The sequence below is a fragment of the Rutidosis leptorrhynchoides genome, chromosome 4, assembly GCF_046630445.1.
Source record: "Rutidosis leptorrhynchoides isolate AG116_Rl617_1_P2 chromosome 4, CSIRO_AGI_Rlap_v1, whole genome shotgun sequence".
NCBI lineage: Eukaryota > Viridiplantae > Streptophyta > Magnoliopsida > Asterales > Asteraceae > Rutidosis > Rutidosis leptorrhynchoides.
In genome coordinates this window covers 506,530,151-506,602,239 of record NC_092336.1, presented here as the reverse complement: position 1 = coordinate 506,602,239, position 72,089 = coordinate 506,530,151, and the positions used below count along the sequence as shown (strand labels likewise).

Here is a 72,089-nt window from a genome sequence, read left to right as displayed (position 1 = left end):
ATGATTTAAAACCTGGAGACACGAAAAACACCGTAAAACCGGATTTACGCCGTCGTAGTAACACCGCGGGCTGTTTTGGGTTAGTTAATTAAAAACTATGATAAACTTTGATTTAAAAGTTGTTATTCTGAGAAAATGATTTTTATTATGAACATGAAACTATATCCAAAAATTATGGTTAAACTCAAAGTGGAAGTATGTTTTCTAAAATGGTCATCTAGACGTCGTTCTTTCGACTGAAATGACTACCTTTACAAAAACGACTTGTAACTTATTTTTCCGACTATAAACCTATACTTTTTCTGTTTAGATTCATAAAATAGAGTTCAATATGAAACCATAGCAATTTGATTCACTCAAAACGGATTTAAAATGAAGAAGTTATGGGTAAAACAAGATTGGATAATTTTTCTAATTTTAGCTACGTGAAAATTTGTAACAAATCTATTCCAACCATAACTTAATCAACTTGTATTGTATATTATGTAATCTTGAGATACCATAGACACGTATACAATGTTTGACCTATCATGTCGACACATCTATATATATTTCGGAACAACCATAGACACTCTATATGTGAATGTTGGAGTTAGCTATACAGGGTTGAGGTTGATTCCAAAATATATATAGTTTGAGTTGTGATCAATACTGAGATACGTATACACTGGGTCGTGGATTGATTCAAGATAATATTTATCGATTTATTTCTGTATATCTAACTGTGGACAACTAGTTGTAGGTTACTAACGAGGACAACTGACTTAATAAACTTAAAACATCAAAATATATTAAAAGTGTTGTAAATATATTTTGAACATACTTTGATATATATGTATATATTGTTATAGGTTCGTGAATCAACCAGTGGCCAAGTCTTACTTCCCGACGAAGTAAAAATCTGTGAAAGTGAGTTATAGTCCCACTTTTAAAATCTAATATTTTTGGGATGAGAATACATGCAGGTTTTATAAATGATTTACAAAATAGACACAAGTACGTGAAACTACATTCTATGGTTGAATTATCGAAATCGAATATGCCCCTTTTTATTAAGTCTGGTAATCTAAGAATTAGGGAACAGACACCCTAATTGACGCGAATCCTAAAGATAGATCTATTGGGCCTAACAAACCCCATCCAAAGTACCGGATGCTTTAGTACTTCGAAATTTATATCATATCCGAAGGGTGTCCCGGAATGATGGGGATATTCTTATATATGCATCTTGTTATTGTCGGTTACCAGGTGTTCACCATATGAATGATTTTTATCTCTATGTATGGGATGTGTATTGAAATATGAAATCTTGTGGTCTATTGTTACGATTTGATATATATAGGTTAAACCTATAACTCACCAACATTTTTGTTGACGTTTTAAGCATGTTTATTCTCAGGTGATTATTAAGAGCTTCCGCTGTCGCATACTTAAATAAGGACAAGATTTGGAATCCATGCTTATATGATATTGTGTAAAAACTGCATTCAAGAAACTTATTTTGTTGTAACATATTTGTATTGTAAACCATTATGTAATGGTCGTGTGTAAACAGGATATTTTAGATTATCATTATTTGATAATCTACGTAAAGCTTTTTAAACCTTTATTGATGAAATAAAGGTTATGGTTTGTTTAAAAATGAATGCAGTCTTTGAAAAACGTCTCATATAGAGGTCAAAACCTCGCAACGAAATCAATTAATATGGAACGTTTTTAATCAATAAGAACGGGACATTTCAGTTGGTATCAGAGCGTTGGTCTTAGAGAACCAGAAAATTTGCATTAGTGTGTCTTATCGAGTTTGTTAGGATGCATTAGTGAGTCTGGACTTCGACCGTGTTTTCTTTAAAAATGATTGCTTAACATTTTTGTTGGAAACTATATATTTTTAACATATGAATATTATGTGATATATTAATCTCTTAACGTGTTTGATATTATGTGATAGATGTCTACCTCTAGAACAAGTCCCATTGACTCACCTAATAATAATGAAGAGTCAAATGTAAATTGGAATGATTTGTGGACTGATTCACAAGTTCCCGAAGAGGAACCGGAAGAAGAGTCGGAACCGGAAGAAGAATCGGAACCGGAAGAAGAATCAGAACCGGATGAAGAAATAGAACCGGTGGGGGAAATAATAAAACGGTTAAGTAAAAGAAAATCCTCAACCAACCGACCAAAGTTAATTATGGTCAATGGTGTTTCCGCCAAGGAAGCAAAATATTGGGAGGATTACCAATTCTTCGATGAATCGGATTCCGACGAGAATTCCGATGATGTTATAGAAATTACCCCAACTGAATTTAAAAAGGCAAAAGAAAATAATAAGGGAAAGGGCATAAAAATAGAGAAATCTAATTCCAACCCCGATGAACTTTATATGTATCGTCAACCCCCGAAGTCCTTAAGTTGTAACAATGACCCGGGAACCTCTAAACCACCAGGTTTTTCTAAACCAATGTGGACAACGACTGCTCGTATTAGGGGAACATCATATATCCCTAGAAACTTGGCAAAACGAACCAAAACCGAAGAAGAAGAAACGAGCGAGTCGGAATAAGATAGTTGTATTCGTGTGGTGTAATATATGGAATATAGTGTTCTTATGCTTTATGATATATGTAAAAATTGCTTGTATTAATAAGTATTTTTTTATGAATCTAACTCTTGTCTATTTTACAGTTTAAAAACACAAAATGGATAGACAACCCAATATTTTAAGAGACCTACCCGGAGACATGATTGATGAAATCTTGTCTAGAGTCGGCCAGAATTCTTCTGCACAACTATTTAAGGCGAGATCAGTTTGTAAGACATTCGAAGAACGTTCCAAGAATGTCTTGGTTTATAAGAAACTTTCGTTTGAAAGATGGGGGATATCACATTGGGAAACCCATAAGTTACGATGTGTTTACTTTGACGCATATATTGCGGGGAACCCAAATGCTATTTTACGCAACGGGTTAAGAAATTATTTTGACTCAATATATCCGAATATTGGACTTCGTGATTTAGAAAAAGCGGCTAACATGCAACATAAAGAAGCATGTTATGCTTACGGATTAGTAATGTTCGCTTCTCACCAAAGTGAGAACAAGAACATCGGGCTACAACTATTAAACAAAACGTTTCCACAAGTGACGGAGTCGGTAATTGGGGTAAGAAATGAGGTTTTTAGATTATTACGGGACTGTTGGACATTACGTAACCCTCGTCCCTTTGATGTCGTTACAACACGCTGTCTTATCAACGGCCATAACGGTTATGTTGCACAAGACCAAGGATGGGAAGTAGTCCTAGTAAAACCAGAATGCATGACTTGTTTCTGGACGTATGAATTACGTGTCTTTATTGCCTTTGCTGAACGACTTGTGTACTAGCTAGAATTGTCTTCACAACTATTTTGTATCAAAGTTATTGTGTGCTATATTTCATGCTTTATGTAAAATAAGCGGTATTGTAAGTTTGTAAAATATTGTATAAAAGTTTGAACGCGAAATATTATTATAATCAGTTTTTCATATAGAATTGTAGTAGTTGAATTGTATATTAGCTACTAAGTATGAACTTAACGGGTAGGTACTACCCGAATTTAAACTTATAAAACGCTAATATGAAGAAAAAGCTTTTATAAATGAGTTCATATTATGCTACGAAATACTATTAACTACTCTTAATATTCTGTATGATTAACTTGTTCCATTTAACTATTTTGAAGGAAATGGCACCGACTACTCGACACACCGTGAATATGAATGAAGAGGAATTCCGTACTTTTCTAGCTTCAAACATAGCCGCAGTACAGGCTGCGCTACATACCAACAATAACCTTGGATCTAGCAGTACATGAAATCGTGTAGGATGCACCTACAAAGAATTCACTGCCTGCAAACCTTTGGAATTTGATGGAACCGAAGGACCGATCGGATTGAAACGGTGGACCGAGAAGGTTGAATCGGTGTTTGCCATAAGTAAGTGTACTGAAGAGGAAAAAGTGAAGTACGCTACGCATACCTTCACAGGTTCTGCGTTAACATGGTGGAATACCTATCTAGAGCAAGTGGGACAAGATGATGCGTACGCACTACCGTGGTCAGCATTCAAGCACTTGATGAACGAGAAGTACCGTCCCAGAACCGAGGTCAATAAGCTCAAGACAGAACTTAGAGGGTTACGAACCCAAGGATTTGATATTACCACATACGAAAGACGATTCACGGAATTGTGCCTATTGTGTCCGGGAGCATTCGAAGATGAGGAAGAGAAGATCGATGCATTTGTGAAAGGATTACCGGAAAGAATCCAAGAAGATATAAGTTCACACGAGCCTGCCTCCATACAACAGGCATGTAGAATGGCTCACAAACTAGTGAACCAGATTGAAGAAAGAATTAAAGAACAGACTGCTGAAGAGGCCAATGTGAAGCAAGTCAAAAGAAAGTGGGAGGAAAATGGTGATAAGAATCACCAATACAACAACAACAGCAATCGCAACAATTATCCCAACAATCGCAACTATCAATCGCAACTACAACAAACGGCCCAACAACAACAACAACAACAACAACAACAACAACAACAACAACAACAACAACAACAACTACAACAATCATCCCAACAACAATAATAACCGCAACAACAACAACAATCAGAAACAGCTATGCCAAAGGTGTGAAAAGTATCACTCGGGGTTCTGCACCAAATTTTGCAACAAGTGTAAAAGAAATGGTCATAGCGCAGCGAAGTGTGAGGTCTACGGACCAGGGGTTAATAGAACGAAAGGAACAAATGGTGTCGGAACGAGTAATGGCGGAGCAAGTAGTGTCGGAGCAACTTATGCCAATGTAGTTTGTTATAAATGTGGAAAACCGGGCCACATCATTAGAAATTGCCCGAACCAGGAGAACACGAATGGACAAGGCCGCGGAAGAGTTTTCAATATTAATGCGGCAGAGGCACAGGAAGACCCGGAGCTTGTTACGGGTACGTTTCTTATTGACAATAAATCTGGTTACGTTTTATTTGATTCGGGTGCGGATAGAAGCTATATGAGTAGAGATTTTTATGCTAAATTAAGTTGTCCATTGACGCCTTTGGATAGTAAATTTTTACTCGAATTAGCAAATGGTAAATTAATTTCAGCAGATAATATATGTCGGAATCGAGAAATTAAACTGGTTAGCGAAACATTTAAGATTGATTTGATACCAGTAGAGTTAGGGAGTTTTGATGTGATAATCGATATGGACTGGTTGAAAGAAGTGAAAGCAGAGATCGTTTGTTACAAAAATGCAATTCGCATTATACGAGAAAAAGGAAAACCCTTAATGGTGTACGGAGAAAAGGGCAACACGAAGCTACATCTTATTAGTAATTTGAAGGCACAAAAATTAATAAGAAAAGGTTGCTATGCTGTTCTAGCACACGTCGAGAAAGTACAAACTGAAGAAAAGAGCATCAATGATGTTCCCATCGCAAAAGAATTTCCCGATGTATTTTCGAAAGAATTACCGGGATTACCCCCACATCGATCCGTTGAATTTCAAATAGATCTTGTACCAGGAGCTGCACCAATAGCTCGTGCTCCTTACAGACTAGCACCCAGCGAGATGAAAGAACTGCAAAGCCAATTACAAGAACTTTTAGAGCGTGATTTCATTCGACCAAGCACATCACCGTGGGGAGCTCCTGTTTTGTTTGTCAAGAAGAAAGATGGTACATTCAGGTTGTGTATCGACTACCGAGAGTTGAACAAACTTACCATCAAGAACCGCTACCCACTACCGAGAATCGACGACTTATTTGATCAACTACAAGGCTCGTCTGTTTATTCAAAGATTGACTTACGTTCCGGGTGTCATCAAATGCGGGTGAAAGAAGATGATATTCCAAAGACTGCTTTCAGAACACGTTACTGTCATTACGAGTTTATGGTCATGCCGTTTGGTTTAACTAATGCACCAGCTGTGTTCATGGACCTTATGAACCGAGTGTGTGGACCATACCTTGACAAGTTTGTCATTGTTTTCATTGATGACATACTTATTTACTCAAAGAATGAACAAGAACATGGTGAACATTTGAGAAAGGTGTTAGAAGTATTGAGGAAGGAAGAATTGTACGCTAAGTTTTCAAAGTGTGCATTTTGGTTGGAAGAAGTTCAATTCCTCGGTCACATAGTGAACAAAGAAGGTATTAAGGTGGATTCGGCAAAGATAGACACTGTTGAAAAGTGGGAAACCCCGAAAACTCCGAAGCATATACGTCAATTTTTAGGATTGGCTGGTTACTACAGAAGATTCATCCAAGATTTCTCCAAAATAGCAAAACCCTTGACTGCATTAACGCATAAAGGGAAGAAATTTGAATGGAAGGATGAACAAGAGAAGGCGTTTCAATTATTGAAGAAAAAGCTAACTACGGCACCTATATTGTCATTGCCTGAAGGGAATGATGATTTTGTGATTTATTGTGACGCATCAAAGCAAGGTCTCGGTTGTGTATTAATGCAACGAACGAAGGTGATTGCTTATGCGTCTAGACAATTGAAGATTCACGAGCAAAATTATACGACGCATGATTTGGAATTAGGCGCGGTTGTTTTTGCATTAAAGACTTGGAGGCACTACTTATATGGGGTCAAAAGTATTATATATACCGACCACAAAAGTCTTCAACACATATTTAATCAGAAACAACTGAATATGAGGCAGCGTAGGTGGATTGAATTGTTGAATGATTACGACTTTGAGATTCGTTACCACCCAGGAAAGGCAAATGTGGTAGCCGACGCCTTGAGCAGAAAGGACAGAGAACCCATTCGAGTAAAATCTATGAATATAATGATTCACACTAACCTTACTACTCAAATAAAGGAGGCGCAACAAGGAGTTTTAAAAGAGGGAAATTTAAAGGATCAAATACCTAAAGGATCGGAGAAGCATCTTAATATTCAGGAAGACGGAACCCGGTATAGGGCTGAAAGGATTTGGGTACCAAAATTTGGAGATATGAGAGAAATGGTACTTAGAGAAGCTCATAAAACCAGATACTCAATACATCCTGGAACGGGGAAGATGTACAAGGATCTCAAGAAACATTTTTGGTGGCCGGGTATGAAAGCCGATGTTGCTAAATACGTAGGAGAATGTTTGACGTGTTCTAAGGTCAAAGCTGAGCATCAAAAACCATCAGGTCTACTTCAACAACCCGAAATCCCAGAATGGAAATGGGAAAACATTACCATGGATTTCATCACTAAATTGCCAAGGACTGCAAGTGGTTTTGATACTATTTGGGTAATAGTTGATCGTCTCACCAAATCAGCACACTTCCTGCCAATAAGAGAAGATGACAAGATGGAGAAGTTAGCACGACTGTATTTGAAGGAAGTCGTCTCCAGACATGGAATACCAATCTCTATTATCTCTGATAGGGATGGCAGATTTATTTCAAGATTCTGGCAGACATTACAGCAAGCATTAGGAACTCGTCTAGACATGAGTACTGCCTATCATCCACAAACTGATGGGCAGAGCGAAAGGACGATACAAACGCTTGAAGACATGCTACGAGCATGTGTTATTGATTTGGGATCGACATCTACCGTTAGCAGAATTTTCCTACAACAACAGCTACCATTCAAGCATTGAGATGGCGCCGTTTGAAGCACTTTATGGTAGAAAGTGCAGGTCTCCGATTTGTTGGAGTGAAGTGGGGGATAGACAGATTACGGGTCCGGAGATTATACAAGAAACTACCGAGAAGATCATCCAAATTCAACAACGGTTGAAAACCGCCCAAAGTCGACAAAAGAGCTACGCTGACATTAAAAGAATAGATATAGAATTTGAAATTGGAGAAATGGTCATGCTTAAAGTTGCACCTTGGAAAGGCGTTGTTCGATTTGGTAAACGAGGGAAATTAAATCCAAGGTATATTGGACCATTCAAGATTATTGATCGTGTCGGACCAGTAGCTTACCGACTTGAGTTACCTCAACAACTCGCGGCTGTACATAACACTTTCCACGTCTCGAATTTGAAGAAATGTTTTGCTAAAGAAGATCTCACTATTCCGTTAGATGAAATCCAAATCAACGAAAAACTTCAATTCATCGAAGAACCCGTCGAAATAATGGATCGTGAGGTTAAAAGACTTAAGCAAAACAAGATACCAATTATTAAGGTTTGATGGAATGCTCGTAGAGGACCCGAGTTCACCTGGGAGCGTGAAGATCAGATGAAGAAGAAATACCCGCATCTATTTCCAGAAGATTCGTCAACACCTTCAACAGCTTAAAATTTCGGGACGAAATTTATTTAACGGGTAGGTACTGTAATGACCCGAACTTTTCCATGTTTATATATATTAATTGAGATTGATATTTACATGATTAAATGTTTCCAACATGTTAAGCAATCAAACTTGTTAAGACTTGATTAATTGAAATATGTTTCATATAGACAATTGACCACCCAAGTTAACACGAACGTTAAAACTTGTAAAAACTATATGATGACATATATATGGATATATATATAGTTAACATGATACTATGATAAGTAAACATATCATTAAGTATATTAACAATGAACTACATATGTAAAAACAAGACTACTAACTTAATGATTTTTAAACGAGACATATATGTAACGATGATCGTTGTAAAGACATTTAATGTATATATATCATATTAAGAGATATTCATACATGATAATATCATGATAATATAATAATTTAAAATCTCATTTGATATTATAAACATTGGGTTAACAACATTTAACAAGATCGTTAACCTAAAGGTTTCAAAACAACACTTACATGTAACGACTAACGATGACTTAACGACTCAGTTAAAATGTATATACATGTAGTGTTTTAATATGTATTTATACAATTTTGAAAGACTTCAATACACTTATCAAAATACTTCTACTTAACAAAAATGCTTACAATTACATCCTCGTTCAGTTTCATCAACAATTCTACTCGTATGCACCCGTATTCGTACTCGTACAATACACAGCTTTTAGATGTATGTACTATTGGTATATACACTCCAATGATCAGCTCTTAGTAGCCCATGTGAGTCACCTAAAACATGTGGGAACCATCATTTGGCAACTAGCATGAAATATCTCATAAAATTACAAAAATATGAGTAATCATTCATGACTTATTTACATGAAAACAAAATTACATATCCTTTATATCTAATCCATACACCAACGACCAAAAACACCTACAAACACTTTCATTCTTCAATTTTCTTCATCTAATTGATCTCTCTCAAGTTCTATCTTCAAGTTCTAAGTGTTCTTCATAAATTCCAAAAGTTCTAGTTTTATAAAATCAAGAATACTTTCAAGTTTGCTAGCTCACTTCCAATCTTGTAAGGTGATCTTCAAACCTCAAGAAATCTTTGTTTCTTACAGTAGGTTATCATTCTAATACAAGGTAATAATCATATTCAAACTTTGGTTCAATTTCTATAACTATAACAATCTTATTTCAAGTGATGATCTTACTTGAACTTGTTTTCGTGTCATGATTCTGCTTCAAGAACTTCGAGCCATCCAAGGATCCGTTGAAACTAGATCCATTTTTCACTTTTCCAGTAGGTTTATCCAAGGAACTTAAGGTAGTAATGATGTTCATAACATCATTCAATTCATACATATAAAGCTATCTTATTCGAAGGTTTAAACTTGTAATGACTAGAACATAGTTTAGTTAATTCTAAACTTGTTCGCAAACAAAAGTTAATCCTTCTAACTTGACTTTTAAAATCAACTAAACACATGTTCTATATCTATATGATATGCTAACTTAATGATTTAAAACCTGGAGACACGAAAAACACCGTAAAACCGGATTTACGCCGTCGTAGTAACACCGCGGGCTGTTTTGGGTTAGTTAATTAAAAACTATGATAAACTTTGATTTAAAAGTTGTTATTCTGAGAAAATGATTTTTATTATGAACATGAAACTATATCCAAAAATTATGGTTAAACTCAAAGTGGAAGTATGTTTTCTAAAATGGTCATCTAGACGTCGTTCTTTCGACTGAAATGACTACCTTTACAAAAACGACTTGTAACTTATTTTTCCGACTATAAACCTATACTTTTTCTGTTTAGATTCATAAAATAGAGTTCAATATGAAACCATAGTAATTTGATTCACTCAAAACGGATTTAAAATGAAGAAGTTATGGGTAAAACAAGATTGGATAATTTTTCTAATTTTAGCTACGTGAAAATTTGTAACAAATCTATTCCAACCATAACTTAATCAACTTGTATTGTATATTATGTAATCTTGAGATACCATAGACACGTATACAATGTTTGACCTATCATGTCGACACATCTATATATATTTCGGAACAACCATAGACACTCTATATGTGAATGTTGGAGTTAGCTATACAGGGTTGAGGTTGATTCCAAAATATATATAGTTTGAGTTGTGATCAATACTGAGATACGTATACACTGGGTCGTGGATTGATTCAAGATAATATTTATCGATTTATTTCTGTATATCTAACTGTGGACAACTAGTTGTAGGTTACTAACGAGGACAACTGACTTAATAAACTTAAAACATCAAAATATATTAAAAGTGTTGTAAATATATTTTGAACATACTTTGATATATATGTATATATTGTTATAGGTTCGTGAATCAACCAGTGGCCAAGTCTTACTTCCCGACGAAGTAAAAATCTGTGAAAGTGAGTTATAGTCCCACTTTTAAAATCTAATATTTTTGGGATGAGAATACATGCAGGTTTTATAAATGATTTACAAAATAGACACAAGTACGTGAAACTACATTCTATGGTTGAATTATCGAAATCAAATATGCCCCTTTTTATTAAGTCTGGTAATCTAAGAATTAGGGAACAGACACCCTAATTGACGCGAATCCTAAAGATAGATCTATTGGGCCTAACAAACCCCATCCAAAGTACCGGATGCTTTAGTACTTCGAAATTTATATCATATCCGAAGGGTGTCCCGGAATGATGGGGATATTCTTATATATGCATCTTGTTATTGTCAGTTACCAGGTGTTCACCATATGAATGATTTTTATCTCTATGTATGGGATGTGTATTGAAATATGAAATCTTGTGGTCTATTGTTACGATTTGATATATATAGGTTAAACCTATAACTCACCAACATTTTTGTTGACGTTTTAAGCATGTTTATTCTCAGGTGATTATTAAGAGCTTCCGCTGTCGCATACTTAAATAAGGACAAGATTTGGAATCCATGCTTATATGATATTGTGTAAAAACTGCATTCAAGAAACTTATTTTGTTGTAACATATTTGTATTGTAAACCATTATGTAATGGTCGTGTGTAAACAGGATATTTTAGATTATCATTATTTGATAATCTACGTAAAGCTTTTTAAACCTTTATTGATGAAATAAAGGTTATGGTTTGTTTAAAAATGAATGCAGTCTTTGAAAAACGTCTCATATAGAGGTCAAAACCTCGCAACGAAATCAATTAATATGGAACGTTTTTAATCAATAAGAACGGGACATTTCAATGTCGACACATCTATATATATTTCGGAACAACCATAGACACTCTATATGTGAATGTTGGAGTTAGCTATACAGGGTTGAGGTTGATTCCAAAATATATATAGTTTGAGTTGTGATCAATACTGAGATACGTATACACTGGGTCGTGGATTGATTCAAGATAATATTTATCGATTTATTTCTGTACATCTAACTGTGGACAACTAGTTGTAGGTTACTAACGAGGACAGCTGACTTAATAAACTTAAAACATCAAAATATATTAAAAGTGTTGTAAATATATTTTGAACATACTTTGATATATATGTATATATTGTTATAGGTTCGTGAATCAACCAGTGGCCAAGTCTTACTTCCCGACGAAGTAAAAATCTGTGAAAGTGAGTTATAGTCCCACTTTTAAAATCAAATATTTTTGGGATGAGAATACATGCAGGTTTTATAAATGATTTACAAAATAGACACAAGTATGTGAAACTACATTCTATGGTTGAATTATCGAAATCGAATATGCCCCTTTTTATTAAGTCTGGTAATCTAAGAATTAGGGAACAGACACCCTAATTGACGCGAATCCTAAAGATAGATCTATCGGGCCCAACAAGCCCCATCCAAAGTACCGGATGCTTTAGTACTTCGAAATTTATATCATATCCGAAGGGTGTCCCGGAATGATGGGGATATTCTTATATATGCATCTTGTTAATGTCGGTTACCAGGTGTTCACCATATGAATGATTTTTATCTCTATGTATGGGATGTGTATTGAAATATGAAATCTTGTGGTCTATTGTTACGATTTGATATATATAGGTTAAACCTATAACTCACCAACATTTTTGTTGACGTTTAAAGCATGTTTATTCTTAGGTGAATACTAAGAGCTTCCGCTGTTGCATACTAAAATAAGGACAAGATTTGGAGTCCATGTTTGAATGATATTGTGTAAAAACTGCATTCAAGAAACTGATTTCGATGTAACATATTTGTATTGTAAACCATTATGTAATGGTCGTGTGTAAACAGGATATTTTAGATTATCATTATTTGATAATCTACGTAAAGCTTTTTAAACCTTTATTTATGAAATAAAGGTTATGGTTTGTTTTAAAATGAATGCAGTCTTTGAAAAACGTCTCATATAGAGGTCAAAACCTCGCAACGAAATCAACTAATATGGAACGTTTTTAATCAATAAGAACGGGACATTTCACTTTGGTCCGTAAATCTTACATTTTCCCGCACCATGACCACTTCTCTTACACTTGGTGCAAACTGTTGTGCAAAACACATTCGGATGGTACTCTGCACACCTGAAGCATGGTTGTTTCTATTGTTTGTTGTTATTAAGGTTGTTGTTGGGATTGTTATTGTTGTTGAAACGGTTGTTGTAGTTGTTGTTGGGACGTTTGTTGTAGTTATTGTTAGGATTACGGTTATTGTTGCGATTGTTGTTGCAGTTGTGGTTGTAATCGTTATTGTTGTTGTACTGGTGACTCTTGTCACCGTTTTCCTCCCACTTCCTCTTGAGTTATTTCGTGTTGGCTTCTTCGGCCGCCTGTTCTTTAATTCTTCCCTCAATCTGATTTATGAGTTTATGAGCCATTCGACTTGCCTTCTGTATGGAAGCGGGCTCGTGTGAACTCACATCTTCTTGAATCCTTACTGGTAACCCTTTTACAAACGCGTCGATCTTCTCTTCTTCATCTTCGAACGCTCCCGGACACAATAGGCATAACTCTATGAATCGTCGTTCATATGTGGTAATGTCGAATCCTTGTGTTCGTAACTCTCTAAGTTCTACCTTGAGCTTATTGACTTCGTTTCTAGGACGGTACTACTGGTTCATCAATTGCTTGAATGCCGACCACGGTAGTGCGTAAGCAGCATTTTGTCCTACCTGTTCAAGATAGGTGTTCCACCAAGTTAACGCAGTACCTGTGAAGGTATGCGTAGCGTACTTAACTTTGTCCTCTTCAGTACACTTACTAATGGCAAACACCGATTCGACCTTCTCGGTCCATCGTTTCAATCCAATTGGACCCTCAGTTCCATCAAATTCCAAAGGTTTGCAGGCAGTAAATTCTTTGTAGGAACATCCTACACGATTTCTTGTGGAATTTGTTCCACTGCTAGAACCAGAGTTATTGTTGTTATTTTGCATTGCGGCCTGCACTGCGGCTATGTTCGCAGTAAGAAAAACACGGAAGTCTTCCTCACTCGTGTTCAAGTTCTGACGAGTTGTCGGTGCCATTTCCTTCAAAAATAGCCAAAAGAATTGAGTTAATCATATAGAATTTAAGAGTAGTCAATAGTATTTCGTAGCATAATATGAATTTATTTATAAAAGCTTTTTCTTCATATTAGCATTTTATAGTTTTAATTCGGGTAGTACCTACCCATTAAGTTCATACTTAGTAGCTATTATACAATTCAACTACTACGATTCTATATGAAAAACTTATTACAATAATATTTAGCGTTCAAACTTTTATACAATATTTTACAAACATACAATACCACTATTATACATATAGGATGAAATATAGCACATAATAACTTGTTACCCGGCAGCTATAAAGGCAATTCTAGTTAATACGTAAGCCGTTTAGCAAAAGAAATAAAGACACGTAATTCATAAGTCTAGAAACAAGTCATGCATTCTGGTTGTACTAATATTATTTCCCATCCTTGGTTATGTAGCAGATAACCATTATGACCATTAGCTAGGCATCATGTTGTAACGTCGTCAAAAGGACGAGGGTTCCGTAATGCCCAACAGCCCCGTAATAATCTAAAAACCTTATTTCTCACCTCAACTACCGAGTCCGTCACTTGTGGGAATGTTTTATTTAAAAGTTGCAACCCAATGTTCTTTTTCTCAATTTGATGAGAAGCGAACATTATTAACCCGTAAGCATAACATGCTTCTTTATGTTGCATGTTAGATGCTCTTTCTAAAGAACGGAGTCCTATGTTGGGATATGTTGAGTCAAAATAGGTTCTTAACCCATAGCGTAAAATTGCATTTGGGTTCCCCGCATTTAACGCTTTAAAGAAAACACGGCGTAACTTACGGTCTCCCCAATGTGATATACCCCACCTATCAAAGGAAAGCCTTTTATAAACTAAGGCATTTTTGGAAAGTCTTTCAAATGTTTGACAAGTTAATTTCGCCATAACTAAATGTCCTGATGAATTCTGACCGATTCTAGACAAGATTTCCTCAATCATATCCTCTGGTAGGTCTTCTAAAATATTCGGTTGTCTACCCTTAACGTCCATTTTGTGTTTTTATACTGTAAAATAGACAAGGATTAGATTCGTAAAAGATAATTAACAAACAATACAAGCAATTTTTACATAGAACATAAAAGTACAAGGACACTACAATACATATAATACATAACATGATTACAACCCTCTAATCTGAATCACTGGTTTCTTCTTCTTCAGACTTGGTTCATTTTCCTAATTTTCTAGGGATATATGGTGTTCCTCTAATACGAGCAGTCATTTTCCACAATGGTTTAGAAAAACCTGGTGGTTTAGAGGTTCCCGGGTCATTGTTACATTTTAGAAAATACAGATGTTGCCGATACATATAAAGTTCATCGGGGTTGGAATCGGGTTTCTCTATTTTTATACATTTTCCCTTATTATTTTCTTTTGCTTTATTAAATTGGGTCGAGGTAATTTCTATAACATCATCGGAATCCTCATCGGGATCCGATTCATCGGAAAATTGGTAATCTTTCCAATATTTTGCTTCCTCGGCGGAAACACCATTGAACATTATTAACTTTGGTCCGTTGGTTGAGGATTTTCTTTTATTTAATCGATTTACTATAGGTATCAATATTTCTTCCTCCGGAACCTCTTCTTCTTCCGGTTTCTCCTCTTCCGGTTCCTCCTCTTCTGATTCCTCTTCGGGAATTTGTGAATCTTCCCAAAATATATTCGACTCTTCATTATTATTAGGTAAATCGTTGGGATTTGTACTAGTGGTAGACATCTATCACACAATATCAAACATGTTAAGAGATTAATATATCACATAATATTTACATGTTACAATTTGTAGTTTCCAACAAAAATCTTAAGCAATCATTTTTAAAGAAAACACGGTTGAAGTCCAGACTCACTAATGTATCCTAACAAACTCGATAAGACACACTAATGCAAATTTCTGGTTCTCTAAGACCAACGCTCGGATACCAACTGAAATGTCCCGTTCATATTGATTATAAACGTTCCATATTAATTGATTTCGTTGCGAGGTTTTGACCTCTATATGAGACGTTTTTCAAAGACTGCATTCGTTTTTAAAACAAACCATAACCTTTATTTTATCGACAAGGTTAAAAAATCACCACCTAGATTATCCAGAAATGATAATCTAAAATATCACACTTACACACTACCAATATATATTGGTTTACAATTTTAGTATGTTACAACAAAGTAAATCTCGAATGCAGTTTTAAACAATATTATACAAGCATGCTGACACCACATCTTGTCCAATTATTAGCATGCAACAACGGAAGCTCTTAATAATCACCTGAGAATAAACATGCTTTAAACGTCAACAAAAATGTTGGTGAGTTATAGGTTTAACCTATATATTTATCAAATCGTAATAATAGACCACAAGATTTCATATTTCAATATACATCCCATACATAGAGATAAAAATCATTCATATGGTGAACACCTGGTAACCGACCTTAACAAGATGCATATAGAATATCCCCTATCATTCCGGGACTCCCTTCGGACATGATGAATTCGAAGTACTAAAGCATCCGGTACTTTGGATGGGGCTCGTTGGGCTCAATAGATCTATCTTTAGGATTCGCGTCAATTAGAGTGTCTGTTCCCTAATTCTTAGATTACCAGACTAAAAAGGGGTATATTCGGTTTAATAATCCAGCCATAGAATGTAGTTTCATTTACTTGTGTCTATTTTGTAAAACATTTATAAAACTGCATGTATTCTCATCCCAAAATATTAGATTTTAAAAGTGGGACTATAACTCACTTTCACAGATTTTTACTTCATCGGAAAGTAAGACTTGGCCACTGGTTGATTCACAAACCTATAACAAATATGTACATATATATCAAAGTATGTTCAAAATATATTTACAACATTTTTAATACGTTTTGCTGTTTTAAGTTTACTAAGTCAGCTGTCATCGTTAGTAACCTGCAACTAGTTCTCCACAGTTAGATGTACAGAAAATAAAGCAATATATATTATCTCGGATCAACCCACGATCTCGTGTATACAAGCCTCAAGCTAGATCACAACTCAAAGTATATATAATATTTTGGAATCAACCTCAACCCTGTATAGCTAACTCCAACATTACTGCATATAGAGTGTCTATGGTTGTTCCGAAATATATATATATATATATATAGATGGGTCGATATGATATGTCAAAACATTGTATTTGTGTCTATGGTATCCTAAGATTACATAATATATTAGAATACATGTATAATACAATATGAGTTAGCTAGGATATGATTAATATAGATTTGTTACCAATTTTCACGTAGCTACAACAAGCAAAAATATCCAATCTTGTTTTACCCATAACTTCTTCGTTTTAAATCCGTTTTAAGTGATTCAAGTTGCTATGGTTTCATATTAAACTTAAGTTTATGAATCTAAACATAAAAATTATAAGTTTATGGTCAGAAATACAGGTTATAAGTCATTTTTATAAAGGTAGTCATTTCAGTCGAAAGAACGACGTCTAGATGACCATTATGGAAAACATACTTCAACTTTGAGTTTAACCATGATTTTTGGATATAGTTTCATGTTCATAAGAAAAATCATTTTCCCATAAGAACAAATTTTAAATCAAAGTTTATCATAGTTTTTAATTAACTAACCCAAAACAGCCCGCGGTGTTACTACGACGGCGTATATCCAGTTTTACGGTGTTTTTCGTGTTTTCAGGTTTTAAATCATTAAGTTAGCATATCATATAGATATAGAACATGTGTTTAGTTGATTTTAAAAGTCAAGTTACAAGGATTAACTTTTGTTTGCGAACAAGTTTAGAATTAACTAAACTATGTACTAGTGATTACATGTTCAAATCTTCGAATAAGATAGTTATACATATATGAATCGAATGATGTTATGAATATTATTACTACCTCAAGTTTAGTAGGTAAACCTACTGGAAATGATGAAAAAATAACTTGAGCTTCAAAGGATCTTTGATGGCTTGGAAGTTCTTGAAATAGAATCATGACACAAAAACAAGTTCAAGTAAGATTATTACTCGAATTAAGATAGTTATAGTTATAAAAATTGAATCAAAGCTTGAATATAAATATTATCTTGATTTAAAAAGATAACCTACTGTAAATAACAAAGGTTTCTTGATCTTAGATGATTGCTTGGAATGGATTAGGAAACTTGGAAGTAAACTTGTAAACTTGGAAGTGTTCTTGATGTGTTCTTGAGTAATTGTTTTTATGATGATTATAGGTAATAACCAAAGCTTGTATTTGATGATTTTTGCTGGAAAAATAGTAACTTAGACGTTCATGGAAGAGTGTGTGTGTTTTGAGAGAGAATTGGGAAGAAAATTGGAAGTGAAATGGAGTAGGTGGTGAGTGGTGAAGGTGAATGGGGTTAAAAGGAGTTCTTGTTTTTGTTTCCTTGCTCATAAGTCATGCTAGATGTTAAATGATGGTTCCCACGAGGTTAGGGACTCACATGGGCTGTTAAGAGCTGATCATTGGAGTGTATATACCAATAGTAAATACATTTAGAAGCTGTGTATTGTACAAGTACAAATACGAGTGCATACGAGTAGAATTGTTGATGAAAATGAATGAGGATGTAATCGTAAGAATTTTTGTTAAGTAGAAGTACTTTGATAAGTGTCTTGAAGTCTTTCAAAAGTGTATGAATACATATTGAAACACTACATGTATATACATTTTAACTGAGTCGTTAAGTCATCGTTAGTCGTTATATGTAAATGTTGGTTTGAAACCTTTAAATTAACGATCTTGTTAAATGTTGTTAATCCATTGTTTATTATATCTAATGAGATATTAAATTATTACATTATCATGATATTATGATGTATTAATATATCTTAATATGATATATATACATTTAAATGTTGTTACAACGATAATCGTTACATGTATGTCTCGTTTTGAAATCCTTAAGTTAGTAGTCTTGTTTTTACATATGTAGTTCATTGTTAATATACTTAGTGAGATACATACTTATCATAATATCATGTTAACTATATATATATATATATATATATATATATATATATATATATATATATATATATATATATATATATATATATATATATATATACACACACACATATATGTCATCATATAGTTTTTACAAGTTTTAACGTTCATGAATCGCCGGTCAACTTGGGTGGTCAATTGTCTATACGAAACCTATTTCAATTAATCAAGTCTTAACAAGTTTGATTGCTTAACTTGTTGGAAACACTTAATCATGTAAATAATAATTTCATTTAATATATATAAACATGGAAAAGTTCGGGTCACTACAAATACTACCCAACACTTTTTTGCTTGCATGTTTATTGTTTCCCATAATTTGTATGCGTGAACAAGTGTGTACGTCATGCAATATTTTAACCATAAAGTTCTCAGTGTGTCTTATTTTGTAAGCACTACATCTCCAATCGCAGTTTGGCAACACACATTTAGCTGTGTATCGATATTTGTCTGACTTTACCGGCTTGATTTGAAAGTTTTCTTCAAGGCATTTTCTAAACAGATTGTTTAAAAAGTCATCCTTATTCGAAAACGTCTGACGAACACTAATTAAATCAGATACCTGATACGTGGTTGGTATTTGAGTGGTAAATTCAGGCTCTTCCTCTTGCTGACTCAAAAGATGTGGCATATTCCAGAATAAATCTTGCTTTTCTTCTTCATCTTCATTTTCATCTTCTCTGTCTTTTGCGTCATCAGAATCACTAGATGCGACAACAGATTCGAACGGGTGGTCTGTTTTTTTTAATTTTACATATGTTCTCAACACCATGGTTAAAAAAATCAAAATCTTCTGTGTTTGGTTGTGGTATTTCAGGCTGATCGTCCTCTTCTAAATTGTTATTATAAACATTTGGAGGTGGTTCTGGAAGGTGTGTTTCTGGGTTTTGTTGGTGATGGTGTATATCTTGGTTTGGTTGTGAGCGGTGTATTTTTGGGTTTGGTTGTGGGTGGTGTGTTTCTGGGTTTAGTTGTAGCTCGTGTGTTTCTGGGTGTCGTTGAAGATGGTGCGTTCGTACTCTCTCGACAATATAAATATCAATAGGGGCGTTTGCGATTGCGTATTGTAAAAAACTCATGAAAGTCTTCATAATCATCCGTAATATCAAAAACATGATTATCTACCAAATATCTAATTGAAACAGGTGCATTGAGTGCCATATTAAGCTTATTAAGAATATTTTTCAACAATATTCTTCGATTCATGGGTTTTTCGGGTGCAATTGGGAGTTTTAACCGTATTCTAAAACAATTTAGGGGTAAATATATGCGAATGTTGTTAATAAACTGGAAAGAACCCCCACAACATAGATGAACAACAAATTTATCATCATTACGACAATTCATTAACATTAATATAATTGCAAAAATGCTTAAATGTGTACCTTTACGTGCCAATAATCTCTTAAATGAATTTGAAATAATGGAATATGAGAGTGTGTATGAACTCTTCCAGGGGCATTCTGTATTAGCTGATATAATCTTATCCAAAAAAATCTAGGAAATCTGATAAAATCATATCCAAAAAATCCTGAATCTGATCAGATAAGGTCGCAAGGACGCAAGGCGCAAGGTCGCAAACTTGCGCCTTGCGCGGGTGTGGTCGCTAGGTTTCTTGCGACTTGCGCGGGTATTCTGGAAAATTATTTTTTTTATGGGCTCCGAAGCAAATAAATGGTGAACAAAAGCGCAAAAAAGTGATAATCCCTTATCATCAAAATTTTGTACTGTAGTAACTAACGCTCATCAATATATTTGAATAATTAACTTTTAATCATTGAATTTGATAAGAGTTTTACCACGTGATGTTAATTTACATTTGGGAATTCCTAGTGTATGCCATGATAGTATAGAATAACTAGCATTTAATAATCTAAGATTTTCATCTTACATCCTAATCCATATTAACTACCATTTAAGTTTTATTCTATACCCATATTACCCTTTCCTATATTAGTTTGCTACATCTCTTTATATTATAATAACAAAAGTAAAAATAGATCATCTAAAAATCAAGCCACTAATCCTAGCCTTTCATTATCATTAACAACTTTAATCTTAACCATCCAATTTTCCTAATCAAAATTATAACCTCATAATCACCTAGCTTAATTGTTTAATTACTTTATTACCCTTCTAATACCGTAAATTAAGAAAAAGGTCGGGCATCATTTCAAAAAATATGGGTCCTTCATAATTCATACAATTCTCTCAAACCCTCCATAAAAAATTTCCCCAAATTCTCTGCCTTAAAAAAAAAAAAAAAAACTTCAATCACTCTTTGAATCCATGTCTTGGATATGATATTCAAATTAAATAGTCGTCAATCACTCTCTGTGTTTAATGTTCATCTACAGATCATCGTTACATCCCTGTTGTTATTATTTCTTACAAGCAATTCGAATTTGTCACGGAAAAACCTATTGAAATCGGTTTTTGATTATACCCAAACCAATTTTGCATAAACAAAACCTAATGAAGTCATGTTTTGATTACATCCCAATTGTTGGCGTGGGCAACATCTGCGAATAAAATGTAAAATTTTTGTTTTAAACGATTGAAACATTCAGACCTACTTTTTTTTATATTAGTCGTATAATTTGTAGTATAATATTTGAGATCTGTGTTATTTGAGATTATATAATTCGTAGTTTTGTTTTTTTGGCAAAATCGAAACGGATTGCATTAGGCATACCAGATTAAATTGTTTATCATCACTATGAATTAATCTTTATATACTCCGTATATATTGTTTACGGGTGGTTTTAATCGATTGTTATTTTTGTTCTGTTTTTGATTTGACAATGATGCTTCAAGTAGTGCCTTCAACATAGAATTTGACTCATTATGCAGCCTTCAAAGCAAGCAGTACTACATCATTATGAGATAAGGTTTGTTGTAATTGATAAAAATTGTTGTTATTATGTGTGAATATGGATTTGATATGTATTTATATTGTGAGCATGTTTATAATGTTCTGTTGTCAATCATATGATGAAATTTGACCGGAATCACAACAAATTTGTTAAAACCCGTTATCATCTCCATACGTTGTAAGCATGTTTTTAATGTTTCAAAGTATTGTGATTCTTATCAGGTTACTAATGAGTAAATCTTCGCCACAGTTCCAGCGTTTAATGAATTTAGGTGTTTCTGTGTTAAAGCTTTCAGATTTTACTGTTATTACAAACAGTAAGTATAACTATGCTAACTGTATATATATAATTCTTGTGTTGTGCAATTTACAATAAGCTTATTTTGAGGTGGGATAGAACTGTTTTAGCTATTACCAGAGGTGATTTTGGTGATTTTACTAACTGTTTGTTATAAATTCAGATAACAATGGATCATCACCAACCACACCACAAGTGACGATCTACAATATTATGTGATTTATCGAGAAGATCACAACAGCCTAACATCACAGGAACTTTACTCAGAGGTAAGCTATTAAAAAAATATATTTTAATGTATCTCTTTCATATTAAAAAAATGAACATCTATATTCAGTGAAAATTTTAACCACACCAACGTACTTCATACGTTGCTCATTTTTTGTTGTGTGAAGGAAAAAGATAGGAAATTTGTTTTAGTTAATCAACAAATTGTACTTCTCAAAAATCGATTTTGTAGTTTTAAGTTGTTTTTCAATTTATAGCTAAAATAGGACTCATGTTTCTAAACTTAACAATAAAATATTTGAGCATGTTTTCTGTTATTTGACTGTATAGAATTAGAGGACACATCTAATTTTTAGAAAAATTGAACTAAAGCATTATGATAAAAATGCAATTAAAGGCACCCAATTTTTTTCCTTCTAACCAGTGCAAAAAACAGTACATTAGGTATACAGTTCTTGGGTACCAGTTCTAGCCAGTGATTTTATACTTTCTCAATCATAATAAGACCTAGGAAATGTTGAGAATCTCAAAGTCATAAAGCTTATCAGCAAGGTACATTATTGCACGGTACTTATCTTTTTTAGCCTTTTATATCGTTATTTCGATTCATCTTTGCCCTTCTCTTGATGACCAACTACTAATTCCTGCACCATTTTCTTCAAATGAACCTTGAGATCAATTGTCTTTTATTCACAACGTGTATGTATTGAATGGATTCTTATGTACCAGATATGATTTAGCCATTTAGGTGTGTCATGATGGGAAGACCATTTTAATTGAAGTTGTTTAAGAGGACTAGAACACGTCACTATGGGGTGCACCAAAAGGGCAGCGAAACAACAGACACAACAGCATCGCCTTATGATGACAAAAATTAGTATGAAATCATGGTTAAAGGTTTGAGAAGTGTTACAGTTGCGTTACTTTAGGTCAACTATCCACGTTCGTGGTACGTGAGAGTAGGACAAAGATTTCTCAAATTATAGTCCCTATTAAATTCTTAGTCGGGTTGGATAGCGGGGAGTCAAAATGGGTAATTTTGAGTGTGGAGTCAAAATAATCCCTATTTAATTCTTATTAGGCTTATCGTATTGCCAACCTGAAAGGGATAGGCTTGGGAATTTCTAATGGAGACTCAAGTTCAATTCCCATATATTGTACCTTAAATGAGTAGGTGAGATATTTATAACTTCTTTTTGCTTCTGTATGCATTGATGTTATTTCTACTTACCGATGTGACCTTTGTTTTATCTCTCATAGCATGAGGTACGTGTGTCTGGTCCGCCACTACATGTGTCACTTAATGAGGATCCTGCTAATTGCATCATGTCCAATAAAACTCAGGTAATTTTTTTTCATGTTTATATTTTTCGAATTGAGGTGGCAATGGTTGGGTTTGGTAATGGGTCATGTGGCAATTTTAGTTCATGGAGAAACTGGCCTGGTCAGGTTGAGCTGATCTATAACGCTTCATGTCCGTCTCAATGATCTATAACGTTCATTATCTACCCACCTTCATGTAATCAATCAAATGTGTAGTTAAATTTAATAGGTTTTATGTAAGCTGCTAATGATACGTCGATATTGGATGAATTTGTATAGTTACTATTGTTGAATCATTATTTGATTATGTGATGCTTCTACTTATTCGTTACATTGTAGTTGCTATATGCTTTGAATTTTATAGTCATTCTCATGCAAATGATTGTTGTTTTTGTGCTTATTTAGGTCTTTAGTCTTTCTGAAGCAAAAAAAATATTTTCTTCTTCCAACTTTTCAATCTTCCCATTCATTCCCTGTGGGTTCCTCTTCCTTCAATTCTTTCCATTCTGCCAATGAAGAATCAATAATAATTCTTAAATCTAGATTGGCTAATTGTTATCTGATAGAGCCTCCCATCTGTTTATGTTCATTTGTGTTTAAATATTTCTAATTCATTGTATGTAGGTGTTTCACATTGTAATCGAGACATTTGCGATTTATATAACTAATTATTAAGGCCCATATGGTCCTATATGATTCATTAGTGATTTGAGTTTTATACGTGGGTTACGTATTGATTATGATTCATTAGTGATTTAATTTTTACATGTGGCTTATCGTATCGATTAAAAAGTATTCTATTCAATATTTTTTTGTACTTAATGGCTTTGTTCCATGTTTAACCTATTTACGTGTATATCTCCGAGTTGGAAAAGATTTTAAAATGTAACTCAAAACTTGCTACTAAGCTGAGTTAGTAAAGGTTTTAGGCATGTAGCGTATTTTTACTTTATTTATTAGTTTCTTAGTGATTTTCTAAAATAGACATTATCCATCATGGTTAAAACGTGAGTAATAGATTCAAATTGATATCGTGCAACTTCTCGCAAGCGGATAGATAAAGCCGTAAACGTGAAAAATCACAAAGATAAATTGAAAATCTATAATAACTATGTCTGAAGATTGCAATTGTGTTTTTCATCTATCTAAAGTTCATTGCATACATGTAATAAACACATGTAATAAGAAGATTGTAATTGTGTTTTTCCATCTATCTAGAATTTATTGCATACATGTAAGTATATATAAAACTATAAACTTATAGGTCCATTAAAATAATTTTTTTTACATAGTCCCGCGAATTACATTTACCATAACAGAAAAAATCTTTACAAAGCACGTATTTGCTGCGAATTATTTCATACATTCTAAATTTCTCAAAGAAGAAACATTTTCAGGTGGAATTTAAAGGAATGCTATTGCTGACAACAAATTTTTCAAGAGAAGTTCCTGGATTTGCTAGAATACTCATGCGTACTTCTTGAGGGAAGAAGCATTTGGTTCGTTCTTTACTTCACGCAGAAATTTCTGAAGTTGTTAACCGATGGGCATGGTATGATGTTACCAAGCTAACAATGAATGTTTTAAGCCTCTACAAGGTAATTAAATTATATTTAATAATTATAATGTTTTTTGTAACTAACAAATACAAAAAGGCATCCAGATATCCTCCAAGCAATCACTCCATGAGTGACATAATTATAGGCCACCAATTATAATGTTACTACAATGATATTCTGATCATTTGTTTGGAAATCAAATTTATCACTGTTGTATTGATTAAATTGCATAAATGTTACAGATTTGTGTATTGCTTGAATAGTCTAAACAGTGACTTATTTACTTATTATATACCTCATCATTCATCAACTCCCCTGTCAATTTCCTACAAATGATATTTACCTTTTACCTTTCCAAATGATGTTGAATATCATGATGAAATATATACATATTCGCATGTGCAAATCTCGAAAAATGGCAAGATGCAGGTATCATATGATTTATTTGGAAAGAAAAATTATTATCGATATGGCTTATAATTTTAATTCAAATATTAAGTTAATAATAATGTAGTTTGAGTTATGAGAGTTGTAAATGGATTTGTGACATGCTGTTTGAAAGAACTGCACATAGTGCTACAACAAACAAAATAAAGCAAGGATTAATTTTTGTCCTTCATTTTTAAAAAATGAATGACCTCAACTCTTTGCATAAATTGATTCATAAATTGAGTAGTTAGCATATAATATAAATATGAAGTAGTTGAATGCAATATAGTTTTGTGTATTTATAAGTCAAACCGTCAGGGTTTGTTTTAGCTATTAAATCATTTTAATGGATGACAAAAGTGGTAATCCATGTGGTACAAGTTTTTATTCATGATTATTTGTTATTGTTTCAGGAGGTTTCTAATTTCTTTGCTAAGTTGATACAAAGTCTTACCAAAGAGTTATCGGCAGGCTGTTTCTGAAGTATTTGTTTAGTGTCAAGGAAAATTTGAGTTAGTTTCATACATATTGTTAGATATGGGCCATGTGGCAAGATATTAGGACAACTTAGGGCATGTTTACTTTCCACTTAATTGATTCTTAATCAAGTAAAATTGCTATTTTTTGTCGCTTAATATGCCACTTAATCTGAAAGTTGGTTTGTTTCTATGAGACATAGAATCAGACACATCTCCAGAATAAGAGGCAAATGGAATCAGAGGCCAATACAGAAAAAAGTAAATATCCCCTTAGTGATGTGGTAAAATGGGTTAGATGGGCCAGATTTGATTCACTTCTTTGTTCAGTTCTAAATGCTTAACCCGTTTGAGATAAAACAAGAGCCAAATCAATTCTGCTACATATCTTATGGGTCGGAATTGGCACCTTTACATAGTACTTATCTAGAACATGCCATTTGATCTTACAGAGAACTCGATCAATCTACTATCAATTTCTATTCATTTGAGCAATTTTGAGATGACCCAACTATTTTTAGCATAGTTCCTAATTTTTTGGGTGTATATGAGTTTGTTGATACTATTGGCGAATACAAGATAAGGATATCAACAGTGCATCTATTGTTATAAAAATATAATTATTTGATAATTCAACTTTTGATCCGATCCTTAAAAAAATCCCGCGAATTTGCGGGTCTTAAGCTAGTTTCTTAATAAAAAAAAACGGAAAATCACAGTATAAACTATTAATTCCAAAGTTTCAATCGTAACTGACATACACATATAAAGGTTGAATATTCAATATAATCTTTTAAGAAACAATTTCAAGAACACACAAGGTAGAATATTCAATAAGCAGTTTCAAAAATATACATTTTATTAGTAGAGTAATGTATATGTATAAACAAAATGATGCATCGTCCGTTACACTTGAAACTTGGAATGAACTTCTTATTTTGAAATTTTGTGGTAAGAAAACAATATAGCATGTAACATATGCTAATAAAAGAAAGGGTGATATGGGTAAAAAAAACACATACGACATGATCATTGACATAATATGTTACGGGGTAAAATATTTCGACGCAAAATATACAAATTGTTAAAGAGAGATCAATAAAAGTTAGAAATCAGTGACATAATATGCTATAATAATAATAATTAGATGCAAAATTTGGAGCAAGTAATATAAGAAAGGGTAATATGGGGATAAAATTAAATTAAATGGTAGTTAATATGGACAAGATGTAATTAAACGGAAAGCTTAGATTATTAAATGCTAGTTATCCTATGTCAGCATGGCATACACAGCAATTCCCTTTACATCTAACAAACCTAATTTTTTTTATATAACAGAATACGTTATTAATACAGTATTTAGTAATTCGGTGAACATTAGTTTGAATTAATTAATATTAAATAAAAATGTTACTCATTTTAAGAAATTTCGACCTCATTAAATGCACACACATTAGCTCAACCGATTCATTTAATCTTTTAATCGGGGACGAGAAGTCCATTGCAAGTTGATTATGGGTATCGAAGATTATAAAAAATTTGGTGAACTCATGAAGGATATCAAAGCAATGGGTTAGCCGCTTACAAGAAGAAAGAATGAGGGTGGCATCTTGGAACACCCGGGGCCGGTAATAAATCACGAGGCATTAAAGTTGGTTCTATGGTAATTCCTTTCATCGTAATCTCTTGTATTTCATTTACTCTAATGACTTCTAGGCTTTCTTCCATTTGGAGGGACGTTGTCAGCCTTCATTATGTCGATTATATGGGAGTGGTTTTAGGCCCTCAATGTTGATTATGAAGTCTAGGAAATGGAGTTCGTATTTCGTTTTCAAATGACATTTGGTTGGGGTGCGACGGACGCTTCATGCATTGTACCGTTTATGTCATTTCAAAGATGCCAAGTTTTAGGTTTGTTCTTTCTGCCTTATGTTTCCGTATCTCAGTTACATGGGATTTTCATGTTTCCTTCCCTTAACCTCAATTTGGCATTAGTGAGGCTGCACATCTATTCGTTATCCTGAGGTCGGTTTCTATTTGTTTTTCAAGCGATGACAAAGTGTTTCGGGTTCAAGCGTTGGTGTGGGACGTCAGCCGGAGGATTTTGATCCGGAATATAATGCTTAATTAGTTGTTTTATTTATGATTTCAACGTTTTGTACATGTAATTGTTATTTTTCAAGTGTATGTTCTGTTCGTTTTCATCAGATCCATCATCAGTTTGATGACGTGATCTTTCTAATAATATGTTCCTTTTTTCGCTAAAAAAAAAAAGTCCATTGCAAGTTGCATGAATGTACTTTTATTTTATTTTATTTTATTTTCTATGAAAAGTAGAATTTCTAATATATAAAAGGAAGGAAAAACTGAAAACTTCATTAAACAAAGACAAAATTTCACTCTCCTGATGTTTGCATCAAAATCACTCTTCCTTTGTTTTTTAATTTTTCTACATTACTCGTCCCTAACTAATTAGGGACAAGAAATGTAGAAAAATTGAAAAAAAGACGAGTGGTTTTTGATGTAAACTTCAAAGATCTGGCTAAACAAACAAAACTGCAGGCTACTAGGGCTTAACTTAACCAAACAACTGAACTAAGGACCGAGCAAGCCGACCAAAACAACACAACAAACAACTAGGAAAAATTTGCGGGCATGGCCCAACGGTTCTCCCATGTCCTTTGAGTCATGAGATAAGGAGATGTCATGAGTTCGATTCTTAGGGATGACATGATTTTCTTTAAACCAATTTAACACCAATAATGGTGGATATATTGACCCAATAGGGAGGTTTTACCAGATTCATTCACGGACCTCTACCCGGAACACTGCCCAAATGCAAGGGCAGAGCTTTCTTAGGGAAGGAGGGGGCCCTCACCCCTCCAAAAGTTTGAGTAGCTAGTGGGGATTTGTAGCCCCCTGAGTTACGGACGTTTGGGCTTTTGAATCAGCTAAAACGGAGTCCGTATGAAAGATATATGACCAAAATAGTGAAGGCTCGCAAAATTTGCGAGTTGCCACCTTTTTAGTTATATCTCCTTCAAATATACTCAGATTTAGTTGATTTAAAGGCTCAAACGCTCGTAACTCAAAAGACTACAAATTTCATTTTGATTGGTACCTGAAATTAAAAGTCAGGGGTCCCGTAGAGGCCATTTCCTATCGGAGATATCACCAACATACTCTAAAGTAATATCTTTCACTAAAATCATTTGGTATCTCGATATAATATGTCATGTTCGGCCCCTTCAAAACCATTGTTCAAGCTTCGCCACTGCCCGAATGGATGTGTTCCCGGGTACCGTCGATCGGGTTCGGGTTTCTGCCCGAACGTGTGTGTTCCGTGCAAATGATGAGGTCGTTGAAATAAATGATCTACTTACGCTAAAAAATTGCCATTCAGGAAGAAGAAGAAGAAGAAGAAGAAGAAGAAGAAGAAGAAGAAGAAGAAGAAAAAACAAAAAAAACAAAAAACTAGGACAACACCAAGCACACGAACTAACAAAGAACAACGTGATCAACAAACGGAAAGGCTCTGGTTTATGATCAAGCATGTATTATTATTATTATTAGAGTAAGCTACGACTTTATGATCATGAATAATTGAATAGATAAGTTAATATAAACAAATAATTATTCCCTGCATATTTAATAGACACACACAAGTGGCAAAAGCTCTGGTTCAATTTCAGACTGCTATTGTACTACATATTTATAAATTGTAACCGAATTCAACTATATATAATCGTTCTAAATAACTTCAAAAACAGCACATTTCATCCATCTCATTGTATCCATTAAGATAATAATGGCACCTTCCATAGATTTACTCTCAACTTCAATCTTCATAACAATAATCACACTTATAACTTTCATCTACTATGTCTACAATAGACCACAAACAAAGAAGTATCATCCGATTGGCGGTACGGTGTTTCATATGTTTTACAATTTCAAAAAGTTGCATCACTACATGGCTGGTCTCGCAGCGAAACACAAAACATTCAGAATGATTAGTCCTGTTCAACGTGAAATTTATACAACTGATCCGGTTATTGTCGAGTATATCCTCAAGACTAATTTCGAAAACTATGGCAAGGTATTTATCGTCGAATTTGGTTTATTTTATAGTAATTTTCTTGGTGCTGATTATTGATGCTCGAGTTGATCACATGCGTATGATTGATTTGTGAATTATTTGTAATTTTCATGCACAAACTTCACTCACTACTAGAGAAAATAACTTTTACAACCCGGCCCATATCGAATTGAAGTTGCTTCATGTTTTGAAAGATAGCTAGCTTATAGTTATATACAGTGGCGGAACCAGAAATATTTTTCACCGGGGGTGAATTTTTTTTTTTTTTTAAAAGCGTAGCAATTTTTTTAGACAAAATACGGAGGTTTTTGGGCAAAATATGGATACTTTGGGGACAAAACATGAAGGCTTTGGGGGCAAAATAGAAAAATCAAAATTTTTTGGGCTAAAAATTTCAAATCCACTGGGGGCGCCCGTGGCCGGCCCCCTTTTGTTTCCGCCCCTAGCTATATATTATAACAACTCCTTTCATAGGTGGAGACAAATAATGCATATGGATGTTTTACCACACAAAACTCCTCAAAAGGCCAATTATAGTGTATTAAAAATTGTTACTTAACTACCAACATCCCTAAATATGAATTAATCCTAGCCTCCCTCCATACGACTTTTTATTTAAAATAGTTACGATTACGACGTATGTATGAATATTTTATATTCATATTTAATTTTCATGGATTGACTCCCTTATTCGTAACTCCTGGGTTTGCCTCCGCCTTCCATATCAAATTGTGGAAAAAATGTGAATCTCTTGTAAGCTTAAACTAGTGGCTAATTAATATATTTCACTATAGTTTTAAATTGAAATTAACCTGAATATATTCTGTTAGTCCGCTCTTTAGCTATCGAGCATTACATATATGTGGTACTTATAATACTGACTCTGTATGTTACACGTGTTTGTAGGGAACGTTTGCCTACACTTGGCTAGAAGATTTTCTTGGCGATGGTATATTCACAGTTGACGGGGACAAATGGCGAGAACAGAGGAAGTTATCGAGCCATGAGTTCTCCACAAAAATTTTGAGAGACTTTAGTGGTGTAACTTTCCGAAAAAACGCTATTAAAGTTGGGAATATGTTTTTAGAAGCAGCAAATAACAACCAAACAGTTGATATAAACGTAAAGTTTCTCACCCTTTATCACGAAAATTTGATTAATTCCATGCGAAACCCTTTGATAATTGGCATCTTGTATATATATGCAGGACTTGTTCATGAAAGCAACCGCAGATTCAATATTTAAAGTTGCTTTTGGATACGAACTTGACAACTTGAGTGGTTTAAATGAAGAAGGTGTTAATTTCAGTCGCGCATTTGATGATGCAAATGAGTTGACATATTTACGATTAGTAGACATGTCATGGAAGATCAAGAGGTATCTTAATATTGGATCAGAAGCAAAGTTAAGGAAAAATGTTAAGGTGATCAATGATTTTGTTTATAAGGTGATCAAGGTCAAGACACAACAAATGCACAAGTCAAAGGATGACATTTTGGTAAGAAATGAATAAATTTAAGTTCTGTGTATCATTTTTTACTTAGTTTTGAAAGAACTGAGTTTACTGGAAAAGTTAAAATATAAATTTTCAGGTAGAGAAAGAAGATATTCTATCAAGATTTATGCAAATCAATGATAGGGATCCAAAGTATTTTCGAGATATAATACTAAACTTCGTACTTGCTGGTAAAGATCCTATCGCGACTACTATGACTTGGCTCCTTTACATGCTTTGCAAACATCCCTATGTTCAAGATAAGGTTGCAAAGGAGATTAAAGAAGTGATTAACATGAAAGAAGAGTTCACAAGTGTTGCTGATTTTGAGGCCCATGTGAGCGAGGATGCACTCGAGAAGATGCAATATCTTCATGCTGTTTTGGCAGAAACTATTAGACTCTACCCTGCACTACCACTGGTATTCAATCTTGTTCATATTAAGTTATAATGCCTTAGTCTCTTAGGTGTATTTGTATTTTGTACATATTTTTACCAAAGGACCATCAAATGAACCAATCAAACAAGATGTTATGAGTTAAAGCGTCACTTGAAGCAACATGGGTAGAATGTAGAAGGTTTTTCTGTACGCAGCCCATTAGGATTACTCCTTGGCTATTTCCAACCCTACCCTGGCCATCACAAAATATTCGTCATAGGCAAGATTCAAATACGAGACCTCTTGTTAGGAACTCAGGGCCCCAACATGCATTTGCTAAAAACATATATCATGTTGATCTTGCTAATTGCTATTAAAGCCACATGTTAGTTTGGTTTTAGATCCACAATTTCACTAACAGATGAGTTACAAATTATGTAGGATCCAAAGGTATGTTTTTCAGACGACGTTTTACCAGATGGATGTAATGTAGAGAAAGGGGATGTGGTTGCATACCTGCCATATGCAATGGGGAGGATGAAGTTCATATGGGGTGATGATGCACATGACTTTAAACCAGAACGATGGCTCGATAAGGATGGCCTTTTCCATTCAGAGAGCCCCTTCAAGTTTACTGCTTTTCAGGTTACTTCAATATCATTTCACTTGTTTAAAATCATTAACTATTCACATCCAATTACTCCGTATAACTTGTTACTTTTGTTTGTCAACTTCAAATAAATATGTTACTTGTAGGCTGGACCAAGGACTTGTTTGGGTCGAGAATTCTCGTATAGGCAAATGAAGATCTTCTGTTCTATCTTGTTAGGTTGTTTCGCATTCAAATTGAGTGATGAAAACAAGGTCCCAAGATACAGAACCACAATCAATATTCAGGTGGATGGTCCATTGAACATTTGTGTATCTACAAGGTCCGGTTTACACCATCCTTGAAGTAAAACAAGTGTGACGACTTGTAAACAAAAGAAAGAAGAGAAAAAACGAGGAGGATTTACAAGCAAAAGTAGTTTTATCTTGTTTTTCTCATATGAATGACGGTATAGTATCATCGACGTAGTTTTTTAATAACTGTTGTATGACAGATAATAAAGTTACTGTTCTTAATACATATTTCCTAGTGAATGTAAATAATGTCAGGAATCAAGAATCAAAACTACAAAATGTGCAAACAAGATAAACATTGAATAATTATGATTAACAAAAACACTACAATTGTGGTGGTGGTAAATCTGTAGTAGGAAGGTGAACTCCAGGCCTGGAAGCCCATTTCTTCTGATCCCTATACGCTTCGATAGCTCTCAGCCGAATCCTCTCTTGAGAAGCGTTCATTGATGACCCAAATCGCTATAAAGCATACATGAACTCCATGTCAATTGGCATATTGAATGATGAGCTCAAAAAATCACTCGAGAAAGCTAAAGAGATCATCCTTTTTTTAAAGTGGTTAGTATGACTTGGAGATTACAATTACGTTCAAATAACTAACCAATTAAGTGGACAACTAGGGGTATGTTTGGCACAAGAAGCTGCGAGCAGCTGGTAGCTGCGAGATGTTAGCTTTTTATATGTATTTAGGTGTTTGACGGAGTAGCTGAAACTGTTAAAATAAAAAGTAAAACGACAAAAAGCTACGAGTTTTTTTCTCAAACAGCTAGTTCTTTTAGCTTTTAGTTTTTAGCTTATTCCCTGGGTATAAAAAGCTTTAAGCTCTTTTAACCAAAAGAAGTTTTTTTTATCAAATAAGAGTTTTTTTTTTTTTTAAAACCTAGAAGCTAAAAGCTCCAAAAAGCTCTGTGCCAAACATGCCCTACAGCTAAAAGCGGGTAAGAAATTTCATATTTGTTTATATGATGAGGTCTCCTACAACTATTTGTCTGCCTCCAAAATAAGATTACGTTTGACCTAATCTGTTATATGTTCACTCGCAAAATCCAACTATCCAAAACCCCATTCAAGAACCCGATTATTTTGGAATATTTCCTTTCCCACTTTTTGTTCTTTTATGTCAACCAAGCCGTACCGTTTCTATCCATTTCTTTAAGCTACAACTAACTGTTATAAATATTACATTCAATAGTAATGTTACATACATTATTGATCCAATTTTTTGAAGTTACTTTATGAGGTTGGAAACTATTAAGTGACTCTAAACCCATTCGAATTTCCTTAACTAAACTAATTAATGAAATTTTAATTTGACATATTACAACTATAATACAGCTCGTTATGACCCACCTTCATATAGTTAGGCGTCCACTGAAAATTAATTAAATTGAATGATAAAAAAAAATAAAAAAAATAAAAAAAATAAAAAAAACCTTGGGAACGTTAACCAACTTTGGCGGAGCTTGAACGACGTCTCCAAATTTGATCTCCTCACGACCAGGAAAGTTCAACTCATCTTCTTCTTTCACCTTCTTGTGTTTCTTTTTCCTTTCTTCTAAAAGTCTGTACAAATTATCAAAAACATTAATAAAAAGGCAACTTATCAAAAATGTAGTTGAGCGCCACACTTATTAAAGAATAATCAAGTAAATGACATAAAAAATTAAAAGAAATGAACACTGTACTTTTTCTTTCGTTCCTTCCTTTTAGAACCAGTTACGCCTAATTCAGCTGCAAACCGAAGGTCATCAACTTGCTTCCTTTTCCTTTTCTTCTTTTTCTTTTCAGTAGATAATAAGGTATCTTGTTCATGAGTATCTTCAATCTTAGATTCAGCAGCTACAGAATCAGATTTTTCCTTTGAAGGTAGCTTCTTCTAAACATAAAACAAACTTCAGTATCCAAATACACACAGTTTGATAATTATACAAACTCAAATTATGATAATCCAGAACTGAATAGGAAAGAACTGGTTTGGATTTAGTACTACAAGTGTACTGGTCAGACCCGCCTCGGGCGCCTTATGTTTGTAGTGGAATTAAAAATACTCGCATTGGTCAGGCCGTTTTTACTAAACTTGTAAGGCTAATTCTTTTAACCCACTGTTTATTATTAGTCCATCTATGTTAAGTACCAACCCTAACCCAAATTCCTACCACAACTAAATTATTGAATAGTAGCTCTAAAATAGAAAAACCCATAGACGGCTTCGATCTCCAAAGTTCAAAACACATAATAGAAACAATAAACAACAAATTGGAGCCACAATTAAGCCAGATTATCTGTCAATTGAACTTCCAGTCAACAATTTGAGATGTGTAAAGATTTATTAGTTACATCCATAGATGTTATGAAAAAACAATTTAACAGTATTTTATGCACTAAGAAAGGTTTATTTTTGTAGGCTGTTAGGTTAGCACCTAGTCGGCTTTCTGGCCCTTAGCACCTCGGCCTTTGGTTCGCCATTTAATATCAAGGTCATAACTTAACCTAATTAATACTCTAATGTTTACAATCAAAAATCTTACACCAATATCCCCAAATTCAAACAAATAACCCTAATTTTGAACATACAACATTCACTTTTCAATAAAATTTTAGTCTTGGAATAATAATTAAGACAAAATCACTTACATTTTGAATCGACTTTCCACCACATGTGCCACCATGACCACTTCTACTACCTTCACCATCAACAGATAACTTTCCAGACCCTACAAATTCATAATCACCATTTCACATACATACCAATTTTGAGTACCCAAACAAGCACTGAACATGAAAAAAAAAAAACAAATTTTTACTTGTTTTAAAGAATTAAAAGAAGATTATAATAAAACCTAACCTGAGGTGTATGCCATGAGTTTTCGAAGCTTAGAGGGAATGACATCGAGTGATGAACGAACCGGCGGCGGAGGTAACCGGTTTTTGCCAACACCGTGGGCTTCTTTGTAATTCTTTTCTCTTCTGATTTTTCCTTTGCCACCCATTAATTAATTGAGATCTTGTTGTTTTGTATTTTAGAGTTTAGGGTACTTTAGGCTGCTGTGAAGGTTTTAGCTTCCGTCTTTAGAGGGGTTTTTGGTTCAGGGTTTGATTCGAAACTATACAAAAGACCACTGACAGCTAGGGATGTGAATGGCCATGGATATTCATCCGATATAGAAAACCGTCCTAATTCATCCGGACGAAGTCCATATCGATTATAAACGATTCACAACAGTTGATTACATCGCGAGGTACTTGACCTCTGTATGATACATTTTACAAACATTTTTGAAAAGACAATCTTTCATTACATCGAAAGTTGACGGCATGCATACCATTTCATAATATATCTAAACTATAAATGACTTAATAATAATCTTGTTGAATTCAACGACTCGAATGCAACATCTTTTGAAATATGTCGTAAATGACTCCAAGTAATATCTCTAAGATGAGCAAATGCACAGCGGAAGATTTTTCTTTCATACATGAGAATAAACATGCTTTAAAGTGTCAACCAAAAGGTTGGTGAGTTCATTAGTTTAACATAAATAATCATTTCCATCATTTTAATAGACCACAAGATTTCATTTTCAGTTCTCATAAATATACGTCCCATACATAGAGACAAAAATATCATTCATATGGATTGAACACCTGGTAACCGACATTCACAATATGCATATAAGAATATCGCCATCATTCCGGGATCCTCCTTCGGACATGCTATAAATTTCGAAGTACTAAAGCATCCGGTACTTTGGATGGGGCTTGTTGGGCCCGATAGATCTATCTTTAGAGTTCGCGTCAATTAGGGTGTCTGTTCCCTAATTCTTATATTACCAGACTTAATAAAAAGGGGCATATTCGATTTCGATAATTCAACCATATAATGTAGTTTCAATTACTTGTGTCTATTTCGTAAAACAGTTATAAAAATTTCGCATGTATTCTCAGCCCAAAAATATAAAGAGTAAAATGGATCATATGAAACTCACACACATAAGTATTATAAAACAGTTAATAAAGCATTTGCATGTATTCTCAGCCCAAAAATGTAAAGAGTAAAAAGGGCAAATGAAACTCACGCATGTAATTATTGTAAAACAGTTAATAAAACATTTGCATGTATTCTCAGCCCCAAAAATGTAAAGAGTAAAAGGGAATCAAATGAACTCACCTAATGTATTTTGTAGTAAAAATACATATGACGATATTAAACAACTGAATAACGCAGGGTTGGCCTCGGATTCACGAACCTATATCATTTGTATATAAATTAAAATGTATAATCGTAATCGAACAAGTTTATATATTATATCTTAAATTATATCTTATACTTATTTGGTTTGTGTATATCTTTAAAATGCTTAATATTTATATATTTAGTTATATTAATATATATATATATATATATATATATATATATATATATATATATATGGTTAGTATTATATTTAAAATCATTAGTTGATTGTATGTAAGTATTTATATAATTACTATTAATACGTTTGATATATTGTATATAAAATATTAATGTACTTTTAGTATATATAAAGAGTATATTTTATGTACAAAATATTTATATGTTAAAATGTTAGTTGTGATAACAATGACTTACTCATAATAATATTAATAATCTTATTGATAATAATAATACTAATAATAGAAATGTTATGGTTTAAAATGATACTTAGGTTAATAATAACAACAATACTAATAATTACAAAAAAAAAATGATTAGTCAGTAATTCTAATAATAATAATATTATTCATATTGGTGACTATAATCGTAATTCGTATTACTAATAATAAAGATAATTAATACTTTTATTAGTAATAATAATAATAATAACTATCATGTTAGTCCTAATAACAATTTCTAATAATAACATTGATAATTCTATAATTTTAATCATAATACTTTTAAATGGTATTGATAAGGATAATAATAATAATAATAATGACAATGATAATTATAATACATTAATAATACAATAAAATTATTCATAGTAATAATGGTAATACTTATAATACTAATTATAATGGCAATTCTAATAATTATAATGATAATACAAATAGTACTAGTAATACTTTTAATTCTTGCAACTATGATATTAATAATAAATACTATATCACTAATAATAACAATAATAATATTAATAATAATAATAATAATATAAAAAGAAAACTACCTTAGAAACAAAAAGAATGCACCAAGCAAGGATCGAACCTGAGACCTCCCGAAAACCCGACAACCCATCATACCAGCTGCTCTATACTGTCTTTCTGCTTTAACCTCAATTTATATTAATATAACCCGTATATAATCCATTCCCTATTCTCCTTCTTCTTCCTTTCAATCTCGTCGACCAGGGCTCAACTATTCTTATCTTCTAATTATTTATTTATATTTAGGATCAATATCTGATACGCTTATGGGTAATTAAAACAAAACAAATCAAAGAAAAAAAAATCTATCGACTATAACAGTCGCTGAACCATTCGATGAACACAAAATCCCATTTTGAATTCTAGGACGTTTTAGATTACTATTACAACATGAAATGTGTTTTAAATCATCAATAGAAACTTTTCACATCTTCAATTTTAACAGAAACAACTCCTAAAACTCGAATTTGATCTTAGAACATACAGTTGACTTTTTATTCAAAACCTTTGACTCCAAAATTGGAATTCGTTAAGAAAAATTGGAACTTGAAAGTTTGCAGTTAGTTTAAACGAAATCTTTCTAACAATACTGCATTAATACATTTTGAATTTGTTTTCGAATTAAAAGCTTTGAATAAAAAGTACACAAACAGGGCAGTGGACTGGGTGTTCCTAAACTTTTGGTGTAATTCGATATTTAAAAAGTTGTAAAATGTAATGGAAATTGTTAATTGATATAATGAGTCGACTGGTATCCTTCTACGCTGAATTGATCAATCTTTAAAGCAAATTACAGACGACAGGAAATAATCAAAAGGACAGAAAATAAAAATATAAAATAAAAAAGGTGAATACGATATCTAACGGGTTTTGTTTTGTTTCAGAGATGGAATCAAATCTTGCAATCAGACAAAGGGCAGGAAACAAATTATATATGGATTGATAGTAACATTAAACTGGATCGTACTCTTTTTCTTTATATATAAAATTATATAATTAATATTAATAAATACATAATAATAATAATAATAATAATAATAATAATAATTATTATTATATAATTAATAATAATAATGGTTAACAACAATTTTAACAAAACAGATAATAATAATAAAAAATATTAATGATAGTAATAGAATTAATATTAACGATAATAATATTAATGATAATAATATTAATAATAATAGTAATCTTTAATGAAATGGTAGTAATATTTAGTAATAATATTAATTCTAAAGCTAATATTAATATACACATTAATAATAATGAATATAATAATAACATGTCAATTATATTAAAATTTGTAATTCTATATATATTTGTGTGTGTATATATATATATATATATATATATATATATATATATATATATATATATATATATGTTACTGTATTTAGATATATCTGTTTATATATATTTTCGTATGCATAAATGTATTGTGTTTAGTCTCATTAATTATTAAATATAACTATAATAATACTTCTTAATATCATGTATAATAATAATAACACATTATAATAATGTAGTGGTAATAATAATTATACTTTTGATAATAATAATGTCTATGAGTTCTATTACAATAATATTTAACTTGTAAATAAATTTGATATAATACAATTTATTAATTGTATCACATTTACTAATTATAATATATTGAATCTTTAATGTATAATATTATTTAATGTATAGGGTTCATATATATATGTATATATATATTTATTTACAATTGATTGTTCGTGAATCGTCGGGAGTAATCAAAGGTATAAATGAATCTTATTTAAATAGTTCAACAATTTGTAGACTCAGTTGTAACGACCCGGATTTTTCCGATCGTTTTACACTTATAAGATTAATATTTACATAAATTAAACCTTATCAACATGATAAGCAATCTAAATTGTTGAGATTTATGATTTTGAAAAGAGTTTTACATAACGTTTGACCGTCCAATTTGACCGATGATATCACGAACTATATAACACATGATAATTATATGTTTGTATATATATATGTATTTATTTATATTTAACATGATCTAAGGATGTTTAACATCTCATTGTGTACTAATAACAATGAGTTATAAGTATATTTTGAAACTACTAACTTAAGCTTTCAAAACGATAACTATACGTAACGTTATTTGACATAAATACTTACGACCTATAATGTTTATACATATATCGTATATATAATGTATTTAATCACTTTTAAAGACTTAAATACATAAAACAATATAAGTATATTCACAAAAGATAGCTATATTTGAATCTTCATTCCATTTTTCACAAGATTTCTATACGTATATCTAGAGTATATGTACTCGTATCATACCTAGCTTCTATACGTATTTACTATTGGTATATACACATCAAATCACCACCAACCAGCCCTTGTTCATGCCTTATGTATAAGGTAACTACTTTTGTTATTTAGTATGACAATTTCACATGATTAAAAGATCTTTTCACAAAATTACAAATTTATACACCTTTTACACCACCATAAATACATGCATCCATTTTCAATTTTTGGAACATCATTTCTCTAGCTAAACACACACACTTACTAGCCTCATGTCTCTCTAAGAACTCCAGCAAAAATCCTCTCAAGAATCACCTTAAACACCACCATAAAAAGATCAACAAAAACACTACAAAAATACAACTTTCAATTCAAGTTTATGTCTTAAGTTGCTTCCAATCTTTCATCCAATTTCATCACTCTTTTGGTTCTAGGTTTTTACTCCTCTTTTACAGCAATCTTGTCCAAGTAACTTTAGGTAGTAACTTTGTTCATAACCTTATTCGATTCATATATATATAGCTATCTTATTGTATGGTATACAATTTTAACAACAAAAACATAGTTTGAATGATTTCAAACTTGTTTGCAAACTAAATAGATCCTTCTAACTTAACTTTTAAAATACTTCAAGACCTGTAATATAACTTAAATATATGCTAATTTAACAAGGTATAACTTGGTTTTTCAAAGAATACCTTAAAAAACTGTTTTTATGACGTCGGAGTGCAACCGGGGGCTGTTTTGGGTTGGATAATTAAAAACCATCTTGAACTTTGAATTGGAGGTTTATATTCTGGAAAAATGATATTTCTTATGAATATGTTAACACATAAAAATTTCATGATTTAATTCATAGTATAAGTATTTTTAGAAAAATAGTCATTAAATGATGTTTTTGTAACAAAAATGATTAACTTCATAAGTTTCACCAAAATTTGACCTATGACCTATGATTTTGAATACAAACTAAGGTATTTACAGTTCATATTCTTAAAGAGGGACTCGATCCAAGGAAGTGGAAAGTTGAATCAACGAAAACGGAGTTGTAACGAAGAAATTATGACCAAAACAAAATCGGATATCCAAGACTAGTTTAGCCACGAAAATAATTGGAGAAAATTAAATAAATCACATCTTCCTAAAGTAACATGATATTTTATACATATGTACTCATAATTTAATTTTATATGGTTCAGGATCACCCGTAAACAATACGAGAAGATTAATCATAAGATCCCATGATTGTACGCAACACGTCATTTGACAACACCGGTACTTTATGTACGCAACACGTCATTTGACAACACCGGTACCATGGGTCAAGATTAATCTCGACCAATACATATACGATGGGGGTTTTATTTATTTCATTGGGGGTTTATTAAACAACTAAATATGAACCATTAAAATTGAATTACTAACATCGGACTGCTAACTACGGACTAAGGAATTATTAAAAGTATTAAAAGTATTATAAGTATATATATGTGACGATTGTTTAAAAAGAAAAGGTATTGATATATTATATATGGATAGGTTCGTGATATCAATCGGAGACCAAGTCGAAATTACATATCTTCAAGACAAAAGTGAGTATATAGTCCCACTTTTAAACTCTAAATATTTCGGGATGAGAATACATGTATTTTATGTTTTACGCTATGGACACAAGTAACTGAAAAATATATTCTACGTTGAGTTGTACCACTGGCATACTTCCCTGTAGCTTGGTAACTAATATTTACAGCGGTATTGTAAACGCGAATCCTGTTGATAGATCTATCGGGCCTGACAACCCCAACCGGACTGGACGACCAGTATTCAACGGTTGCACAATACTTCGTTTCGTGACTACACCTTGGTACGGTGTAGTAAGATTTCATAATAAAGGGAATATGCGACGTGATTAAATGTTAAGTATGGTTACCAAGTGCTCAACCACTTAGAATATTTTTATTAAAATGTTTATATATGAAATCTTGTGTTCCATTGTTATAACGCTGCTAGCATCAAACCTATATATCTCACCAACTTTATGTTGACGTTTTAAAGCATGTTATTCTCAGGTATGAATTAAGTCTTCCGCTGTGCATTAGCTCATGTTAAGGATACTACTTGGGACCTTTTAAGCCATGATACAAAGACGTTGCATTCGAGTCATTGGAGTTCAATAGAGAATATAAATAAGTAAATGACAGATTAGGTCATTTGGATATTATGAAATGTTAGACGAAAATGTCAAATATTGATGTAATGATAGTTTGCCTTTTAAGAATAAATGCAACGTTTGTAAAATGTATCATATAGAGGTCAAGTACCTCGCAATGTTATCATATGTTATTGTATTCGTCCCTATGGATTGGGTCGGGTCGTCTCATGTGGTATCAGAGCGTTGGTCTTAGCGAACCAGGCCTTGCATTAGTGTGTCTAACTGGTAGTTGTTAGGATACATTAGTGAGTCTGGACTTCGACCGTGTCTACATGTCAAAAAGTTTTGCTTATCATTCTAGTCGGAAATCGTCTGCTTATCATCCTTAGGAAATTTCCTTCTTATCACTCTTTAGTCTAGACACGTCTTACTGCATTTAGTGCATCGATAGTGTATAGACAAAATTCATATCCTAGCGTATCTGTTACTATAGACATTTCCTGAAGTATTTCAAAGATTCTCCGTAATTCACGGGATTTTGGTATTATATATACATATGAAAATTATGTACTGAAGAGTACCAAACCCAACTCCTATAATCTATTCCAAACCAAAATTCATTTCTCCGACTATATAAGATGGATTCTTCATCCAGTTCGAATTCCTCCGACTTCGATAGCTACGTCGATATGGATTTCCATTCGAGCTCCGAGAACAGCGTCACCGGAATGGATCAACCAATTTCCCATCATTTATTCTGGATGAATTGGGGATGGGTTCGTAATATACTAAATTATTGGAGACAAGAAGAGGGTGATCCATTCCATCCACCAAATTGTCCTCTTAACGATGAACCTGAAGCACTTACCGGCGAACCTATTCGGAACACCATTTTCTCGCTCATTTCTAGAGTATCTCGTCATGATTACATACTATCCCATATTTCGAATCTTGTTCATTCGCTCGTTCCAACCGTCAATCATCCCGGTATAATAGAAGAAGTCAACGAGCTTCGCGCTCGGGTAGTGGCTTTAGAAAATACGATGCGAAGGTTACAAACACCAGCAGCAGCACCAACAGCATAATCTGTACCACCATCAACAACGCCGACAGTACTCTTGTCACCCCCAAAATCTCAACATCACAAACTGTATCTCGGATATCAACATCACATACCTCAAAAACCTCATCGAAACTTCGAGTATGATCTTCGTTCTATATAACGTTCTACATCGATTATCTTCGCTTTACGTATCGTTTTACCTCATTTATCTTCGTTCGACCTGGCGATTATGTAATCTCTAATGCTTTAGAAGTTATGTAATCTAGTATTAACGATAAATCAAATGAGTTTAATACTTCATTGACTCATTAAATCTATGATTACATCTGAAGAAAATATATATGCAAGTATATTTTTATAAAGATTGTAATTAAAAATTCCTTCGTACAAACTATTAATGATGAAAATATTTTAACGGGTAGGTAGTACCCGAGGAATATTTAGATTTCACATTGATAAGTTACACTGTACATTCTTCGAATCTGATTCAACAGTCCTTTGCTATCCTACTTACTATCACTGATATATGTATCCGTTCACCCCAGAATAACCATTTCCATTCAAATCTCGTATTTGGATTTTTTTTTTTTACCTATCTGAATCCAATAAGTGGCATAATGAAGAAAACATTGGACATGATAAAAATTTGTTAGAAACAAACGAACTAATAAATTGAAATATTGTTAGGAATCCACGCTAACTGTTCCTAGCTAACTGTTCCTGGCTAACATTTAATTTATCGCAATTTACATTCTCGCAATTTTATTTATCGTCATTTAATTTCTGCATACCGTCGGGACACATGTACAACAATACGTCGGATTAATTCTGAGACAACACGTTGTATAATGGGTCATGATATATATTTATTTATTTTACGCACTTTAAATAACGGGACACGTATGCAAGGTTTCGACTTATCATATTGACCCATCTATATATATATTTAGGAACAACCGTAGACACTCTATATGTGAATGTGGGAGTTGGCTATACAGGGTCGGAGTTGATTCCAAAATATATATATACTTTGAGTTGTGATCAATACTGAGACCGGTACACGGGTCACGATACGTATTAAGTAATTCGAATATTATATATCTAATTTATATATGAATTTATTGGACCATTGGATAATCGGACTATTGGACTGCTAACTTTGGACAATTAAAAATGAGTTAAAATGATGATTATAACATATGAAACTAAACAATTCTTCAAGTTTGCCACTTGATTCTATCTTAAACCTCATTCGTATCTTGGCGATTACAATTCGCATTCACAACTATTCATGATTCTTGAAAACATCTCGATCGGAAAGATGAACCAACCGCACTTCATCTACGGAAGAAAAGATTTATGCACCTGAAAAACTCTCGAAACACATACCGTGTTGAATCCTTTGCCATTTATTAGCAAAAACAACCCTACAATTCCTCTTCAAGAAGCTAATTTTGTCACAGCTCCACTTCGACTTCTCAGTGAGACTACTCCTACTATAACCTCGATATTTATACCTTGTCTTTTCGCCGTCGTTACCGGAGAACCTTTTATATTTCACAACATCATCAGCAGATGTACCAGCAACTCGTTATCTCTTTGGCGAAATTCGCAATCAGTATTTTAAAAATCTCGTAGAAATTCTCCCAGTTATACCGAAAACGCCTATCCCTAAGAATTACATATTTTGAATGTGAAGTTTCTGAAAAACACCATGGACTATGAAGTAGTTCTTGAAATGCTGATGAAGCAGCAAAAATCGTAAACGACCTTAATAGTCAAAAGTTTACGATGAAGTACAGTATGTTGGAAAAGCCCAGAAAAAAAGGGGTTGAAACTGGAAAACGGATTGAGCAAAGTATGAAGGAGACCGTGGACAAATCATGAAAACTAAGCCCGACTTCAAAGAATCCAAATGATTCAGTGCCTGCTGAAACCGTTAGTAAGAACCCTACTCCTTATTCTAAACCTTTCCAGATGATATTCTTCATCATCATCTTATCTTAGATATTATAAGATATCTTCATATCTTCCGTTATACATATTCTCCATATTTCTGGAGATATTTTCACAACTATCCTTATCTGGAATCATTTATCACTCTGTAACATCTACGTTACAACATAAAAGAAACTGTGTCAGTTTCTAAATTTTGAAACCTCCAAGTTTAAAATATGAATGTTTTAAAGTAGTGTTGGGAACTGATGCATGAATTAGTATAATATAATGAAACTTGATCAACTTCATTATATTACAGTAAGTCATGTTGAGTTTCTAATGGAATGTGATGATTCACAGTACCGTCATCATGTGCCATGTTACACGGCTCTTACATTCTATTCAATCTCCAAACATATTAGGAATATATCATTTTGATAGTTCTATCTTCTTCAGGGTATTCTGGTAATTTGACAAATCAAAATCGTGTCATTACCATTTCTTTCTAAGAATATTAGCTAAGTTCATTCCAAATTTTATACCTACGAATTCCGGACCACTGCTCGCTTGACTCGAGGACGGGAAGAAGAACGAAGGGATAAAGCCCCAAAATAGAAAGTGGAGTAAAAATCAAAGCAATTTAGAGAGAGCATTAACTGTGGATGACAATGTTTATGGAAGACAGAAGTAGGGACATCACAATATAAGGGAAAATATAAAACACAATAACAACCCTGAAACTACAAACCGTGCATATCAATACGTATTGCCACGTAAAGGCACGGGAAGATTAATAACACTATTACTTCACGATAATAGTAGAAGTAAATAAAATCCTCCGGTGGTAGATGAAAGAGAAAGATGACAGATGTGAAAATTAAGAGTATATCAAGGATTAGAATGAGATGGAGCATATTGGCGAATGTTTAAAAGTAGGAATTAAGGAGAAAGAGTAGAAGATGTAGGATATGGAAATAAGGAAACGAAAGGGGTAGATTTATAGTGAAATATTCGACAAATAAATCAAAACAGATTTGCCGCATTAAATCAAAGGATATCATGTTTCCTAAATAGCCGAAGAACCAAATCTTATTACATAAGATTTTCTTTAAATCCCATAAATTCCGGAAATCAATCCTAATCACGTCATCGGTTAAAACAATTCTATATTTACTCATTTCACTCTTTTGTGATAGCTTCACTCGTGCGCTTCACATGATCTAATCATTTTATCTAATATCTCTCGATAATGATAAAACTCCATTATGACCTCATATTCATCATGAAAACATCCTCATTACTATCTATAATGAACTCTATCAAATTTCGAGGACGAAATTTATTTAACGGGTAGGTAATGTAACGACCCAGATTTTTCCGATCGTTTTACACTTATAAGATTAATATTTACATAAATTAAACCTTATCAACATGATAAGCAATCTAAATTGTTGAGATTTATGATTTTGAAAAGAGTTTTACATAACGTTTGACCGTCCAATTTGACCGATGATATCACGAACTATATAACACACGATAATTATATGTTTGTATATATATATGTATTTATTTATATTTAACATGATCTAAGGATGTTTAACATCTCATTGTGTACTAATAACAATGAGTTATAAGTATATTTTGAAACTACTAACTTAAGCTTTCAAAACGATAACTATACGTAACGTTATTTGACATAAATACTTACGACCTATAATGTTTATACATATATCGTATATATAATATATTTAATCACTTTTAAAGACTTAAATACATAAAACAATATAAGTATATTCACAAAAGATAGCTATATTTGAATCCTCATTCCATTTTTCACAAGATTTCTGTACGTATATCTAGAGTATATGTACTCGTATCATACCTACCTTCTATACGTATTTACTATTGGTATATACACATCAAATCACCACCAACCAGCCCTTGTTCATGCCTTATGTATAAGGTAACTACTTTTGTTATTTAGTATGACAATTTCACATGATTAAAAGATCTTTTCACAAAATTACAAATTTATACACCTTTTACACCACCATAAATACATGCATCCATTTTCAATTTTTGGAACATCATTTCTCTAGCTAAACACACACACTTACTAGCCTCATGTCTCTCTAAGAACTCCAGCAAAAATCCTCTCAAGAATCACCTTAAACACCACCATAAAAAGATCAACAAAAACACTACAAAAATACAACTTTCAATTCAAGTTTATGTCTTAAGTTGCTTCCAATCTTTCATCCAATTTCATCACTCTTTTGGTTCTAGGTTTTTACTCCTCTTTTACAGCAATCTTGTCCAAGTAACTTGAGGTAGTAACTTTGTTCATAACCTTATTCGATTCATATATATATAGCTATCTTATTGTATGGTATACAATTTTAACAACAAAAACATAGTTTGAATGATTTCAAACTTGTTTGCAAACTAAATAGATCCTTCTAACTTAACTTTTAAAATACTTCAAGACCTGTAATATAACTTAAATATATGCTAATTTAACAAGGTATAACTTGGTTTTTCAAAGAATACCTTAAAAAACTGTTTTTATGACGTCGGAGTGCAACCGGGGGCTGTTTTGGGTTGGATAATTAAAAACCATCTTGAACTTTGAATTGGAGGTTTATATTCTGGAAAAATGATATTTCTTATGAATATGTTAACACATAAAAATTTCATGATTTAATTCATAGTATAAGTATTTTTAGAAAAATAGTCATTAAATGATGTTTTTGTAACAAAAATGATTAACTTCATAAGTTTCACCAAAATTTGACCTATGACCTATGATTTTGAATACAAACTAAGGTATTTACAGTTCATATTCTTAAAGAGGGACTCGATCCAAGGAAGTGGAAAGTTGAATCAACGAAAACGGAGTTGTAACGAAGAAATTATGACCAAAACAAAATCGGATATCCAAGACTAGTTTAGCCACGAAAATAATTGGAGAAAATTAAATAAATCACATCTTCCTAAAGTAACATGATATTTTATACATATGTACTCATAATTTAATTTTATATGGTTCAGGATCACCCGTAAACAATACGAGAAGATTAATCATAAGATCCCATGATTGTACGCAACACGTCATTTGACAACACCGGTACTTTATGTACGCAACACGTCATTTGACAACACCGGTACCATGGGTCAAGATTAATCTCGACCAATACATATACGATGGGGGTTTTATTTATTTCATTGGGGGTTTATTAAACAACTAAATATGAACCATTAAAATTGAATTACTAACATCGGACTGCTAACTACGGACTAAGGAATTATTAAAAGTATTAAAAGTATTATAAGTATATATATGTGACGATTGTTTAAAAAGAAAAGGTATTGATATATTATATATGGATAGGTTCGTGATATCAATCGGAGACCAAGTCGAAATTACATATCTTCAAGACAAAAGTGAGTATATAGTCCCACTTTTAAACTCTAAATATTTCGGGATGAGAATACATGTATTTTATGTTTTACGCTATGGACACAAGTAACTGAAAAATATATTCTACGTTGAGTTGTACCACTGGCATACTTCCCTGTAGCTTGGTAACTAATATTTACAGCGGTATTGTAAACGCGAATCCTGTTGATAGATCTATCGGGCCTGACAACCCCAACCGGACTGGACGACCAGTATTCAACGGTTGCACAGTACTTCGTTTCGTGACTACACCTTGGTACGGTGTAGTAAGATTTCATAATAAAGGGAATATGCGACGTGATTAAATGTTAAGTATGGTTACCAAGTGCTCAACCACTTAGAATATTTTTATTAAAATGTTTATATATGAAATCTTGTGTTCCATTGTTATAACGCTGCTAGCATCAAACCTATATATCTCACCAACTTTATGTTGACGTTTTAAAGCATGTTATTCTCAGGTATGAATTAAGTCTTCCGCTGTGCATTAGCTCATGTTAAGGATACTACTTGGGACCTTTTAAGCCATGATACAAAGACGTTGCATTCGAGTCATTGGAGTTCAATAGAGAATATAAATAAGTAAATGACAGATTAGGTCATTTGGATATTATGAAATGTTAGACGAAAATGTCAAATATTGATGTAATGATAGTTTGCCTTTTAAGAATAAATGCAACGTTTGTAAAATGTATCATATAGAGGTCAAGTACCTCGCAATGTTATCATATGTTATTGTATTCGTCCCTATGGATTGGGTCGGGTCGTCTCATCAGTTAACAGACTTTGCTTATCGAATCGAAATCATATAAAGATTAAGTTTAAATTTGGTTGAAAATTCCCGGCTCATCACAGTACCTACCCGTTAAAGAAATTTCGTCCCGAAATTTGAGTGAGGTCGTCATGGCTAACAATAAATATGTTTTCCTGACGAATATGAGCTGATAAATAGAGTTTTATCATTATTGAATAATACAGATAAAATAATTCGATTATTCGAAGAGTACGAATGAAGCTATCACAAAAGAGTGAAATGAATAAATGAAGTTTCGCTTTAACTTTTGACGTTGCCTTAGTTGAATTCCGGAATTCAAGGGATTTAAAAGAAAATCTTGAAAATCTATAAGATCTGATTTTTCGGCGAATAAGGAAATTAAGATCTCTCTAATTAAATACGGTGATCTGCTTCAATTACTCTGTCTGATATTTCCATTATAAATTAAACTCTTACGTTCCATTATAAATTTCTATCTGATACCATATTAATTGATTTCGTTGCGAGGTTTTGACCTCTATATGAGACGTTTTTCAAAGACTGCATTCATTTTTAAAACAACCATAACCTTTATTTTATCAATAAAGGTTTCAAAAGCATTACGTAGATTATCAAATAATGATAATCTAAAATGTACTGTTTACACACGACCATTACATAATGGTTTACAATAGAAATATATTACATCGACATATGTTTCTTGAATGCAGTTTTTACATAATATCATACAAACATGGACTCCAAATCTTGTCCTTATTTTAGTATGCAACAGCGGAAGCTCTTAATATTCACCTGAGAATAAACATACTTTAAACGTCAACAAAAATGTTGGTGAGTTATAGGTTTAACCTATATATATCAAATCGTAACAATAGACCACAAGATTTCATATTTCAATATACATCCCATACATAGAGATAAAAATCATTCATATGGTGAACAACTGGTAACCGACATTAACAAGATGCATATATAAGAATATCCCCATCATTCCGGGACACCCTTCAGATATGATATAAATTTCGAAGTACTAAAGCATCTGGTACTTTGGATGGGGTTTGTTAGGCCCAATAGATCTATCTTTAGGATTCGCGTCAATTAGGGTTTCTGTTCCCTAATTCTTAGATTAACAGTCTTAATAAAAAGGGGCATATTCGATTTCGATAATTCAACCATAGAATGTAGTTTCACGTACTTGTGTCTATTTTGTAAATCATTTATAAAACCTGCATGTATTCTCATCCCAAAAATATTAGATTTTAAAAGTGGGACTATAACTCACTTCCACAGATTTTTACTTCGTCGCGAAGTAAGACTTGGCCACTGGTCGATTCACGAACCTATAACAAATATGTACATATATATCAAAGTATATTCAAAATATATTTACAACACTTTTAATACATTTTGATGTTTTAAGTTTATTAAGTCAGCTGTCCTCGTTAGTAACCTACAACTAGTTGTCCAACGTTAGATGTACAGAAAAAAAATTAATATATATTATCTTGAATCAATCCACGACCCAGTGTATACACGTCTCAGGCTAGATCACAACTCAAAGTATATATATTTTTGGAATCAACCTCAACCCTGTATAGCTAACTCCCACATTACTGCATATAGAGTGTCTATGGTTGTTCCAAATAATATATACACATGGGTCGATATTGTAGTGACCCGAACTTTTCCATGTTTATATATATTAATTGAGATTGATATTTACATGATTAAATGTTTCCAACATATTAAGCAATCAAACTTGTTAAGACTTGATTAATTGAAATAGGTTTCATATAGACAATTGACTACCCAAGTTGACCGGTGATTCACGAACGTTAAAACTTGTAAAAACTATATGATGACATATATATGGTTATATATATAGTTAACATGATATTATGATAAGTAAACATATCATTAAGTATATTAACAATGAACTACATATGTAAAAACAAGACTACTAACTTAATGATTTTGAAACGAGACATATATGTAACGATTATCGTTGTAACGACATTTAATGTATATATATATCATATTAAGAGATATTCGTACATCATAATATCATGATAATATAATAATTTAAAATCTCTTTTGATATTATAAACATTGGGTTAACAACATTTAACAAGATCGTTAACCTAAAGGTTTCAAAACAACATTTACATGTAACGACTAACGATGACTTAACGACTCAGTTAAAGTGTATATACATGTAGTGTTTTAATATGTATTCATACACTTTTGAAAGACTTCAAGACACTTATCAAAATACTTCTACTTAACAAAAATTCTTACAATTTGATGTTATGCGAGGTGTATATAAAATAGTTATTAATTTTAGCAGAAAACACTATTAAATACGATACAATTTTACGCAAGATATTTATTTATTTATAGAATGGATATACTTAAACCTTGCTACAACACTTATAGGCAATGTACCTAATCATAAAGTAGTGTAGTTTTTAGTAAGTCCGGTTCGTTCCACAGGGAAATCTTTAAACAAAGCTCAACGCTATATTAGTTTACTTTTATTAAAAATACAAATATATATATAAGTAATATTATTATTATAAAGGGGGGTTTTTACCGTTTAATGACCGGTTTGTCGATTTTAAGACTTTAGTCGCAGTTAAAACCTAATGTAAAATATTAAATAAATAAAAGACTTAAATTAAAGCGTAAAGTAAATAACGATAATGAAATTGCGAATAATAAAAGTGCGATAAAATAAAATTGCGATAATTAAAAAGTACGATAATTAAAAGTGCGATTAAATAACAATAAATAAAAGTGCGATAATTAGAAGTGCAATTAAATATAAAATGAAGGAAATTAAATATGAAATAAAAGAATTATGCTTATTTAAACTTCCGTAATCATGATGTTTGACGTGTTGATTTTAGTTTTATGCCCATGGGTTAATTGTCCTTTGTCCTGGATTATTCAATATGTCCATCTGGTTTTTGTCCATAACAGTCCATCAGTCATAAATATAAAGTGCGAGTGTCCTCGTCAAATTATTATTATACCCGAAGTTAAATATTCCAACTAATTGGGGATTCGAATTGTAACAAGGTTTTAATACTTTGTTTAATGAATACACCAGGTTATCGACTGCGTGTAAACCAAGGTTTTACTACTTTGTTAACAATTACACCAATTACCCTTGAATGTAATTTCACCCCTGTTTTAATTATTCTAGTGGCTATTAATCCATTCCCGTGTCCGGTTAAATGAACGATTATTCGTACATATAAATACCCCGCCCATCGTGTCCGATCGAGTGTATATGGTAATTTATAGGGACGCTCAATTGTAAATCTTTATATTAACATTAACAAACTTTCATTTAGTTAAACAAATATAAAGCCCATTAATAGCCCATAGTCTAATTTCCACAAGTGTCGTTCTTTTATCCAAACCCCAATTATGGTACAAAGCCCAATTACCCAATTTAAGTAATTAGTCCAACATCATGATTACTTCATTTTAAATAAGCATAATAATAACTTAGCTACGAGACATTAATATAAAAAGGTTGAACATAACTTACAATGATTAAAAATAGCGTAGCTTTACACGGACAGAATTTCGACTTACACCCTTACAATATTCGCTAACATACCCTTATTATTAGAATTATAATTAAAATTAAAATATAAATTATAAATATAAATATAAATTTTACGTATGAATGAGGAAGAAAAAGATGATAGATTTTGATCAGAATTCGGTTGGCTTTATAGGTAGTTTTCAATTTTGGGGCTCCGCGACTCGCGGTGAAAACCTCTTCAAACTCCGCGAGTCGCGGAGGTTACTTTTACAGCTCAGTCCTTGGAGTTTTTCTCTGCCGACGGTTTTTTATTTATATATATAATATATATATAATTAATATAATTAATTATATATTATATTATATTTATATACATAGTTAACTTGTAATTTTTAGTCCGTTGCGTCGAGCGTTAAGAGTTGACTCTGGTCCCGGTTCCGGATTTTCGAACGTCCTTGCGTACAATTTAATATCTTATACTTTGCGTTTTGAATCTTGTACTCTTGTAATTTCGAGACGTTTCTTATCAATAATTGGAACCTTTTTGATTGTCTTTTGTTCTTTTGAGCTTTTTGGTCGTTTGCGTCTTCAATTCGTCGAATCTGTCTTTTGTCTTCACCTTTTATTATTTAAACGAATATCACTTGTAAATAGAACAATTGCAACTAAAAGCTTGTCTTTCTTGAGGAATAATGCTATGAAATATATGTTCGTTTTTAGCATTATCAAATATTCCCACACTTGAACGTTGCTTGTCCTCAAGCAATATCGTCTTGAAATACTAGAATCACTTCTTTATTCTTCACACTTTGTACATCAGTGATTTCTATACGGCGGTATAAACAATGGTAGTAACGATATGGTTTACAGTCCCACATGACTATAAAAATTTAGATCCATTAAGGAAATTGGATCTTTATGAAAACATTTGATCTTTTGAAAATTAAATCTAGTTTTTACCCTAGATAAGTTTTCCGGAATAACCCTTTACCGGTGTTTGCAAAATATTTTTGTGGGTTTGGTGGGTTTCAGATTTGAAAATTTTAGCTCAAAACTTACGGTTTTGTGTCACCCACTTGCTAACCTTGTATTTGGAAAGCAACACGTCCAGTTTACTTGTCCCGTATATTACCTTTCGGTAAACTACCGTCCGGTTGAAAGGAAAGCGTTGAACAAGCAACTGTTAAGGCAATGTCCCGTGACATGCTTTTGATTATGGTCTATAACGTGTCGGACGCAATTACTATCCTTGGTAGGAGCAATAGTAAAGCTCACCCTTATAATTTTTCGGCCTGGCACAAGGTCCTGTCTTTGACCATGCTATGCAACCACCGTTCTTACGGTTGACACCCGATTTAGTTCAGGTGACCTAATGAATTCCAGGTGAATTCCTAGGATTTTACGTTCAATGGTAATGAACGCATTGAAAATAGGGTTTTCAGAAAACAAATCGGTTTGTAATTTTGATCAAAATATTTTCTCGTTTAAGCTCGAGTTTAGATATCATCGAATTCCATGAGTTTGTAATTCTCAATCTTTAAGGTCAATCTCTAGGATTGAGTAATATCAGTCTTAAAAGCTGATTTTTAATCTTTAAGGAGATTATCCTTTCTGGGGATCTGATTCATTAGTCTTATCCAGCTAATTTGCATGGTGCCCCCCCATTGTACGAGATAAATCCTTCTCATGGTTAGGATAAATCTGACCACTTGGCGACCCTGTTTAATGCTGAGGTCCGTGGATTTCCTGCTGATTTTAGTGATGACTTTTCTAGATTTTTCGTCAACCTACAGCTGGTCTGGACGACAACTTCGTGACCTAAATCAAGAAGCGCGTGTCTTTTTCGGAAGACTTTACTTCCTTTTAATGATGGAATTGATTCATCATGTAGATCCATCTCTTCTTTTCTTTCATCGGGTAAAAACAGTTTAGTTTAGTCCAAAGCAAAAGTATTTTCAGTTATTTGTTACAGATATATGTGACATATATTTAAAATAACTTGGTAAATTTTCCCACACTTGGCTTTTTATTTTTCTTTTTATCGTCCTCTATTCCATTTTAAATGAATTTTGACATTTTAGTTTGTTTCTTAATTTATGTTCTTTCTGAGATAACAATAATTTCGGTGTTAAAACCTAGTTTTATCGTTCATAAATATGTATAAACATGATATGAATTCATTTAATTGAAAAATTTTACTAGAATTGGGTAGTCAGTATATAAGACTAGGGCTGTTCTTTTTTATCAGAGAGCACTAGATTCTAATACAACTACTGCTTTACTAGTATTTTTAATGGTAACCAAGTGTATAAAGTAAAAAATTTTAAAATCCGAAAGAATTTAACCCCTTCCCACACTTAAGATCTTGCAATGCCCTCATTTGCAAGAAATCAGTAACAATTTAAATTATTGAGGGTGATTTGTGTGAAAATGATTAAATTTTTACCAAAGTTTCCAAATATATTGGCGTTTGTTTGCTGAATGATAAATGGTGCACATCATTTGTTCATTCCGTCTTGTTGTTATTTCACATATATTTTGCATCTTGTCGTCAAAATTAGTTGCTTTTGCTGAACTTAATGCCAGTCTTTGAAAATGCGTTGTTTTACCCTGTTGTGTACATAAGATAAACTGCAAACATATATACATATTTTTGAAGTTTGGTATATTACCCCACATTCAAAAATTATTAAAATCTAAGAATAAAAGTTAGATAATTATAAAAATGATTACAATATTAACAAAAATATTAAATGTATCAATAATTACAAATTACAAAATAAAAAAAAAATAATAATAAGTAAACTAAGGATGATATTGGTACCAATAGGGGTTTCAGGCATAACCATAAGTGCTATAGAATGCTTCGGCAGGGTCATACGTAGGATATGGTGGCTGCATCTCTATAGACCAAGGAGGGAAGATGGGTTTCGGTGTAGGAATATAGTTTCTACCTATATGTTGGCAATGAGCTATGATCTGGTTCTGATGAACTTGCCAATCTTCAAATGCTCTCTGTCTAGCATTTTCGTATTCCTGAGAAGCTATAAACCTATGCATTTCTTGCATCTCATTCCCCCCTCCTACATTACCTTGCTGCTGGTTTCTCTCCACCTGTGGATGTCTACCATGGTATTGTACTGCGGCGTTATTTCGCCTCTTCAAAACTTTCGCACCATGGTATACATTTAAACTTATAGTATCGCGGGGTTCTGGTTCTTCTACTAATAATCCCCCCCGACTTATATCCACACCGAGATATTCACCAATCAAAGTAATAAAAATACCACCTCCTATTATGCTATGTGGTCGCATCCCCCGAACCATAGCTGATAAATAATAACCCACACAATATGGTATACTTACAGCGCTTTGTGGGTCTCGAATACACATATGGTAAAACAAATCCTGTTCATTTACTTTTTCTTTGTTCTTACCCCTTTGTGTAATCGAATTAGCTAAAAACCTATGTATCACTCTTAATTCGGCTCTATCTATATCCAAATAAGAGTAATTTCCCCCTTTGAAACGGTGATGGCTTGTCATTTGACTCCACACACCGTGTGTATCAAAATTCTCATCTATCTTTCTACCGTTTAGTATCAATCCTCTACAATCGGCAGACGCTAACTCCTCAGGCGTATATATACGTAAAGCCTGAGCCATGTCCAGTAAAGACATGTGGCGCATCGAACCGCCTAACAAAAATCTAATAAAAGAACGATCGGTTAAACTAGCTACCCGATCATTCAACTCTATACTACATAACAATTCTTCACACCATACTTTATATACAGGTCTACGTATGGTGAATAAACATATCCAGTCATTAAAAGAAGAATTACCATACCTCTGTACAAGTAATTCCCTAATTGGCCCGGCCAATTCTACAGCTTCTAAGGGTCCCCATTCTATGACCCTCGGTACCTCAACAACCTTAGAGTGAAGAGTATGCAAACCCCGTTGATATTTTGGATAATCTATCCAAAGTCTGTCAAATCTCAGGTTCGGGTGCAACTCTTCCAAGTGCATATCGGAAAAGGTCATGACTGGATGAGGTACATCCTGCTTGTAGTAGTTATCCACCTCCTGTTGTTCCAAATTCTCAGCAGGAGCATTGCGGGCTAGGGATGAAGATTCACCCCTTTCATTCTGCAAAACACATCAAACACAATTTTTGTGCATCCAAATATGCATTAGTGTCAGGAAAATCATCAATCAAAATAATTACAATGACATTATCAATTTATATCAAACTTAAGCTTATTTTCACATTTTTATCAAATCTACACTTTTTCAAATAAGCATATACGAAAATTTTCGCCAAGTTCATAAGCATTCAACTCAAATAACATGTCAAAATAATCATTACTAACAATCAAACAAGTCTCAAATGGCATTATCTTTCAAAAATCAAGTTCATGAATTTTAGACTTGAAAAAGTCCACTTTAATTCTCAAAATCATGTTTAGGCTCAAAGTTTGGATCATTTAACTACCTAGACATGTTACACTACTCAATTTAGCAACAATTCATGACAAAAATCGGCCATAACCTGTTTATATCAAAAAGCCCCAAATTACTCAAGAACACAAACCCTAGATTATTCAAAATTTGAAGTTTAAGGCTTCTAATCATGTTAAACAGCATCAATCTAGGTTATACAAGCATAATACATAAACAATTTAAGCTTAATTACACTAAAAAGCATCAAAATCAAATTGGAGAAAAAAAATAGCTCAAGAACATCAAATTTCGGATTAAATGGTGTTTAGGTGTAGAAATTTACCGTTTTTCTTGAGTAATTCTTAGATAGCATCCTTCTCAACATGATTTTAGCAAAAAATTTGGTGATTAACGGTTAAAAATTGTGATTTTGGGGGGTTTTTTTCGTGTTTTTGCGGAGTGTTTTTCGCAGGTTTTTATTGTTTTGGGGTTGGGACTGATCTGTTCCAGCTCTTTATTTTTTTCTGATTTTTCATCCCTCCGCGAGTCGCGGCAAAATGCACTTCAAACTCCGCGAATCGCGGAGTTTTTTTTTTTTTTATAATCATTAACTTTTGAAACAATTAAGAAATTAATTTTAAAATTTTGTTTCCCTTGTTATTTAGGACGAGGTCGTTTCGGATCGATGTCCTAGTCCGTCCCTCGACAAAATTTTAAAATTTGTCTTTTAGTAGCGATTGTTTTAAAAGCTAAGATTTTTGGGTTTTTTAATGTTTTTGGCATACTTTAATTCAATAAGATTAAAAATAATGATAATAAAAGTTCTCGTCCCTCCCTCGGGTAAAGCAATTTCGGTTCAAAGACCTAGTCTTCAACTTACGACGAATTTTAAAAATCATATTCTTAACTTAATGAGATAAAGTAAATTTTTGTTTTTAAATTCACACAACTTAAATATAAAATTCAAAATTATTATTAAAAATTCACACCAAACTTAAAATTTGAAATGCATAAAATTAAAAATTTATATTTTAAAAATTAAAAATTCACACCAACTTTAATTTAAAATTTTATAAATTTATATCAAACTTATATTAATTTTTTTCAAATATTTACAATTTTAAATATATTGTTTTTACAAAGTTTACAATATTAATTTAAGATTTAAATATTAATTTTAAAAAAAACATGGTAAAAATAAATTTAAAAATCTTTTTGTCTTTTTATCCCACTTTAATCAATCAAATATTATCAAAAATATGCGCCCCTCTTTTCGGTAAAGTAATTTCGGTTCCAAAACCTAGTTTAACTCATGACGAATTTTTGAAATATTTTGGGTTGATTGATTAAAGATATTTATACCTTAAGAATAAACGTTAAATTTCGCAGTGATGTAATAAATTTTTGAATGATATCAATAATTTCGGTCGCCAAACCTAATTTTATTTAATACCAATTTAATACTTTTTAGCGAACAAATTAGCGTTTATTATCAAAAGGTTAAAAATAAAAATAAAAATAAAAACTGTACAGACATACCTGTGAAATAGATTTCTTAGTTATATGATCTATTCCATTCATAAGATAGTCGGTTTAATTGATTTTCCATGGCTACATAGGCGTAACCTCGAGCATTCAGTGTCTTTTCTTCTAAACATATGAACGGTCCGTCTCTGCATAAAGTAACAAATTCGGTATTTGAATAGGTTTGATTATTTGAACATTTACCTCCATGTGACCATTTTCCGCATTTGTGACATCGTTCTAGGTGTCGTGCTCTTCTTTTCGCTGCGGATTTTGATTTTCCTTTACCAAATTGTAACTTATTATCTTCGCATCTGGATTCTTTTCTAACTCCGTCCATTCTTTCTCTGATTACTGATACTATTTCACTCGGTAGTATGTCATTATTACGTTTAGTGATCAAAGCGTGTAGCATTAGACCATGGTTTAGTTCACAGGCAGTCTTCATTTTGTAAAAACCTAAAAAAAATAAAAATTCAGAATGGGGGGAGAAGACTAGTTCTTTAGGGTCTGCTAGGTAAAGACCATTCGGGTTCCATTTTCGAGAACTACACGAAAACAGACAATCTAACTCTAACAGAAATACATATTATCCTTTAAAGACTTGATTCTCCCCACACTTAGTTAGCTGTGGTATCGAAATTGTGATTAACTTCGTTGTCGACTTCCATCGGACCATGTATGTAATGTTTAACTCTGTGACCATTAACTTTAAATTCAATCCCATTTGAATTTATCAATTCTATCGTTCCGTATGGGAAAACTCTTTTGACTATGAATGGTCCAGACCATCTTGATTTCAATTTTCCAGGAAATAGCTTGAATCGTGAATTGAAAAGAAGAACTCTGTCTCCTTCTTTAAATTCTTTTGAACTTCTGATTCTTTTATCATGCCATTTCTTCGTTCTTTCTTTATAGATTAACGAATTTTCGTATGCTTCATGTCTTAATTCTTCTAATTCGTTTAGTTGACTTAATCGTAGACGTCCGGCTTCATGTAAATCAAGATTACATGTTTTCAAAGCCCAAAATGCTTTGTGTTCAATTTCTACTGGAAGATGACATGCTTTTCCATAAACGAGTTTAAAAGGTGTGGTTCCAATTGGAGTTTTGTAGGCTGTTCTAAAAGCCCAGAGTGCATCCTCCAATTTCATGGACCATTCCTTCGGATTTGATCCTACGGTTTTCTCTAGAATACGTTTTAAAGCTCGGTTTGTATTTTCAACTTGTCCACTTGTTTGTGGATGATATGCGGTGGAGATTTTATGAGTTACTCCATATCTTTTAAGAACTTTCTCAAGTTGATTATTACAGAAATGAGTACCCCGATCACTTATTAAAGTTTTCGGTGTTCCAAACCTTGCAAAAAGACGTTTTAAAAAGTTGACTACAACTAGTGCATCGTTAGTTGGGAGAGCTTGTGCTTCCGCCCATTTAGATACATAATCAATGGCTACGAGTATATATAAATTATTATGAGATTTTGGAAATGGACCCATAAAGTCAATACCCCAAATGTCAAATACTTCACATACTTGGATGACATTTTGTGGCATTTCATCACGTTGACTTATTTTTCCGGCCCTTTGACATGCATCACAGGATTTGCAAAGAAGGTGTGCGTCTTTGTAAATTGTAGGCCAATAGAATCCAGCTTCATAAACTTTTCTTGCTGTTAGTTGAGGCCCATAATGCCCTCCTGTTGGTCCTGTGTGACAATGGTTTAAAATTTTACTAGCTTCATCTCCAAATACACATCGGCGTATTATTCCATCGGGACAACTTTTAAACAGATGTGGATCTTCCCAGAAATAGTGTTTTATATCACTGAAGAATTTCTTTCGTCTTTGGTACGATAATCCTTTTTCAAGGAATCCACAAACTAAGTAGTTTGCATAGTCTGCAAACCATGGGATTTCTTTATAATCTATCTTCAATAGATATTCATCAGGAAAGTTGTCTTGTATGGCCGATTCATTCAGAACTTCTAATTCGGGATTTTCAAGACGAGAAAGATGATCAGCGGCGAGATTTTCTGCTCCTCTTTTATCTCGGATTTCAATATCAAACTCTTGTAAGAGTAAAATCCAACGGATTAATCTTGGTTTAGCATCTTGTTTTGAAAATAGGTATCTAAGAGCAGAATGGTCGGTATAGACCACCGTTTTTGCTAGAACGAGATATGATCGAAATTTGTCAAAAGCAAAGACAATAGCAAGGAGTTCTTTTTCAGTAGTTGTATAGTTTGTTTGTGCTCCTTGTAATGTCTTACTAGCATAATATATAGGTTGAAATCGTTTTTCAATCCTTTGTCCTAAAACGGCTCCCATTGCAAAATCACTTGCATCGCACATTAGTTCAAATGGTAGATTCCAATTTGGTGTTATCATGATCGGTGCATTAGTGAGTTTTTCTTTAAGAATATTAAAAGATTTGATACACTCATCTGAAAAGATGAATGGCGCATCCTTTTCTAGGAGTTTATTCATAGGAGTGGCAATTTTAGAAAAATCTTTTATGAAACGTCGGTAAAAACCGGCATGCCCTAGAAAAATCCTAACTCCTCTAACATTGGTGGGATGTGGAAGTTTAGCAATTACATCTACTTTAGCTCTATCCACTTCAATTCCTTCTTTTGAAATTTTATGTCCAAGAACGATGCCTTCTTTAACCATGAAATGGCATTTCTCCCAATTAAGTACTAGATTTGATTTTTCGCATCTAATTAGCATTCGTTCCAGATTAACTAGACATGATTTAAATGTATCACCGAAGACTGAAAAGTCATCCATGAATACTTCCATGCATTCTTCTATCATGTCATGAAAAATCGCCATCATACACCTTTGAAAGGTTGCAGGGGCGTTGCAAAGTCCAAATGGCATTCTTTTGTAAGCAAAAGTACCATAAGGGCACGTGAATGTGGTTTTCTCTTGGTCCTCGGGTGCTATTGGAATTTGAACATATCCGGAAAATCCATCTAGAAAACAATAGTAACTATTTCCGGCTAATCTTTCCAACATTTGATCTATGAAAGGTAAGGGAAAGTGATCTTTTCTGGTGGCGTCATTTAATTTTCTATAATCAATACATACACGCCATCCTGTTACAGTCCTAGTAGGAATAAGCTCATTTTTCTCATTTGTAATGACAGTCATGCCACCCTTCTTTGGTACGCATTGAACTGGGCTTACCCATGGGCTATCAGAGATTGGATATATCAAACCTGCATCTAGCAGTTTAATAATCTCTTTCTTAACTACATCTTGCATATTAGGATTTAGTCTTCGTTGGCGTTGCACATACGTTTTATGACCTTCTTCCATAAGGATTTTATGTGTGCAATACGAAGGACTTATTCCTTTAATATCATGAATCTTCCATGCAATGGCTGGTTTATGAGCTTTCAACACAGAAATGAGTTGTGATTTCTCATTTTCAGTAAGAGAAGACGATATTATTACAGGTAATTCAGATTCACCATGTAAATAAGCGTATTCCAAATGGTTTGGAAGTGGCTTTAACTCTAATTTCGGAGGTTCTTCTATCGATGATTTATATCGATATCTGTCTTCTTCTTTTAGCATTTGAATTTCTTCTGTTGTTGGTTCATATCCATTAGCTATAAGTGTAGCTAACATTTCAGCTTCATCAATTGGTTCATTACCTTCTCCTAAAGAACATTCTCCTGTTCCTTGTAATTCTGGAAATTCTTCTAATAATTCTGCATGTGCATCTATAGTTTGAATATAATAACATGTATCATCTGCAGATTGTGATTGTTGCATTGCTCTATCAACTGAAAAGGTAACACTCTCATCCTCTATACTTAGGGTCAGTTTCTTACCGAACACGTCTATCATTGCTTTAGCCGTGTTTAAGAATGGTCTTCCTAATATGAGAGGAACTTGAGAATCTTCTTCCATGTCCAAAACAACAAAATCTACTGGAAATACTAAAGTACCAACTTTAACTAGCATGTTCTCCATTATCCCTCTAGGATATTTTATTGATCTATCGGCTAGTTGTATGCTTATTCTGGTTGGTTTCAATTCTCCAAGGTCTAGTTTAGTGTATAGTGAATACGGCATTAGATTTATACTAGCACCTAAGTCTGCCAATGCTTCTATTGAACTAAGACTACCCAGAAAACATGGAATTGTGAAACTTCCTGGATCAGATAATTTTTCTGGTATCTTATTCAACAGCACTGCTGAACAATTAGCATTCATAGTAACAGCCGAGAGTTCTTCCATTTTCTTTCTATTTGAGATTAGATCTTTCAAGAATTTAGCATATCTTGGCATTCCTGAAATCACATCAATGAAAGGAAGATTTACATTTATCTGTTTAAACATATCCAAGAATTTGGATTGCTCGGCTTCAAGTTTCTCTTTCTTCATTTTACTCGGGTAAGGAAGTGGTGGTTGGTATGGTTTAACATAAGGTTTATCCTTAACTGTGTTATCTTCATTAACCTTTTCAACTATCGGTTCTTTTTCCTTATCTTGATCAGGTTGTGGTTCTTGTGGAGTAGGAGTAGTTTCATCAGAAGTTACAGGTATTTCAGGTGGTTTAAGTGTTGTACCACTTCTTGTGGTAATAGCTTTAGCTGTTTCATTCCGGGGGTTAGCATTTGTATCACTAGGTAGACTTCCCGGTTTTCTTTCACCTATTAACCTTGTTAGGTTACTTACTTTTTGTTCCAGATTTTGAATAGAAGCTTGTTGATTTCTAAATGCTTGAGCATTTTGTTCATTTGTTTGTTTTTGAGATGTGAAAAACTGCGTTTGAGTTTCAACTAGCTTTGTCATCATATCTTCTAAATTCGGCTTTTTATCATCGGTTTGTTGTGGTGGTTTGTTTTGAAAATTAGGTCTTTACTGATTGTAAGTATTATTGGATACTTGTTGATTGCTAGGACCTTGTTGGTTGTTGTATGGAATATTTCGGTTATAATTCTGGTTTTGATTGTAAATCGGTCTTGGCGGTTGATAATTATTCTGATAATTATTTCCAGGCCTTTGGTTTATGTATGAAATATTCTCTCTTTGTTCCATTGTTAATTCAATACTGAGACAATCTTTTGTCAAATGTGGTCCTCCACACTGCTCACAACTAATTCGTATTGAGTGAATATCCTTAGTCATCTTTTCCATTCGTCTCTCCACAGCATCTATCTTTGCGGAAATGGAATCTAAGTCATGGCTAGAATCGGCTCTAGCTGCTTTAGATGATCTAATGATATCTTTTTCTTGGTGCCACTCATGTGAGTGGGAAGCAGTGTTATCAATAATTTTGTAAGCATCAGTTTCGGTTTTCTTCATAATAGAACCACCAGCTGCTATATCTATGTCTTTCCTTGTAGTGATGTCGCATCCTTGGTAGAATATTTGTACTATTTGACAGGTGTCTAAACCATATTGCGGACATCCTCTTAATAACTTTCCATATCTTGTCCACGCCTCATATAGAGTTTCATTTGGCTTCTGTGTGAACGTAACAATTTCTGCTTGAAGTCTTACGGCTTTAGATGCAGGAAAGAATTGTTTAAGAAATTTGTCAACTAAAACGTCCCATGTATCGATCGCCCCTTCAGGTAACGATTCCAACCAATCTTTGGCTTCTCCCTTTAAAGTCCAGGGAAATAACATGAGATATATCTATTCATCCTCCACTTCTCGGATTTTAAATAGTGTGCAGATCCTATTAAAGGTACGTAGATGTTCATTTGGATCTTCCTTCGGCGCACCACTAAATTGGCATTGATTAGTCACCATGTGTAGAATTTGTCCTTTGATTTCATAATCTGGCGCATTAATGTCTGGATGAGTAATTGCGTGACCTTGGCCAGTGCGTTTAGCTCTCATTCGGTCTTCCATACTTAAAGGTTCTAGATTCTCCATAATTGAATTTGTTGAATCGGTATCACTAGATGATTCTGATTTAATGGTTCGTTCCTCAACAATCTCTGTTTGAATGATTGGTGGTTCCGGAGGAAAGTTTAGTGGTTCAGGATCTACGAACCGTTCCTGAATATTCTCTGGATTCTCAATTGTGAGGTTGGGTTCAAAAAATGGATTATCGGAAATTTGAACTGAAGTACTTGGTCGACTGGATGACGATTCTAAAGAAAAATCAACGGCGGTTATATTTGCTAAATGTCTTGATCTAGTTACAGGTGGTGAACGTACAAAAGGTGATGAACGTCTTGCTCGGTGCATTCACTGAATATCCTATTAGTTTTTAAAAAGGAAAGAAAAATTATAATAAGTTATCCAATCAATAGACTTTTCTGATTTTGCCCACGTTTCGAATAGCCAAAAGATGCAGCAGAGGGGCAGGATTCGTTTGGTCTCAATATAATTGAGGACTGTTTGGCTCCAATAACCCGGTCCACGTACAAATCCAACTATTACTACGAACCAGAAAATTTTGATGTCTATTAATTTAACTACTTAAAATAAATTTTCGTAATTTTAAGAAATTTAGATAAGAAGTAGAAAAAATTCTAAGTCCTAAAAACTAGAATGGCGAGAAATAAGAGAGAAAAAGAGTTCGTCGAAAAAGGTTGAAAAAGAAAAAATGGTTGAAAAATAAAAGGTGACGGAAAAATAAAAGAAACTTATAAAAACTTAAAAATACTTGACTAACCTAACCTTATTACTACAACTAACTTAAAATTATAATCGCAAATTGATATTACTAATTGGAATGATAATTGGTACATAGTAAAAGGTCTAAAAATATTAAAGCTTACAGGAAAAACTAAATTCCAAATGGAAATAACTTAAAAAGAAACTAAAACTTAAAAAGGCGTCGCAAAATTTTAAAGTACCTAAATCTTAGTCTAAAGAAAAAGCACTTAAGGAATTCTACGACAAAGCCTAAAAATCTAGGAGTAAAAATGACTATAGCAAAAACTAAGTTTAAAATTAAATATGAGCTAAAAATACAAAAGTTATGCTACAACGATTAAAAAGGGACAAAATATAAAAATATATAAAAAGTTGTAAAAAGTACAATTTTTATAAAAATATTATTTTTATATTATTTTTTTAATAAAACTACTAATTTTACAATTTAATAAAACTAATTAATACTAAATAAAACAAATTAAATAAAAAGTAAATCTTAAAATAAAACTAATAATAATAATAATAATAATAATAATAATAAGGTTTAAATAATAATAATAATTAATTAAAACCCGTAATTAATGCTGGTTTAGGGTTTTTTGTCGCCTGTCAGAAAGGCTCCGCGAGTCGCGGCATTTATTGCATCAAACCCCGCGAGTCGCGGGGTTCCAGAATTCAGCTGACAGGTTTGAATTTTTACGCGTTTTTCTTTATTTTTATTTTTTTTTATTTTTTGTTTTCTGTTTTTAAATAAATAAAAGATTTTAAAATAAAACTTATATTTTTATAAACTAAAATAAAAATAAAGAAACTTATAAAACTTAAATATTTAACAAAATCTTAAAAATACATATATTTTTGTTTTTCTTTTTATATTTTTGAATAATTAACACGTATTTTTACAAAAACGAATTTTAATAAAAGTTAACTAAATTTTTTTTTTTTTTTTTTTATATTAGCGTTGCGCTTCCGGCTTTTAAGATAATCCCCGGCAGCGGCGCCAAAAATACTTGATGTTATGCGAGGTGTATATAAAATAGTTATTAATTTTAGCAGAAAACACTATTAAATACGATACAATTTTACACAAGATATTTATTTATTTATAGAATGGATATACTTAAACCTTGCTACAACACTTATATGCAGTGTACCTAATCGTAAAGTAGTGTAGTTTTTAGTAAGTCCGGTTCGTTCCACAGGGAAATCTTTAAACAAAGCTCAACGCTATATTAGTTTACTTTTATTAAAAATACAAATATATATATAAGTAATATTATTATTATAAAGGGGGATTTTTACCGTTTAATGACCGGTTTGTCGATTTTAAGACTTTAGTCGCAGTTAAAACCTAATGTAAAATATTAAATAAATAAAAGACTTAAATTAAAGCGTAAAGTAAATAACGATAATGAAATTGCGAATAATAAAAGTGCGATAAAATAAAATTGCGATAATTAAAAAGTACGATAATTAAAAGTGCGATTAAATAACAATAAATAAAAGTGCGATAATTAGAAGTGCAATTAAATATAAAATGAAGGAAATTAAATATGAAATAAAAGAATTATGCTTATTTAAACTTCCGTAATCATGATGTTTGACGTGTTGATTTTAGTTTTATGCCCATGGGTTAATTGTCCTTTGTCCTGGATTATTCAATATGTCCATCTGGTTTTTGTCCATAACAGTCCATCAGTCATAAATATAAAGTGCGAGTGTCCTCGTCAAATTATTATTATACCCGAAGTTAAATATTCCAACTAATTGGGGATTCGAATTGTAACAAGGTTTTAATACTTTGTTTAATGAATACACCAGGTTATCGACTGCGTGTAAACCAAGGTTTTACTACTTTGTTAACAATTACACCAATTACCCTTGAATGTAATTTCACCCCTGTTTTAATTATTCTAGTGGCTATTAATCCATTCCCGTGTCCGGTTAAATGAACGATTATTCGTACATATAAATACCCCGCCCATCGTGTCCGATCGAGTGTATATGGTAATTTATAGGGACGCTCAATTGTAAATCTTTATATTAACATTAACAAACTTTCATTTAGTTAAACAAATATAAAGCCCATTAATAGCCCATAGTCTAATTTCCACAAGTGTCGTTCTTTTATCCAAACCCCAATTATGGTACAAAGCCCAATTACCCAATTTAAGTAATTAGTCCAACATCATGATTACTTCGTTTTAAATAAGTATAATAATAACTTAGCTACGAGACATTAATATAAAAAGGTTGAACATAACTTACAATGATTAAAAATAGCGTAGCTTTACACGGACATAATTTCGACTTACACCCTTACAATATTCGCTAACATACCCTTATTATTAGAATTATAATTAAAATTAAAATATAAATTATAAATATAAATATAAATTTTACGTATGAATGAGGAAGAAAAAGATGATAGATTTTGATCAGAATTCGGTTGGCTTTATAGGCAGTTTTCAATTTTGGGGCTCCGCGACTCGCGGTGAAAACCTCTTCAAACTCCGCGAGTCGCGGAGGTTACTTTTACAGCTCAGTCCTTGGAGTTTTTCTCTGCCGACGGTTTTTTATTTATATATATAATATATATAATTAATATAATTAATTATATATTATATTATATTTATATACATAGTTAACTTGTAATTTTTAGTCCGTTGCGTCGAGCGTTAAGAGTTGACTCTGGTCCCGGTTCCGGATTTTCGAACGTCCTTGCGTACAATTTAATATCTTATACTTTGCGTTTTGAATCTTGTACTCTTGTAATTTCGAGACGTTTCTTATCAATAATTGGAACCTTTTTGATTGTCTTTTGTTCTTTTGAGCTTTTTGGTCGTTTGCGTCTTCAATTCATCGAATCTGTCTTTTGTCTTCACCTTTTATTATTTAAACGAATATCACTTGTAAATAGAACAATTGCAACTAAAAGCTTGTCTTTCATTCACCAACGACCTTGTCTTTCATGACTTATTTACATGAAAACAAAATTACATATCCTTTATATCTAATCCATACACCAACGACCAAAAACACCTACAAACACTTTCATTCTTCAATTTTCTTCATCTTATTGATCTCTCTCAAGTTCTATCTTCAAGTTCTAAGTGTTCTTCATAAATTCCAAAAGTTCTAGTTTCATAAAATCAAGAATACTTTCAAGTTTGCTAGCTCACTTCCAATCTTGTAAGGTGATCATCCAACCTCAAGAAATCTTTTTTTCTTACAGTAGGTTATCATTCTAATACAAGGTAATAATCATATTCAAACTTTGGTTCAATTTCTATAACTATAACAATCTTATTTCAAGTGATGATCTTACTTGAACTTGTTTTCGTGTCATGATTCTGCTTCAAGAACTTCGAGCCATCCAAGGATCCGTTGAAGCTAGATCCATTTTTCTCTTTTCCAGTAGGTTTATCCAAGGAACTTAAGGTAGTAATGATGTTCATAACATCATTCGATTCATACATATAAAGCTATCTTATTCGAAGGTTTAAACTTGTAATCACTAGAACATAGTTTAGTTAATTCTAAACTTGTTCGCAAACAAAAGTTAATCCTTCTAACTTGACTTTTAAAATCAACTAAACACATGTTCTATATCTATATGATATGCTAACTTAATGATTTAAAACCTGGAAACACGAAAAACACCGTAAAACCGGATTTACGCCGTCGTAGTAACACCGCGGGCTGTTTTGGGTTAGTTAATTAAAAACTATGATAAACTTTGATTTAAAAGTTGTTATTCTGAGAAAATGATTTTTATTATGAACATGAAACTATATCCAAAAATTATGGTTAAACTCAAAGTGGAAGTATGTTTTCTAAAATGGTCATCTAGACGTCGTTCTTTCGACTGAAATGACTATCTTAACAAAAACGACTTGTAACTTATTTTTCCGACTATAAACCTATACTTTTTATATTTAGATACATAAAATAGAGTTCAATATGAAACCATAGCAATTTGATTCACTCAAAACGGATTTAAAATGAAGAAGTTATGGGTAAAACAAGATTGGATAATTTTTCTCATTTTAGCTACGTGAAAATTGGTAACAAATCTATTCCAACCATAACTTAATCAACTTGTATTGTATATTATGTAATCTTGAGATACCATAGACATGTATACAATGTTTCGACCTATCGTGTCGACACATCTATATATATTTCGGAACAACCATAGACACTCTATATGTGAATGTTGGAGTTAGCTATACAGGGTTGAGGTTGATTCCAAAATATATATAGTTTGAGTTGTGATCAATACTGAGATACGTATACACTGGGTCGTGGATTGATTCAAGATAATATTTATCGATTTATTTCTGTACATCTAACTGTGGACAACTAGTTGTAGGTTACTAACGAGGACAGCTGACTTAATAACCTTAAAACATCAAAATATATTAAAAGTGTTGTAAATATATTTTGAACATACTTTGATATATATGTATATATTGTTATAGGTTCGTGAATCAACCAGTGGCCAAGTCTTACTTCCCGACGAAGTAAAAATCTGTGAAAGTGAGTTATAGTCCCACTTTTAAAATCTAATATTTTTGGGATGAGAATACATGCAGGTTTTATAAATGATTTACAAAGTAGACACAAGTACGTGAAACTACATTCTATGGTTGAATTATCGAAATCGAATATGCCCCTTTTTATTAAGTCTGGTAATCTAAGAATTAGGGAACAGACACCCTAATTGACGCGAATCCTAAAGATAGATCTATTGGGTCTAACAAACCCCATCCAAAGAACCGGATGCTTTAGTACTTCGAAATTTATATCATATCCGAAGGGTGTCCCGGAATGATGGGGATATTCTTATATATGCATCTTGTTAATGTCGGTTACCAGGTGTTCACCATATGAATGATTTTTATCTCTATGTATGGGATGTGTATTGAAATATGAAATCTTGTGGTCTATTATTATGATTTGATATATATAGGTTAAACCTATAACTCACCAACATTTTTGTTGACGTTTTAAGCATGTTTATTCTCAGGTGATTATTAAGAGCTTCCGCTGTCGCATACTTAAATAAGGACGAGATTTGGAGTCCATGCTTGTATGATATTGTGTAAAAACTGCATTCAAGAAACTTATTTTGTTGTAACATATTTGTATTGTAAACCATTATGTAATGGTCGTGTGTAAACAGGATATTTTAGATTATCATTATTTGATAATCTACGTAAAGCTTTTTAAACCTTTATTGATGAAATAAAGGTTATGGTTTGTTTTAAAATGAATGCAGTCTTTGAAAAACGTCTCATATAGAGGTCAAAACCTCGCAACGAAATCAATTAATATGGAACGTTTTTAATCAATAAGAACGGGACATTTCAGTTGGTATCAGAGCGTTGGTCTTAGAGAACCAGAAAATTTGCATTAGTGTGTCTTATCGAGTTTGTTAGGATGCATTAGTGATTCTGGACTTAAACCGTGTTTTCTTTAAAAATGATTGCTTAACATTTTTGTTGGAAACTATATATTTTTAACATATGAATATTATGTGATATATTAATCTCTTAACGTGTTTGATATTATGTGATAGATGTCTACCTCTAGAACAAGTCCCATTGACTCACCTAATAATAATGAAGAGTCAAATGTAAATTGGAATGATTCGTGGACTGATTCACAAGTTCCCGAAGAGGAACCGGAAGAAGAGTCGGAACCGGAAGAAGAATCGGAACCGGAAGAAGAATCGGAACCGGAAGAAGAATCGGAACCGGTGGGGGAAATAATAAAACGGTTAAGTAAAAGAGAATCCTCAACCAACCGACCAAGGTTAATTATGGTCAATGGTGTTTCCGCCAAGGAAGCAAAATATTGGGAGGATTACCAATTCTCCGATGAATCGGATTCCGACGAGAATTCCAATGATGTTATAGAAATTACCCCAACTGAATTTAAAAAGGCAAAAGAAAATAATAAGGGAAAGGGCATAAAAATAGAGAAATCTAATTCCAACCCCGATGAACTTTATATGTATCGTCAACCCCCGAAGTCCTTAAGTTGTAACAATGACCCGGGAACCACTAAACCATCAGGTTTTTCTAAACCAATGTGGACAAC

General features: G+C 32.7%; 2 protein-coding genes across 2 annotated transcripts; one reads left to right on the top strand and one right to left on the bottom strand.

The window, feature by feature from the left end:
* The first annotated feature begins 29,894 nt into the window (after positions 1 to 29,894).
* Positions 29,895 to 33,203, top strand: LOC139844812 (cytochrome P450 704C1). The gene is made up of 6 exons (XM_071835039.1): positions 29,895 to 30,185; positions 31,092 to 31,307; positions 31,393 to 31,683; positions 31,784 to 32,101; positions 32,501 to 32,704; positions 32,816 to 33,203. Exons 1-6 carry the CDS (start codon positions 29,895 to 29,897, stop codon positions 33,011 to 33,013), a joined length of 1,518 nt encoding a protein of 505 aa, XP_071691140.1. The 3' UTR covers positions 33,014 to 33,203.
* Positions 33,071 to 36,121, bottom strand: LOC139842474 (uncharacterized). Its single transcript, XM_071832611.1, has 5 exons — positions 35,811 to 36,121; positions 35,600 to 35,679; positions 34,651 to 34,841; positions 34,399 to 34,528; positions 33,071 to 33,424 (listed from the first exon to the last, which is right to left on the bottom strand). The coding sequence occupies exons 1-5, from the start codon at positions 35,953 to 35,955 to the stop codon at positions 33,287 to 33,289; spliced, it is 684 nt and encodes a 227-aa protein (XP_071688712.1). The 5' UTR covers positions 35,956 to 36,121; the 3' UTR covers positions 33,071 to 33,286.
* Positions 36,122 to 72,089: the final 35,968 nt, after the last annotated feature.

What these genes read in the sequence shown, in the direction of transcription:
- LOC139842474 (XM_071832611.1), bottom strand. Translation starts at nt 35,955, where the DNA reads ATGGGTGGCAAAGGAAAAATCAGAAGAGAAAAGAATTACAAAGAAGCC. An exon ending in AGGAAGGAACGAAAGAAAAA is followed by an intron (nt 34,529 to 34,650) that starts GTACAGTGTTCA and finishes TAATTTGTACAG; the next exon opens with ACTTTTAGAAGAAAGGAAAA. An exon ending in AGTTGGTTAACGTTCCCAAG is followed by an intron (nt 33,425 to 34,398) that starts GTTTTTTTTATT and finishes TATGCTTTATAG; the next exon opens with CGATTTGGGTCATCAATGAA.
- LOC139844812 (XM_071835039.1), top strand. Translation starts at nt 29,895, where the DNA reads ATGGCACCTTCCATAGATTTACTCTCAACTTCAATCTTCATAACAATA. An exon ending in AGTCAAAGGATGACATTTTG is followed by an intron (nt 31,684 to 31,783) that starts GTAAGAAATGAA and finishes TTTCAGGTAGAG; the next exon opens with AAAGAAGATATTCTATCAAG. An exon ending in TCAAGTTTACTGCTTTTCAG is followed by an intron (nt 32,705 to 32,815) that starts GTTACTTCAATA and finishes TGTTACTTGTAG; the next exon opens with GCTGGACCAAGGACTTGTTT.